This window comes from Xyrauchen texanus, chromosome 6 (assembly GCF_025860055.1).
Source record: "Xyrauchen texanus isolate HMW12.3.18 chromosome 6, RBS_HiC_50CHRs, whole genome shotgun sequence".
Lineage (NCBI taxonomy): Eukaryota > Metazoa > Chordata > Actinopteri > Cypriniformes > Catostomidae > Xyrauchen > Xyrauchen texanus.
Window position 1 is genome coordinate 44,810,749 of NC_068281.1, and position 72,089 is coordinate 44,882,837.

A 72,089-nucleotide genomic window follows, 5' to 3' on the forward strand; every position below is an offset into this window, starting at 1 on the left:
TAACCAGTTTGTCTGCTTCCTGACCTGGGCCCCAGTCAAATACTAACATTATTAAGACCATGAGCCAAATCACTAGAGAGGAGAGCGGCATCTTCCCTGGAGGGATGGAGTCCATCTCTCTTTAGCAGATCAGGTCTACCCCAAAAACTCTTCAGATTGTCTATAAATCCTATTCTATTCTCCAGACACCACTTAGACATCCAGCCATTCAGTGACATTAATCTACTATAAACCTCATCACCATGACGAGCAGGGAGGGGACCAGAGCATATTACAGTGTCTGACATCGTTTTTGCAAATTCACACACCTCTTTAACATTATCTTTAGTGATCTCCGTCTGGCGAAGCCGGACATTATTAGTGCCGACAAGAATAACAATTTTAGAAAATCTACATCAATCAATCAATCAATCAATCAATCAATCAATTTTATTTATATATAGCACACTTAAAACAACCAAAGTTGACCAAGGTGCTTCACAGGTTAAATACAACAACATGACACTACTCACAAAATAAAAGTACAACAATAAAACATTTATAATATACAGTATACGATATATATAGTGTTAAAATTAAAATTACCAGGAAAATAACAGACTTAACTCGAAGGAAATGCCAAAGAAAATAAATGTGTTTTTAACAATGATTTAAAACATTCGAGAGTTGTGCAGGTTCTGATATGGACTGGCAGGTTGTTCCACAGGTTAGGGGCAGCTACACTAAAGGGTCGATCACCTCTGGTTTTTAGTCTGCTTCTAGGTACATCCAGGAGGAGGAGATTGGTGGAACTCAGCGCTCTAGCTGGAGTATGAACATGAGGAAGCTCCGTTAAGTATAGTGGAGCCAATCCATTTAGACATTTAAAATTTTAAAATCAATCCTGTAATGAACAGGGAGCCAGTGGAGGTAGCGCAACACAGGTGTGATGTGGTCCCTCTTCCTCTTTCCTGTCAGGAAGCGGGCAGCAGCATTCTGGACTAACTGCAGACGCTGAATCGATAACTTGTCTAAGCCCACATATAAGGAGTTACAATAGTCAAGGCGGGAAGTTATAAATGCATTTATCACCCTCTCCAAATCTTTAGGAGGGAGATAAGCCTTTACCTTGGCTATAGTTCTCAACTGGAAAAAACACGATCTAACAGTGGCGGATATCTGTTTACATTTAGCATTAGCCAGCACTTGTAAATTTGATTTCATGTCAGATGCTCTGGCACCCAAAATGCAATTAACGGTAGTGGCTGGAGTCTCTATTTCCACATTCCTTACAATAGAATCACCAATAACACAGGCTCTTTCAACATGATTCTCAGTGGGTGCATCACTGAGTGGGGAGAATCGATTGGAAACCCTAACAGGAATGGGAGAGTGGTGTTTAGTTGCTGAGCGAGTATGCCGCTGAGACATCACCCAAATGCCCTGCTGTGGGGGCTCTACAGCCGGAACCAAAGTGTGTGTGTTACTCTCTGTACTACTCACATCCGAAACAGTATCAACCGGCTTCTCTTTCTCACTGACCTCCACTAGTGTTCGGATGCTTGTCTCCAACTCATTAACCTTCACCATCAGCCTGACTAATTCCTTACATTTATCACATGTAAATCCCTCACTGCTGACGGAGGAGGCAATAATGTGAATAATACAAGGGTTCTTATCATCTGATCGCAGCTGCATTTCACTTCTAGTGCTTTTAGATCTTAGTGCTGCATTCGACACAATAGATCACAAAATTTTCTTGAATAGGCTAGAGAATTATGTTGGCATTTGTGGAGTTGCATTAGCATGGTTTAGCTCCTATTTAGCAGACCGCTACCACTTTTTCTATGTAAATGAAGAATTGTCAAACCAAACAAAAGTAAAGTACGTAGTGCCACAGGGATCAGTTATAGGGCCTCAGCTTTTCTCCTTGTATATGCTTCCCCTGGGAGATATTATCAGGAATCGTGGAATAGGTTTCCACTGCTATGCCGACAACACACAACTTTTTATTTCTTCAAAACCTGATGAGATTTCATAATTCTGGATGGCCAGAAATTTGGATGGCCAGTAATTTCCTTCTATTCAATTCTGACAAAACAGAGGTATTAATTATTAAACCAAAAAAACTCTAAAAATAAGCCACTAAAATATAATTTGACTCTCAATTGATGTACTGTTACATCATCTTCAACAGCGAAGAACTTAGGTATTATACAGTATTTGATACCAATCTGTCCTTTGAAAATCAAATTACCAGTGTTTGTAGAACAGCATTCTTCCACCTAAGAAATATTGCTAAATTACTCAATTTAAATTACAGCTGTTGCTGATGCCGAAAAACAAATTAATGCGTTCATGACCTCAAGACTAGATTATTGTAATGCATTACTGGGAGGATGTAACGGTGTTGCTGAAACAGGCAGAGAAGATGATGATGAAGTGAAGATGAACCCAAGTGCAGTTTATTCTTAAAACGTGAAACCAGTATCCCGAACTATCAGTGTGAAAGGAAACAAAACAAGGAACCAAGGACCTAACTAATAATGACAAAACTAGACTAGACACGACATGAAATAACTAAGGCTAAGGCTAAGGCTAGACTGGAACAAAAATACAAGGTACATGTAAACTGACTGGACTAAACTATGGCTTGACAACAAGGTTACATGTACACAGACTAGACTAAACTATGGAAGAACAACAAGGTTACACAAACAAAGGCTAGACTAAACTATGGCAGAACAACAAGGTTACACATACAAAGGCTAGACTAAACTATGGCTGAACAACAAGTGACAAACTAGAACTGAATCAAAGTAATCAAACAATGAAAACCAGATATATAAACATGGAGGGAAAACAGGATATGACAGGACTAGGAAACAGGAACTGAACAGGAATTTCAAAATAAAAGTACACAAACTAAAAGTCAACTGAGAATATCACAGAGGATGTCCAGCAAGATCAATAAATAAACTTCAATTGGTTCAAAATGCAGCAGCCAGAGTGCTAACGACAACCAAGAAATATGATCATATTAGCCCCATTTTATCATCGTTACATTGGCTACTTGTTAAATTTCGTATCATTTTAAAATTATGTTAACTACGCACAAAGCTTTGAATGGTCTAGCTCCGCAGTACTTAAGTGAACTTCTACCATGCTATATTCATCACGTTCATGATGATCACAAAATTTTGGCCTGTTAATAGTTCCTAGAATATCCACAGATGGAGGTAGATCCTTTCATATTTGGCTCCTAAACTATGGAATAGTCTCCCTAACACTGTTTGAGATTTAGACACACTCCCTCAGTTTAAGTCTAGACTAAAGACTCATCTATTTAGCCAGGCATACACCTAATTTATCCTTCAACCCACAATTAGGCTACTTTAGCTTAGTCTGCCGGAACCCTTTAGCTTAGTCTTCCTCGTCTCAACCTCGGGACTCCTATTGTAATTGCAGTCACAACGCTTTCTGTGTCTATAATGTTTATGTCCACTAGATGGCATGTGTGTGCTTAAACACTTGTTTATTTCAGTACATTTTGAATAGTTTAATTTGTTTGTTTTTATATTTTGACTATTTCATAATACTTATTGTGATTTTTACACTCAACTGTCATCTATTTGAGAACAATTTATTCTTTCTAAAAGTTTTTGGTTATATTTTATTTTATTCCCATCATGCATTCTGGACAGTTCACTTCCTGTTTTATCGTTTGCATGAAGAGATGTTATCATCACTAAGAAATAAGGTGTTTTTCTCTACAAGCATAAGCCATACGAATAAGGAACCTCAAGATACAAACCCCTCTCTTAGCTCACAAGCAGGCAAAAGTGGTATTTATTTTCTGTTTATTTCGAGTCTAAAGTCATATGTGTGTTTTTATGTAACTCAATGTGTTACTGATGTTTTCTTTCATATACGTTTTTTATTCAGTTCTAGGGTGTTGATGTGGGTGTTGATGTCAGTGTCTGTATTGATGTCGGTGTCTGTATTGATGTCGGTGTTGGGTTGCACCTCACTGAACTCTGTCTGCATCACCTTGGTCTATTGATGGACTACGCTCTTGAAATGGAATACATAGACTATCAATTGCCAACAAAAGCCTTTATCAGCCAATTAACAAGGACAGTTGCATCTATGTGAACTTCTGCAGTTAATCCAGGATGGACTTTAAAGACAGTGGTCATTAATCTTACAGTTCAAACAAAATCTATGTTTAAACACTGTCCCTTAACACTTACTTAGTTTAATAATTTTAAACCATGACTTTGACTATACATAAGTAATATTTACATTATATTCATGATGTTAGCCAGAGGGGAACTGGTCCCCACAGTGAGTCTGGTTTCTCCCAAGGTTATTTTTCTCCCATTAACCAACATTTTATGGAGTTTTGTGTTCCTTGCCACAGTCGCCTTCAGCTTGCTCACTGGGGTTATTAATACAATTATTATTTAATTACTTATTTTTAAACACGATTAACAATCGTATTTTATGTAATTACACAATGATGATTCATCAACATTATAGACATTACAGTTTTATCTTCTGTTAATGCCTGATCTTCTGTAAAGCTGCTTTGAAACGATGTGTGTTGTGAAAGGCACTATACAAATAATATTGACTTGACTTGACTTAGCAGGGGATCCACTGTCACTAGAGACGTCTCCTAGCAACCCAATTGATAAATAGTGCTGCAATGCTAGCATTTGTGCTACAGGTGTACAATCATCAAATGATGGCTTATTGTACTGTATTTTTTCCCCTGTCTCTGCAAATAAAGCTTTAATATCATGTAATGTAGAAACTTTAACTCATTGATCAATATTATTTAATAAAAGTGAATGTTTATCACTTACTTTGTATATCTTCCTTGGGTGTTTACATGTTTTTGTGATTCATGCACCTCCATCACGGCGAAATTAGTTTGAAAGTTGATAGTTGAAAATTTCCATAATAGTTTCCAAATTAGAATTCCAACTTCAAATGCTGTTTCATTGCACTCTTCTTAGTAGGAAGTTGGAAAATCAGACTTCTGAGTTAATGGAATGCAGCATTTGCCCTTGCTGGCACAAAGAAGCCAGTTCAATCCTTGTGTCCTGCCTTTGTCCCTGTTATTGGAGAGAAGCCAGCTCAGCCCTCGCATCTTGCCCCAGTCCTTGCTGGCTCAGAGAAGCCAGCTAAGCCTTTGCACAATGCCTTAGCCCCTGCTGGCACAGAGAAACCAGCTTAGTCCTGGGCATTGCTTTAGCCCCTGTGGGCACAGAGAAGCCAGTTCAGTCCTTTGACCATGCGTTATGCTGCATTCCATTTGTCATATCGACGTCATATCCGTAAAAAAAAAGAAGACAAGAAATCCGAGTTGGATGCGTTCTATTTACACAAAACAAGACAAGTCGGAAAAAAGATGGACTCCAACTGGAAAGTAATTGTTGCACTAGCTCTTTCGGAATACAGAGAGCTACAAAATAAGTACAGTCAGGTCCATAAATATTGGGACATCGACACAATTCTAATCTTTTTGGCTCTATACACCACCGCAATGGATTTCACATCCAAATCAGTTCACCTGATTTCGATGTAAATACCCTCAAATTAAAGCTGAAAGTCTGCAGTTAAAGCACATCTTGTTCGTTTCATTTCAAATCCATTGTTGTGGTATATAGAGCCAAAAAGATTAGAATTGTGTCGATGTCCCAATATTTATGGACCTGACTGTATGCACTTCACCTAAGAGACCTCGAGGAAGATAACAGAAAGCAGAGAAGGTATGATAATGTTTCCCCATATATGATTGTATCAAAACATTTTAACCACGTTTTAATTGAACTAGCGGTGTAAACAAAGGGCAATACCCTATGCAAGTACAAACGTATATATTTGCAATATAAATCTGCCAAACAGGTTTTATGTGTAAAATACATTTTATTACACGATCACAAAACTTTACTATATTCTGAATTAATGTTCTCTAACCAGAGGGCTTTTCTAGGAAGCAAAGTTATATTAACATTATGAATAACTTGTTAAATCATGATAACAGGTGTAAAGTAGCCATTGACTTCTTAAACCAAAATGCTCAATACAATATTAAATATTTAGATTTCGTAATAAAGCTGTGTAAGCTGGTAACCGCCCTTTGTATAGCCCTTGGATCGACTGAAATTGATAACAAAACAATAGTCTAACAACAAAAACAGTAGTCTACAGTTATGGTAGCTATAACTGGATTATTTACTTTTTGGCTCTTTTTTGCTTTTTAATCAGGGCACGGATCTCAGTTGTGCTGCAAGCCACACAGTGAGGGATCCTTAAGATAGGAACTGAGTGGGAGGTCATGTTGAACATGGATGACCACAATTTTGCCCGTCATTTGAGGATCACTAAACAACAGGATGACTACATTGTGATGAAGTTGCAAGAGAACGGCCTACACAGCGAGCAAATTCAAGGAAAGACACCAGAGCCTGTTACCAACGTGTTAATGTTCTTGTGGTATATGGCAAATCAAAACACCTTCAGAGAGATGTCTGACAAATTCGATGCGTCACAGTCATCAGCGAATCGAATAAATCTTCAAGTGCTGACCATCATGTCGGGCGTGGGGCCAACCTTTATCTCCTGGCAAAATGCGTGTGAAAAAGCTGTCTCTGCTGCTGCCTTCCACTGCCTCTGTGGCCTTGATGGGGTCATTGGGGTGATTGATAGATGCCACATCATGGTCCAGAGGCCACCTATAAGAGGAGGGGATTACATGAACCATAAAACATTATACTCCATCCTCCTTCAGGGATTGTTGTTGAGAGGGGCCGCTTCACTGACATCTTTGCTGGACCACCAGGCAGGGTGCATGATGCCAGAATGCTGAAGGCCTCCACCTTCTACAATGAATGGCAGAAGAAGATGGGGAAGTACTGCCTGCTGGGGGACAGTGACTACATTGGCCATGCCTTCCCAATCATCATGACTCCAAAATGTAATAATGGTGCACTTACAGAGGATGACCATCAGCAGAATGCAAGGATCAGCCGGGGGAGGGTCATTGTAGAGCAGGCCTTCGGACGAATGAAATGCAAATGGAGACATCTATGTGACCTGCAGAACACCCGGATTGACTCTATTGTTGGTTTGGACATGTGTCCAGAACTCCCACATGGCTGCCCGAGGGAGGAAGATGACAATGAGTAGACGATTTTATTTGCCAGCATGCATGCATCCATCCATCCACCCACCCATCCATCCATCCATTTCTCTATCAGATCATACAACATTTACAACTTTGATATGCTGGGCTGAAGTATCCAGTATTTAATGTTTTGTACAATTTAAAACCTAGATGGAATTACAGTTTTGGCGACTGAGATGCTCACATGCCCTCCTAAATAGATCACCATCTGCTTAGGCCTCTTGCTGCATTTAGCTATATTAACTATTATAGTATACAGTGCATTCCATGTTACAGTCTTATTCCAAAATGGATTAAATTAATTATTTTCCTCAAAATTCTACAAACAATACCGCATAATGACAATGTGAAAGAAGTTTGTTTGGAATCTTTGCAAATGTATTAAAAAAAATTACAAAAAAATAAATGACATATACATAAGTATTCAAAGCCTTTGCTCAATACTTTGTTGAAGCACATTTGTCAGCAATTACAGCCTCAAGTCTTTTTGTGTATGATGCTACAAACTTGGCACACATATTTTTGGGCAGTTTCTCCCATTCTTCTTTGCAGGACCTCTCAAGCTCCATCAGGTTGGATTGGGAGTGTCGGTGTATAGCCATTTTCAGATCTCTCCAGAGATGATAAGTCGGGTTCAAGTCTGGGCTCTGGCTGGGCACTCAAGGACATTCACAGAGTTGTCCTGTAGCTACCCCTTTGTTATCTTAGCTGTGTGCTTAGGGTCATTGTCCTGTTGGAAGATTAACCTTTGCCCCATTCTGAGGTCCAGAGTGTGCTGGAGCATGTTTTCATCAAGGATGTCTCTGTATATTGCTGCATTCATCTTTCCCTCGATCCTGACTAGTCTCCCAGTTCCTGCCACTGAAAAACATCCCCACAGCATGAGGCTGCCACCACCATGCTTCACTCTAGGGATGGTATTGGCCAGGTGATGAGTAGTGCCTGGTTTCCTCCAGACATGATGCTTGCCATTCAGGCCAAAGTTATCAATCTTTGTTTCAACAGACCAGAGAATTTTGTTTCTCATGGTCTGAGAGTCCTTCAGGTGCATTATGGCAAGCCCCAGGCAGGCTGTCATGTGCCTTTTACTGAGAAGTGGCTTCCGTCTGGCCACTCTACCATACAGGCCTGATTGGTGGAGTGCTGCAGATGGTTGTTCTTCTGGAAGGTTCTCCTCTCTCCACAGAGAAACGCTGGAGCTCTGTCAGAGTGACCATCGGGTTCTTGGTCACCTCCCTGGCTAAGACCCTTCTCCCCCGATCACTCAGTTTGGCCGGGTCGGCCACCTCTAGGAAGAGTCCTGGTGCTTCCAATTTTCTTCAATTTACAGATGATGGAGGCCACTGTGCTCATTGGGACCTTCAATGCTGCAGAAATGTGTACGTACCCTTCCCCCAGATCTGTGCCTCGACACAATCCTGTCTCTGTGGTCAACAGACAATTCCTTGGACTTCATGAATTGGTTTGTGCTCTGACATGCACTGTTAACTGTGGGACCTTATATAGATAGGTGTGTGCCTTTCCAAATCATGTCCAATCGACTGAATTTACCACAGGTTGACTCCAATCAAGTTGTAGAAACATCTCAAGGATGATCAGTGGAAACAGGATGCACCTGAGCTCAATTTTGAGTGTCATGGCAAAAGCTGTGAATATTTATGTACATGTGACTTTTTTAATTTTAATAAATTTGCAAAGATTTCAAACAAACTTCTTTCACGTTGTCATTATGGGGTATTGTTTGTAGAATTTTGAGGAAAAAAATGAATTTAATCCATTTTGGAATAAGGCTGTAACATAACAAAATGAGGAAAAAGTGAAGCACTGTGAATACATTCCGGGTGCACTGTACAATGCCCTATTTTGCATTGTATTGCATAATTCTGCTCATGTGTAATTTCACACATGGTCACTTAAAACGGTATGTAGAAAATGGATTAAGATTTGATCCAAGACTTATGACATGTATGTCACGCTGTTACATTTTATTGTAATGATTTTATAAATGATTATAGAATATCCTCTTTCATTTAATCTCACTGATATTTCCTAGGTTGGTTTGACTGGATGCCTATTTTATGAATCAATCAATCACATAACTATTGTGAGTTAACTAACACAGTGTTGCTCTCTAGAGAGGGGACCTGATTTTAATATTGATTGGCAGATAAAAACCAAACGATTCACTATTTGATGAAATTACTTTTAAAAGAAACTTACAGCATAATTTGTAACCCAGTGTGGTGTTGAAGGTTTTTGTTAAAAAAATTAAGGCTTAGAAAAATATATATATAAAAAAGAGTGAGATATTTCTTTGTATCCAAAGAATAAACTATTAACAATACTGTATTAAAGTACAAATAACAGTACTTGCAAACAGTAATTATAAAAGTAAAAAATACAAATGGTGCAAAACTAAATACAAAAATGAATATATTGTCCATCCTGCAATTGGGCTCCCAGCTTGTCCAGCAGGCAAGACATCAAAGACTCAAAGCCCTGCTGGGCAGACCTTAGCTGGGCCAGTGTCTCCTCATGCCACCGCTGGCTGGCTGCTTCAGAGTCCCAGAGAAACTGCAAGATGTCACCGTCTCTTGCGTGATCATGGGGTGGCTGAGGGTGGCAGAGGGTGGGGTGTAGGAAAAGGAGGTGTTTCTAGTGGGATGGAGGATGAACAGCTTGAGGTGCGGTCAGCTGTTGGGGTGAAGGATGAGCAGGATGCAGCGCCCGGCAGCAGTGCCGGTCTGCTGCACTGTCTGAGCACTTCCGGCCTGCGCACCTCCAGCCCCTGTGCTGTCCCCACAACTGGAAACACCACATCGTGCTGTGCTCCAAGGATTATATATAAATAAAACTGAAACTGCATGGGTCCCCTCCCTGTGCTGCTGCTGTTGTCCTTCATCTTCTTGTATGCCTCGATTAAGGTGTTCCACTTCCTGGCCACCTTATCTGGGCAGAAGGTTTCCCTGAACTGGCAGACCATATTTGCAGTCACTTTCACCCACAGCTGCTTTTTAATTCTCTTGCCCAACCTCAGCCGTCTCCTTCAGCCTCTAGGTGCTGCCTCATCAAATCAATGAGGAACAAAGTCATGTGCTTTGTAAACCCCTCATTGCTTTGCATTGGCTGGGGTGGAGATGGTGAGTTCACTTTCTGATTGCTGCCTATAAAAAACATAAAAAGCAACATGTCAGCATTGATAACATCATTATCATTCTTACTAGTGTTACTGTTTACATGATTTTTATGTAATTATGATGATTATTATTATCTAACCTATGTCTACAGCTTGAATGAGCCTCACAACCACTGTAAGGCCCTCTTCCCCAGTACACTGAAACACACACATTGTTTACATTATAGCCATGGCCTACGTTAGCTCGGAGATCTCACACAGTTATTTACAGTATGCTATGCATGTTTAAAAAGCATACACAGATAAACTGTACACAAAAACATTTTCCACACCAGAATACATAAGAGTACTGACCACAACTGTGGTTCCCTCACCCGTGAACTGAATACAACCACATTTGCAGGTCCTAACAGCTGTTCTAAACTTTTTAAAAAGTTTTCCGTTACAAATTCCTGCTCACATTTCTGCTCGGTTTGTAACAACATCGTGTTGTTGTAGCAACATCGACCATGTAATTCACACATAACAGAATCGTAGCAACATGCCTATAGGCAATGGTAATACAGTATTGTGTATACGACTTACTAAATTGGACACAAAAGACAAAATTGCTAAAAGAAAATGTTATAATTACAGTTGATGATCTTCGTAGCCATCTTGCTTTCTGAACTCGGGGTTCTCTGAGTTCATTCGAGTTTCCAAGTAGGATTTCTGGCATGGGGGGGGGGGCATTCCATTTGTCAGTTCCGGTCACGGAACTCGGAAAATAACTCTGAGCTCTGACTTCCGATACAAATGGAATGCACGATTAGCCCCTGTTGGAAGAGATGAACAGTTCTTGCATTTTGCCTTTGCCCCTGCTGGCACAGAGATGCCAGCTCAATCTTTGTACCTTGTCTTAGTTCCTGCTGGTACAGAGAAGCCAGCTAGCACAGTCTTTGCACCTTGTATTAGTTTCTACTAGCACAGAGAATCTAGCTCAGCCATTGAGTCCTGCCTTAGCCCCTGCTGGTGGAGAGAAGCCAGCTGAGCCCTTGTCCCCGTCCTTTCTGGTATAGAGAAGCCAGCTCAGCCTTTGTACAATGCCAGGTGGTGCTGTCGTGCACAGGGTTAATGCACACCTTTTTCTGTTTGTTCGGTTCTGGGGGAAGTTTGGGGTTTGATTGTTGCTATTACGTTAAAATTTTATTTTTGTTATACAATCTATTTTTTCTAATATGTAAAAATGTTAATATGAGTGGATTGTGACTCCACATGGAATGTGAATGGGTTGGGGCACCCCATAAAAAGAAGGAAGGTTATTTATTTTCTTAAACGTAAGAAATATGATATAGTGTTTCTTCAAGAAACGCAGCTTTCCTCGCAGGAAGCTGGACATTTTGGGAAGATATGGGGTGGGCATGTTTTCTTTAGTGATGGCTCAAGTAAGACCAGGGGAGTCATTAAACATCTACAATTCAAATGTCTCAAACAGATTAAAGATAAATTAGGAACTGCCTCATCAGCAGTCCTGACCACTCATCCACCCTCAGCTTCCTCCATAGTTCTGGTCACTTTGCCCTTGGCATTATCAGTCCACACAGCCACAGTCCTTACATCTTGTATTAGCCCTTCCTGGCATAGAGCAGCCAGTACAGCCTTCAGTACCTTCACCTTAAGCCCCACCAGAGCCTCCTCTTTCGCCTATGGTACCACTGTATTCATGGCCTCCATCTCATCCCCCACCAGTGGTTCCGACAGAGCCATTGCCTCCTTCTCCACCCTCACCTGAGGTCTCTCCAGTGCTGTGGCTTCCACCTCGTCCCTTGCCTGTGGTACCGCCTCGAACTTCCCCTTCTGTCCCGTGGGAGCCTTGGTCTCTCCCTCTCTCACTTTTTGCCCCAGCCTCCACCCTTTCCTGTGGTCCCACTACAGTCTTGGTCTCTGCCCTCGTCTGTGATCCCTGCCTATGCCCAGTACATCAATGCCATTGACACTCTTGACATCATTGTCGGAGTCTCTGTAATTGTCCTTATGGGGCAGTGAATGCCCCTCCACCTTTGTTTTATTAGAAAAAATTTGCCAATATTGCAAGTTCAGCCTCTCTATGAATGCATGTTGTATGGTGTTTTAATTTACACCCCATTGTTATACTCCTACAATTCAGCATTCCTACACCCTCAAATATTTTACAGTCTTTGCCATCATGTCCTGAGCGTAATTGGGCAGTTTGGAGACAGGGCCACGTGCTGTATTGGTCAAACTTACAAGTTAATTTAAACAACTTCTTATGTATCATTGCTTCCTTGTCCCAAGACTTCAGAAAATGGAGAGAAATTTCAAAATGTTTTTATTTGATTCAAAACCTGCATGAACAACAGCAGTCTCTCTATCAGATTGCCATGTCAAGCTTGTAGCATTGTGGCGCAGTTTTAGGTGAGTTATACTGGACAACGAAAGGGTACTGGCTCAAACCCAGATTTGTGTGACTTGTACTCCTTTGTGGATTTGCAATGTTTTTGTTTTGTTTGTTTTTTAATAGAAAGCACTAAAAAATAAGCATTATACTGTATAGCTCGGTAGATGACAAATCACATGTTCCAATAGCTTTTCTTCATATATATATATATATATATATATATATATATATATATATATATATATAAGAGATGTCATAACTTTACTTAATCTGTTAGTCAAAGTTTTCGACAACATTTTACATCTAGCTGGATAAGGGAAATTGGACGATAACTCTTACACTCACTTGGATCTATGTCCTTTTTAAGATTTAGACTGATTCTGAAGCACAAGATCTAAAACATAACAGCGGCAAAACCACCTGGCCCCGGAGCCTTTCCTGTAGGTAAGGCCTTAATTACCTCGTCAAGCTCATCCAAGATTCTTAGAGTCAAGAATCTTTTTCATGAACAGTGGTTAATGAATGAGTTTTGACAGAGAATGAATGAAAATGCTCTGTAACAGGGAAAATGAATATGTATGAGTAGATATTGAGTCTATAAGACCTTGAACCATCAATACTTAATTTAATATGCCATGATTTACAGAATCAGATTACAGAAATTATTTTTAAGAAACACCAGCACTTTCTGCGAAAGTTTGGAGGTTTGTACATTGTTTGTGTTACATTGTTTGGCGTGTGAAGTTCTTTGAAGTCCTTGCCTTGGTTCAGTTCAAAGAGGCCTTTGTTTGGTTCAATGGTTTTGAAGTTCTGATAAAGTTGGAGGGTCCATTTTCACACTGGTTTGATGATGTAAAGACCAGCGGAGCCTGTTGGCTCCAAAAGAAGATTGCAACTATATTATAGAGACATTGTGGATTTAGAGGAGGACACTGATGTGGGGCCTCATGGTCTCAAGGTAGTTTCCCTTGGAAATTACTGTGATGGTGACATGTGAACTTGTCTTGCTGGAACAGAAGAACCAAATTTAGGCAGGGTGTTTTGTTGAGCTTGGCTGCACCACAAAGGCGATTTGAGAAAATCAGAAGTTTCTTTACGATGTCACATGTCAACTATATTCCTCCTTCTTAAAGGTAATTTACAATTCATTGTGTCAAGGTCTCTTAAAAATCCAGCTCGATAAAGTATGTTTTAATTATGAATTTAATTAGAGAACTATGGCTCCAAATAGCCCACAAATACTGCACACCATCATTCTGGGATTTAACAGACAATGAATTACATACCAAACACTCATCCTTTCCTATTAAATTACAGTTATAATTCAGTTATAATGCATGATAAAGACTCCTAATATATAGTTTGTTAGTTTTAAACATGGATAATATAAGATTAAAAATCATAATCATCAATTTGTTATTTACAAAAGTAATTAGAAGTCATAACACATATGTTAAAGGTCACATCAGTTATAATTATGTGTGTAAGATTAATTTATCAATTTTTGGTATAGAAAAATTGACTTCATTGTGCAGTGTAAAATTATGATAAAATGAGTCTTGCGATTGTGTAAAGGAAGTAAGTCTCATGCTCTCTCAATAGACACATTTTTAAGTGTAACAAATTTGTTATATCGAAGAACAAAGGAAGTAAGTTCTGTGTGGAGGACAATCTTCCCTTGTTTTGTGACAGTTAAAACTAGGCAGATACAGGTCAGCTCAGACTCCTTGGAACCAGTCTGAATTTTCCTGAATATAGCTTTGGGAAGTACCGGTGTTTAGACAGTTGTTCTGCTTACTTTTGTTCAGTTTCTCTGTATAATTCTCTAAATACTTCTGTCAAGCTCATCAGGTCCCACAGTCAAAAGACAAAGTGAGATATGTCTCTCTCATCATAATTCTTTTGTCTGCATGTATGATAATCACAACATTACATCTAACGTTGCAATTTGGTACATTGCTATGGTGCAGATGGTCCAGTCTGGTCACATCTTCACAATGTAACTGTGTAAGCTTGGTTTTAATTAAGATTCAAATTTATTGTCATTGTGCAGGTACAGAGCCAATGAAATGCAGTTGTTTTGCATATCCCAACTAAGCTGGGGAGCAGTCTCAGAGAGCAGGGTCAGCCATGAAACAGCGCCCCTGCAACTGATAGGGTCAAGGGCCTTGCTCAAGGGCCCAACAGTGGTATCTTGGCAGTACTGGGGCTTGAACCCCCAACCTTTCGGTCAGTAAACCAGAGCCTTAACCACTGAGCCACCATCAGCAGGTTCTACTGTTCTCATGATGCCATTCTCAGTTTCGGGGTCTGAAAACGGTTCAAGGAATGAAAACAATATATATACAATTGAAGTCAAAAGTTAACATACAATTTAGCCAAATACACTGAAACTGAGTTTGTCACAATTCCTGACATTTAATCGTAGAAAACAATCCCTGTCTTAGGTCAGGTAGGATCACTCCCTATATGAAATGTCAGAATAATAGTAGATAGAATGATTTATGTCAGCTTTTTTGTTTGAACCAGTCCCTCCTGAAGCAAAGCACCCCCATGCTTTACAGTTGGGATGGTGTTCTTCGGCTTGCAAGACTCACCCCTTTTTCTCAAAGCATAACGATGGTCATTATGGCCAAACAGTTACATTTTTGTTTGACCAGACCAGAGGACTTTTCTCCAAAAAGTAAGATCTTAGTCCTCATGTGCACTCACAAAGTGAGTAGTGGGTTCTTCCTGGCTGAGCAGCCTTTCAGGTTATGTTGATATAGGACTCATTTTACTGTGGATATAGATACTTTTGTACCCGTTTCCTCCAGCATCTTCACAAGGTCCTTTGCTGTTGTTCTGGGATTGATTTGCACTTTTAGCACCAAACAATATTCATCTCTAGGACACAGAATGTGTCACATTCCTGAGTGGTATGATGGCTGTGTGATCCCATGGTGCTTATACTTGTACTTGCTGCTTAAAGGCACAGTTAACTTGGTGTATGTAATCCCCTATGTAATGTAATATATATATATATATTAGAATGTAATGAAGACAAGTCCCTTTTTTAAGTTTTTCAGGATTGAAAATGTTGATTTAAAATGCTTTCATACTGGTTAATAATAGTAAATTTCATTCCAATGTTTTTTCCCCCCCATGAAACCAAGACCAAAGATTTTATCAGTACATTTCCAGATTTACACAACTTCATGTTGCATCCCACGTTTCTTTTCCTAATTGATTGTTGTGGATGTAGCCTTCTGTGATATGCTGAAGACTTATTTAACAACTATATATAATTAATTAATATATGAAACTCCAATCTTGAAAGTGGAAAAGCTGGAGATAATGATCAGCTCATACATAAGGAAGTGGCTTGGTCTTCCTAGGTGCCTCAGCAGCTTAGGGCTCTAAGGCAAAGGAGTCCTTGTGCTACCCATTTCCAGTCTCTCAGAGGAGTACAAATGTGCCAAAGTAAGACTAGATATGATGCTAACAGAGTCGAGTGATCCATTTGTAGCCAAAGCTGCCCCCATGCTGGCTACTGGGAGAAAATGGAAAACATCCCCCAGAAGAAGCATCCGAGCAGGCAAAGGCAGCGCTCAAGTACAGAGACATTGTGGGCCGAGTGCAGCAAGGGAGGAGTGGTCTTTGCCTTGGGACCAGCACACCAACCTGGAACAAGGCAACTTGGTCTCAGAGACACAGGCTTGTGGTGCATGAGATACATCAGCAGGAGGCAGCAAGGTGCGTAAAGGCCATCGCTCAGGCAAGAGGGCAATGGATGAGATGGGAGGAGTGGAGAAGTGAAAGATCTCCTGGAAAGAGCTGTGGGAAATGGAGATATTTAGAATGAGCTTCATCATCAAGGCTGCCTATGATGTCCTGCAATCTCCCAAGAATCTCAGCCAGTGGTACGGAGAAGACTCCACATGCTCCTTCTCTTAGAGTCCAGCAATACTAAAGCACATTGTGGTGGGCTGCAAGACGAGCCTCACTCAAGGCCGATACACCTGGTGGCACAACCAGGTGCTATGATGTTTTGCAGCAGTACTGGACTGTCGGAGGATGAGCTTCAAAACACTTCTTTCCCCTTCATCCCACCAGCGGGCAATAGCATTTGTCCGGGAAGGTGAAGGTCAAGCCAGACCCGCCTCATCAAGACTAGACACCGGGAGGCTAGGCAGGGCATGCAATTGGAAGATGGTGGCAGACATACTGAGATTGTGTCAACCAACTGAGATTGTGTCAACCAACCTCAGACCAGACCTTGTGCTATGGTCGGCCTCACTCCATCTCATGTACATCATCGAGCTTACAGTTCCCTGGGAGAATGCAGTGGACAAAGCCACGAGCGCAAGTAACGAGCTTGCAGCCGATGCGCAACATCGCAGCTGGAAAGTAAAGGTCCGGCCGGTTGAAGAACCTGCAGAGGGTTTGTGGCCACATCAATGTCAAGGCTACTCCGAGAGTTGGGAGTACGAGGGAAGGCCCACCGTCAAAAAGACAAAGAACTCTCCAGAACTGCAGAAAAGGGTAGTCAGTGGCTTTGGATGAAGAGAAAGGACTCCACCTGGGCCCTCAAGTGAGTAGATGGTATCTACTGGAGTACTTTAATTTTGCCTATATCAGCATTTTTTAAAGGTCAGATCACCATTCACTTGGATTATATGGACCTACAGAGCTGAAATATTCTTCTAAAAATCTTTGTTTGTGTACTGCATAAGAAAGTCATACACATCTGGGATGGCATAAGGTTTAGTAAATGATGAGAGAATTTTCATTTTTGGCTGACCTATCTCTTTAAATTGCACTTCACCCAGTCCATTAGCACTTTGCATGCGCAATTCCACCAAACCCACTAGTGCCTTGAAAATACCAAAACTTCATGGCCATACCCAATGACTTTGCACATATGAATTTAAGCATAGCACTATGATTATAATTAGTAACTAGTAGTATAACTAGTTTGCTGGGCAGTTATTCTATCCCATCATAACATTATTGTGCTAAAAAACTCTAGACACGTGTTTCTCAATCCTTTCATGGAATACCACTAACACTTCACATTTTGGAAGTCTCCATTATCTAGCACACCTGATTTTAATGATTAGCAAATTAGTAGAGGGCTCAATAAACTGAAAAAGGTGTGTCAAATAAGGAAGACATCCAAAATGTAGTGTTAGTGGTACACTTCAGGGAAGGACTGAGAAACGCTACTCTAGAATTCTGTAAGAAGCAACTCCTCACATGCTCACAAAATGATGCATCATCACACTCAGAGTACAACATTATGTCAGTGAACCAGAAAATTAGTGCATAGCAAAGAGGGTTGTAAAAATCTGAAATATGCACAGATAGACAGTCGCTAACATTAATAAATTAATAGAATACAACAGGCATATTATTTCACGCACAGACTAAAAGCTGTTTATTTGTTTACAGCAAAGAGTTACATGTTATAAAAAGATGTGGCTTGAACATTTTTTCATGAAACAAACTGAGTATAAAAAACTGGTACAGATGATTCTCCCAATCAAAACAAGGCCAAATACGGTGTGATACGATGCATAGATCCTGAGGTAATCTTCACGGAGCGAGTCTGACATGTGGAGTGGCTGTAGGGAAGTCGGGTGGATGCTATTGGGCCCTAATGCCTGCCGCATACAACAGCATCAGTGCGACTTATACAGGGATGCAGCTAATCAATGTTTTTTTCACTCAACAACACTATTTCGACCAGCTGCAACTTTTTTCAATTCATTGTAATTTTTCTTTTGAGAGGAACTACATATCGTTTTTTCTTAATTTCATACTATTTCCATGGCAAACAAAGACGAACTTTGCTCACTGTGACAACTCAGGACAATAATTTCTTCTGTGGGGCAATAGATTACTTATGTGTCTGAACCTCTTCCCACATGAAGTGCAGTGTCATGGCTTCTCTCTAGTATGCACTCTCTCATGTTTTTTCAGGTTTCCTGACCCAATGAAACCCTTCCCACATAAAGTGCAGTGGTACGGCCTCTCTCCAGTATGCACTCTCTCATGTTTCTTGAGGTTTCCTGAAATAGTGAAACTCTTCCCACATGAAGTACAGGTGTACGGCTTCTCTCCAGTATGCACCCTCTCATGTTTTTTCAGGCTTCCTGAACTAGTGAATCTTTTTTCACAATATGAACATTTGTAAGGTTTTTCTCCAGTGTGGATTCTTTGATGCAGTTCCAAGTCGTAAGGTCTATGAAAGGCCATACCACACTCAGAGCACACATGATTTCTCACACCGGTGTGTTTTCTCTGGTGGTCTTTTAAACTTTGCAGATGTGAAAAACTCTTTCCACAAGGTGAACACAAGTAAAGCTTCTCATTTGGATGACTTTTCCGATGTGTTCTTAAAGCTGATGCTGAAGAAAATGTTTTCCCACACTGATCACAGCTATATGACTTTTCCTCAGAGTGCAAGGACAGGTGATTTTTGAGAATGCATGCCTGTCTGAAACTCTTCCCACATTGATGACATTTAAAAGGCTTCTCTCCAGTGTGAATTCTCATGTGCTTAGTAACACTGTCTTTACGTGTAAAGCTCTTACCACACTGACGGCAAGTGAAAGGCTTTTCTCCAGTGTGACTTCTTATGTGACTCTGGAGGTTACTTTTCTGTGTGAAAGTTCTCTCACACCGATGGCAAGAGAAAGGCTTTTCTCCAGTGTGACTTCTTATGTGACTCTGAAGGTGACTTTTCTGTGTAAAAGTTTTCTCACACTGATGGCAGGTGAAAGGCTTCTCTCCGGTGTGACTTCTTACGTGACTCTGAAAATGACTTTTTTGTGTAAAAGTTTTTTCACACTGATGGCAGGTGAAATAATTTTTGGTTCTTGTTCTTTTAGTTCTCTTTTGTGAGAAATTATTTTCAGTTTGTGAGCCACTAAAAGTGTTTTGTTCAGTTCTGAAAGTATGAAGTGTCTGATACGGATGGCGTTTTTCTTCCACTTCATTTAGTTCTTGACTTTCCTCTTTCACATCCATCAGCTCTAAAATGAAAACACGAAAATGTTCACTATACATTTCCAGGGTTGGGCAGATTACTTTAAAAAAGATATTCTGGGCTGAACACTAAATACTCTAAAATGTATTCAGTAAAGTATTCCAAATACATAACATAAAAAGTGACATATTCAGAATACTTTTAGAATACATATTTATAAAGGCAAGGCACAATTGGAAGATTTATGTGTGATATGTCATTTTTATCTTAACTGCTACACCTCCACTTTTAACTAATCTAAGTGAATATAAATAGCTTGTTTCTTTAAATAAGATGTGGAGTTGGACACTAATATTTTTTTATGTAAGGCAGAAGACAAACAGAAGGCAGATTACAACATTTTAATCTTCTTTTTATCCCATTATTTGATTAGACTGACAAAGAATATATTTTGACACAAAATTAGATAAGAAATGATAACTGGATGCCACATGCAGTAATTAATAAAATAGTGAGGTCATGTAACAAAAATATTTTATATTAATGATTTTAACTAGACATGCTTGCATAATTCCATATTAAGGCCCATTTATTAATGACATTTTCCTTCTCTTTTATTTTTGGGTGCATTTCATTTTTACTCATTCTTGGTTTGTTTTTTATTGTCGTTTTATACATTTTTTGTGAATCACTGTGTATGAGCTGTTTTTGAAAAGTGCGATATAAATATTAATATGCCTTATATCACGCAATATATCACACTTAACAAGCCACCCATACATCTATAAGCCACACATTTTACAGGAGTTCTTTACACAAGGTTTTTCTGTCGTTGTTTGGACTCTAAACTACTTGATGTCCTTTTCCAACTTTCAGTCTTTGCAGTATTTTTTCTTGTATTTACCTATTTATATAATTTATTTAAAAACTACTATTTCTAAACATTCCTTCATTCTGCAATTTTCTGATGTGGACGTGACTCACCAAATGCTTATCGTGAGCCACACATATTTACTTATTTCTTATTACCATTTTTCTGTCTTTAAACAGAAGCTACATCTGCAGCTGAATGTATTTACACTGCAACAATTGCATGAAACAATGTATAATCAAACTAATGTTATCTTTGTGTAAAAATGTGGCTGTGTTGATTCTGGTGCATAGCCCTCAGTGCACTGATTGTTAAGACAAAGGTATACCAATGCAGTTGCCAGATATTCAATCTGGGAATCATTATCCAAGAATAAGACGTAATCTCAACATGCGTTTTTGAACATTTTAAGTTCTTTTTAACTTGCCATGGTGTTTAAAATGTGCCGATCCTGCATGAGCCACTGAAGAAAAAGTGAGATGCGGAGCGAGAAAGTCTAATCAAATAATGGGTTAAAAAGAACAAGTGTTTTCTATGCGAGAGACACATCCCGTCATCAGACGGGCAAGAGAAGTCCAGCATGCGTTTACGTAGGAAAACAATGGGAAAAGAGAACAGACGCATGCAAAAACAAGTTCAGCGTGAACGGCCCCAACTCGTCCGTTTGCGCGTGTCTGTGAATGAGAGCGTGTGTGCGAAACAAGTTTCGTAACAAGGATCAGTGATGATCTGGGGGTGATTCAGCTGCTGGAATTGGCCAGATTTGTCTTTGTGAAGGATGCATCAATCAAGCTATGTACAAGGTTATCCTGGAAGAAAACTTGCTTCCTTCTGTTCTGACAATGTTCCCCAATTATGAGGATTGTTTTTTCCAGCAAGACAATGCTCAATGCCACACAGCCAGGTCAATCAAGGTGTGGATGGAGGACCACCGGATCAAGACCCTGTCATGGCCAGCCCAATCTCCAGACCTGAATAGAGGTCGACCGATTAATCGGTCGGCCGATTAATCAGCCGATTTTTTGCATTTTTTAACATAATCGGCATCGGCCAATATCCAAGTATATCAATGTGGAATAATTAATGCTTCTCAACAAACTTCTCTGGTGATGTAATGTGGAATAATGAAGGCCTCTTTCAAACTTCTTTGTTGGGTAGCTACAGCTGCTCCCTGTTCTGAAGATGTTCTAAGGAATGTGTTTTTTCTCTCTCACGTTTCCCACGTACCTCGAATGTATGTCACCCCCATATAAGGTAAAGAACTATTTCATTGGTGAGGGTCCAGTGGAATGTGGTTTTCTGGACCATATAACAGAAAGCTGAGACAATAAACTTTTGAGGAAAGGATTTGATACCATTGAGTCTGTGTCAGTTCTTTCTTCCCTCGGCTGAGCCGTATCGAGACGGGATTGCAGATCAACAAATAAATTAAATACATTGGATGACAAAATGATCTAACAATCAAGCCGATTATTAGGCAGGCGCATCTGTGGGCAGCCTAGTGTTGTTGTGGAACACGTGTTCGACACACGCTGCCCCTAGAGTCATTTTCCAGCAGAGTGAGCAGACCTCATCCAGTGCCTAAGGAAGGAGCTAAGTTCCTTGGAGAAAACAGTAAGGATTAAATTTGTATAACTTCATTATATTTAATTAAAAACTTTTGATATGTTACTGCCAACTTCAAGAAAAAACACGACAAACGCGATAGTTGACATGACGTTCGGCTACTTTGGATATTGATAGCGTATTTGAAGTTGCATTATCACAGCAGAAGGGTTGCTTTCATGTCACAATAAGGAAGCAAGAATTTTGAAATTACAGACAGTGAATCTGAGACTTGTATTTGTTCTGTTTGTGTGTCTTATATTTGAGAGGGTTGTCACTCAATGGAGATAAATAAGTAATACAAATATACCAACGCACTATAGGCTAGTGAAGGACTGGCTTTGGTAAGCTCGGACGTTATCGGTTCTGCTGTCGGTACTGGAGAAATTAAGAAAATACATTTATTATTGCTATAAAGAGAAAGTTATTTTATCTCGCCAGCCATTTCTATGTATAATAATATGAAACCATTTGTCTGTGATGCAATTTAGCAATTCGCAGTCAGAGAGAGAGAGAGAGAGATCTCGCTCACGCGGTGCCACAGCGAGCACAACACGAGCCCTGCATAATGAGTGACAGAACGAAACATTCAAATGTAGCCTGGTTTAGATCTGTGATATTAGTCTGATTTTATTTTATATTTCGCCTTCCAAAGATTATAAAAAGAATATTTATACATAAGCCGCATTCTGTCTAGCACAACTTCCTTCCCTTCACAGCGGTGCACTGACATTTCTCCCTAAAACTCAAACTTAACGTCAGAATCAGCACGATCTGTGATTGTTGTAAAATGCAGTCTAGCTACTGTTGCTAAATTGCGGGATGCGTTTAATAATAAAAAGAGCGCAAGAGATACCGTTCCCAAGGTGGCTCAGGCTCCAAACAGACCATAACGAGACAAGCAAAGTATAGGCTACTTTGGGTTTCATGTCGCTGCCTAAGCGATCAACTATACACAAAAATATGTCAAAACGACCGGCTTGGAGATTCACTTAAACACAGTTTATGTCTTAAATGGATGTAGTTATGGAAATAGTTGGGAGAAAATATGCTGCATCAGGAGCCTATTAGACTCGGTCTTAATGGGGAAGCTGTCTAATAATAAACATGCAGACGATTGAGCAATTACTGCGAATCAAACAACAAAAGGCGAAGAGAAAATCACTTACAGCTCTTGAATGAATAACTTCTGCATTTATGAGCATTAATCTATGATAAACTATGCAGTGTTATTTTACAATTGATTACTTTATTAGATTTCTTTTTAGAACACACCTGAACAGTAATGTTAGTAGACCTTCCTGAAATTAAATCACTGTGTCTATATAACATTTATCTTTGTGTAATATATATATATATATATATATATATATATATATATATATATATAACAAAAAGAACCGTTAAGAATACAGTTAAAGTACCGGATCGATAAGCAGTATCGGTAATATAGTAATACCATTAAAACCTTAACGATACCCATCCATGCCTGTGCTTCTCTTGGATGCTCTGAATATTGGATTACGTGTCTGGATTGCCCCTAAATTAAAGCTGCATTTGGATCTCAACCTTCGTGTCTCGGAGCAGTTCGTAACACCTGCTTTGTTTATTTAATATATTTGTTATCCATTATTTATACAATATGTTTTTACATTATACATTTTTAATTTAAGTCTACAAGTGCAGATTGGTCAAGTGTTCAATAAATGTTTTTGTTGAGAAATTTTGTCTATCTTAAGTAATTATTTGTGTTACATTTTATCTTTCAAATAAAAGGTTCAAATAAGAGGTTAAAAACAAGCACATATCGGCCAAATATCAGCCAAAATAAATCGGCAGCAATAATCGGCCATCGGCCGACCCGGATTTCAAAAGATCGGCATCGGCCTGAAAAAAAAACAATATCGGTCGACCTCTAGACCTGAACCATATTTAAAACCTCTGTAATGTGATCAAGAGGAAGATGGATGGCCACAAGCCATCAAAAAAAGCAGAGCTGCATGAATTTTTGCACCAAGAGTGGCATAAAGTAACCCAACAGCAGTGTAAAAGACTGGAAGAGAGGATAAGCATGAAAGATGTTCAATATCGTCAACCAACAGATCCTCCTTCAACTCTCACAGCAAGGGGCATCACAGGAAACATGCTCCAGTGGTTTGACTCTTACCTCACAGGTAGGTCCTTTAGGGTGTCTTGGAGGGGAGCTGTATACAAGTCACTCGAACTAGCTCCTGGGATACCTCAGGGTTTAATGCTTGGGCTCTACTCACATGGCATCACTGGGATCTGTCATTAAGGCACATGGTTTTTCCAATCATTGCTATGCTGATGACACACACCTTCACCTCTCATTCCAGTCTGATGATCCTATGGTAGCTGCAGGGATCTCAGCCTGCATGGCAGGCATTTCATGTTGGATGAAAGAACACTACCTCTAACTCATCCCAGCAAAGACAGAGCTTCTAATTTTTCCAGCGAGCCCAGTAGTTCATAATACCTTTTTCATTCAACTATACTTGTTAACAATTACACCATCTAGGACAGCCATAAATTTCAGTGTGTTGTTTGACGATCATTTGAACTTCACAGACCATATTGCCAGAACAGCTCGATCATTCGGATTTGTGCAGTATATTAGGAAGATCAGACCCTTCCTATGGGAGCATGCTATACAACTCCTTGTCCAGACTGTTGTTATATCTAGACTTGACTTCTACAATGCTTTTCTGGAAGGACTTCTTGCATGTACAGTCAAACCTCTGCAATAAATCCAGAATGCAGCAACACAATTGGTCTTCAACGAGCCCAAGAGAGCACACATCACAACTCTCTTCATCTAACTGCACTGCTTGTCAAGGGTTGTTTGCATAAAGTTCAAGTTAATTGATGCTCGCTTACAGAACCACCACTGGCTTCACACACCCCATCTACATTCGTTACTTCAAGCCTATGTGCCCTCTAGGTGTTTACGTTCAGTGAGGTGAGCCTCGTGGTGCCATTTCACAGAGGCACAAAATCATTCTCCCGGACAATCACTTCAACTGCTCTTTGATGATGGAATGACCTGCCAAACCCCACTAAACAACTGATTCTCTAGCCACCTTCAAGAAGCATCTAAAGACATATCTCTATCATGAGCACTTGACTCAATACTACTACTGTCCCTTAACTTTTATGAGTGGACATGACCCCCCTAGCCACCACTCCATTCAACACTGCTTTTCCCTAGCCATTTTTAACCCTGAGTCAGTCCAAAATTAACCCTGAATTAACGGAATTATCTTACTCTATGTTTCACTCTGTTCATACTTTACCCTGGGTTAACATTATTATTTGCATTGCAGTGTCTATATCTGTTCATCCAGGGAACTAATCTGTGAAAATCTTGGCACAAAAACCAAGTGCTTGATTCCCATGCCCCTTTAATGAAGTGCCCCTCCAACAGAGATCTACTGCCTCTTTGGTAAGGTGCAAAAACATTGGTGGCATGCATCGTCGTGCACACACACACACCCAGTCCGAAGGAGAGCATACAATTTTAACATAACTTGTTTTGCATATGTGCTGTCATTCACAGATATGTATGAAAAGACAAGGAGTGTCAGAGTTTAGAACACTGTGAGCAAAAAAAATGGCAAGGGAGAACTTTTAACAATACCAAATAAGGCAGGGAAAGAATCACTGTGGAAATATGCTGATGGTTACAACAATCAAAACCATCTTGTGGTTACAACTGATAAACAGCTTACAGGTTACGTGTAGTCCAGGAATTGACATGCTGTTTTCACTTGAAAATGATAGCAAAACACCAGTACATCTTCTCTCCAATGACACATTGACCGTGGATGCACTTGTTCAGCAGCTGCTGGCCTAGCTTCTTCAAGCCAAAGACAAATATTGGTGTTGGAGTATATATTTGCATATTCTAAATCAGTACGGTCCACGGATAGTTGACATTCAGTTAACTGCTCGACGTGCTACTATTCGAAAACTAAAATCACTATTCAGTTAGGTCTACAACACAAACTCAGTGAGTTCTGACAAACCGTTAGGTTTGAGAATTTTTTTAAAGTATTGGACGAGTTAGGGGCCATCTATACATACTTTTCTGTGCACCTGCACTGTTTTCTATGTACTGTTAAAATGCGCTGGACGGGCGTCTTTTCTTTTTTGTAATTAACAATTTTTTTATTGATCCCATTCTCAAATATAACAAACAACACAAGAATATATGTAATCAGCTTTTATTAACAGAAAAGAATGAATAATTCTGTGGAGGCAAGGCATAGATCTAGTAGAATCTGAGATGAATAATAAAATATAATCTTTGTAAAGCAAAAACGTATGCGCCACACCTCCCTCCACCACCAAATCATCTTCCTTTTTTTTTATCACGGCTGCAAATGGTTCCAGGGCAAGACAGAACCTGCCCTGCCGAGTGCCCCTATCCAGAATAAAATAATCTGAAATTATTCCATTCATTTTCACTGCCGCTACCGGGTGTCTATATGTAACTTTATCCACCCAATAAAAATATTCCTGAACCTAAACATTTCCAAAATCTTAAATTAATCCCATTCTACCATATCAAATGTCTTTTCTGCGTCAAGTGAGATGGCAGCGAATGGAGTCTGATCATTTGCCACTGCCCACATGACATTAATGAAATGCCTAATGTTATCAGAAGAGTTAGAGCCCCAAATAAACCCCACCTGATCTATATGTATAAGAGATGTCATTACTTTACTTATTCAGTGGGCCAAAATCTTTGACAATATTTTAACGTCTAGCTGGATCAGGGAAATTGGATGGTAACTCTTACACTCACTTGGATCTGTGTCCTTTTTAAGAATCAGACTAATCCGGGCTTTGTCATGGTTGGTGGAAGCTTACCATTCTTTAATAATTCCGCATAAATTTCTAACAAAAGTGGAGCCAGTTCTGTAGCATAAGATCTAAAAAATTCAGCGCCAAAGCCATCTGAACCCAGAGCCTTGTCTGTAGGCAAGGCCTTAATTACCTCGCCAAACTCCTCTAAGGTTATCTCAGTTTAGGGAGTTCTAATGGTTCCAGGATGTTTCTAATATGCTTCAGTTGATGAAGACATGGAACAATAGAGATCAAGGTACTTTAGAATAGAATACTTTAAAATAATTATTAATATCAATGGCCGAGATTAATATTTTACCACCAGCAGATTTCACAGAGGGAATGGTAGAAAAAACTCTCTCTGCTTTATATATCTAGCCAAAAGATTCCCTGCTTTGTCCCCCGACTCAAAGTATGACTGTCTTGCCCTGAATAACCAAAACTCCACTTTCCACGACAAAATAGTATTATATCTGTATTTCAATCGGGTCAATTCTCTGAGGCCATCAGATGACATCTGGCACTTCAGCTCTGCCTCTGCACTTTTAATATTCCCTTCCAACTCCACAAATTCTTGTACTTTGGATTTTTTGATGAATGAGGCATACTGTATGATCCTGCCCCTAAGAGCCACCTTTAGTGCCTCCCAAGCCACGCCCACAGAGGATAAACATTGATTTCAGCCTTTAACAATTGTTGAAATTAAGGATTTTGCAAAAGGGATACATTAAAGCCCCAACTATATGATTTATTTTTCTCCGTATGTGGCAACACCTCTAAACTCACCAGGGCATGATCTGAGAATAAGATGTTTTCAATTGAGCAATCAACAACAGATGAAATAAGGGACTCAACGTCGATAAAGCAGATTTAACACATTAATTCAGTGATTCATTTGACTAAAAAAATAACACGTAAAAAAATGTACGCAATTAATCGCAATGATATGGAAATGCGATTAATCGAGATTAATTAATCGGGACACCATGTAATTAATACGATTAAAATTTTTAATCGATTAAAAGCCCTAATATATCTATCTATATCTATCTATCTATCTATCTATCTATCTATCTATCTATATATATATATATATATATATACATAGCGAGTAGGCTACGATGGAAGGGAAAAAAACTGGAAAAAAAATTTTTTGGGCACATTTTTTTTATCACTAAACTACTGTCATAAAAAGTTATAGTTTTGTATATACATAACTCCTGAATAAAAATTAAAATGTGTTTGGACTGATTTAAAAAAAATGTTTTGAACAAATTTGATTGGTTTGTCGATAGTGAGCGCAAATGCAGGTGATAAGCGGTTTCATTAAGCAAGTCATTGAGTCGTTCATTCAAACGATTCGTTCAAACGGCCGATTCATCAAGAATGAGACAGATGTTTGTGAATGGGTCATTGAATCTTTGACTCAACCGATTCGTTCACAACACTGAATCATTCAAAATACGATTGAGTATTGCTGTGAGATGCGCTATGGCTATGCTGTGATCTTTGTTTGGATTCATTGGATCTATTTTTGGCTACTAAAATAGACCAAAACAGTCATTATTTCGTCTAAAATGTAAGTGACTTAATATTATTAACTTGTTTGTTGAACTGTCATATGAAATCAGTGTCACATTTTCAATCGTGAGGGGATGGTAAATTAAGTGATGTCAATTGTCAGCTCTCTTGGTCGTCAGGTCGTGTGATGTATGTTGCTGAACTGTATTCAAATGTTATAAATATAAAAACACCACATTTTGAAATTTAACTGCAGTATGTCAATTTAGTTTATTTGTGTGTGCTGCGCTCATAGACTTTAGAAAACGGCGCTCATTTGTTTGATTTCAACCTGTCTTTGCAAGGCCACGAAACTTATATTTTGCTCCTTGTAGACAAAGTGCACGCCTTCACATAAAAACTAGACCTCTGGCATGGCGGCATCAGTCGAGGGAACTGCGCCATGTTCCCCAGCCTTGCAGACTTTATCACTGATGCAGGCACGTCACACGATTTCTCCTCCCTATTTCAATCAGCGTCTGAGCACCTGTCAGCAATGAGAAAACAATTTGCGACGTACTTTAAAGAGGATTATCGCTCTTTTGCGTGGGTTCGAGATCCGTTTGTGTGCACAGCAAACGAGCTATCAATTGATATGCAGGAACAGCTTATTGAGCTGAAGAGTGACAGTAGACTGAAGGAACTCTTTAGCTCCTGCCCTCTTTCGTCATTCTGGGCAGCATTGATGCAGGAATACCCTGAACTCTGTGACATCGCCTTGAAGATTCTCCTTCCTTTTGCGTCGACATATTTGTGTGAAGCAGGATTCTCAAAAATGACTGCACTCAAAACGAAATACCGCAATCGTGCACAAATCGAGGATGATTTGAGGCTATGTTTATCAAACACTGAGCCAAGAATTGAGGATCTTTGCAAGGCAAAGCAGTCTCAGGTCTCACATTAACATCACCTACCAGCAAGCTTCTGTAAAAAATGCAGATGATGCCTACTATTAGGCCTAGTAATAATAACAATAATAAAGCATAAATTAATATCAGAGGTCTGTTGCCAATTCCCAATTATAGCAATAGCCTAGTAATGATAATAGGCCTACTACTACTCATAATAATAATAATAATGCCTGCAAGCTCACATTAGAAGTCTGGTGCTACTGCCAATTATAATAATAATAATAATAATAATAACAACAACAATAAAGCATGTAACCTCATATAATTATATAGCAATAGCCTAGTAATGATAATAGGCCTACTACTACTCATAATAATAATAATGCCTGCAAGCTCACATTAGAAGTCTGGTGCTACTGCCAATTATAATAATAATAATAATAATAATAATAATAACAACAATAAGGCGCGGGGCGGGGCGGGGGGAACTGGGGCCCCAACTGCAATGAACCAGCTTTGGGGGGGCCCAGCTTGCAAAAGGTTGAGAACCCCTGCAATAGAGCATCTTTGGGATGTGGTGGAACGGGAGCTTCGTGCCCTGGATGTGCATCCAACAAATCTCCATCAACTGCAAGATGCTATCCTATCAATATGGGCCAACATTTCTAAAGAATGCTTTCAGCACCTTGTTGAATCAATGCCACGTAGAATTAAGGCAGTTCTGAAGGCGAAAGGGGGTCAAACACAGTATTAGTACGGTGTTCCTAATAATCCTTTAGGTGAGTGTATATACAGGTGAAACTCGAAAAATTAGAATATCGTGCAAAAGTTCATTAATTTCAGTAATTCAACTTAAAAGGTGAAACTAATATATTATATAGACTCATTACAAGCAAAGTAAGATAATTCAAGCCTTTATTTGATATAATTTTGATGATTATGACTTACAGCTTATGAAAACCCCAAATTCAGAATCTCAGAAAATTAGAATATTACATGAAATCAATAAAAAAAGGATTTTAAATACAGAAATGTCGGCCCTCTGAAAAGTATAATCATGCATATGTACTCAGTACTTGGTTTGGGCCCCTTTTGCATTAATTACTGCCTCAATGCGGCGTGGCATGGATGCTATCAGCCTGTGGCACTGCTGAGGTGTTATGGAAGACCAAGATGCTTCAGTAGCGGCCTTCAGCTCTTCTGCATTGTTTGGTCTCATGTCTCTCATCTTTCTCTTGGCAATGCCCCATAGATTCTCTATGGGGTTCAGCTCAAGCGAGTTTGCTGGCCAATCAAGCACAGTAATACCATGGTCATTGAACCAGGTTTTGGTACTTTTGGCAGTGTGGGCAGGTGCCAAGTCCTGCTGGAAAATGAAGTCAGCATCTCCATAAAGCTTGTCTGCTGAAGGAAGCATGAAGTGCTCTAAAATGTCCCGGTAGACGGCTGCGTTGACTCTGGACTTAATAAAGCACAGTGGACCAACACCAGCCGATGACATGGCTCCCCAAACCAACACAGACTGTGGAAACTTCACACTGGACTTCAAGCATCTTGGATTGTGTGCCTCTCCATTCTTCCTCCAGACTCTGGGACCTTGGTTTCCAAATGAGATGCAAAATTTGCTCTCATCAGAAAAGAGGACTTTGGACCACTGAGCAACAGACCAGTTCTTTTTTCTTTAGCCCAGGTAAGACGTTTGACATTTGAAGCCCATGTCCAGGACCCGTCTGTGTGTGGTGGCTCTTGATGCAGTAACTCCAGCCTCAGTCCACTCCTTGTGAAGCTCCCCACACATTTGAATGGCCTTTTCCTGACAATCCTCTCCAGGCTACGGTCATCCCTGCTGCTTGTGCACCTTTTTCTTCCACACTTTTCCCTTCCACTTAACTTTCTATTAATGTGCTTTGATACAGCACTTTGAGAACATCCAACTTCTTTTGCAATTACCTTTTGAGGCTTTCCCTCCTTGTGGAGGGTGTCAATGATGGTTTTCTGCACAACTGTCAGATCAGCTGTCTTCCCCATGATTGTGAATTCAACTGAACCAGACTGAGAGACCATTTAAAGGCTCAGGAACCCTTTGCAGGTGTTTAGCTGATTAGAGTGTGACACTTTGAGCCTACAATACTGAACCTTTTCACAATATTCTAATTTTCTGAGATTCTGAATTTGGGGGTTTCATAAGCTGTAAGCCATAATCATCAAAATTATATCAAATAAAGGCTTGAAATATCTTACTTTGCTTGAAATGAGTCTATATAATATATTAGTTTCACCTTTTAAGTTGAATTACTGAAATTAATGAACTTTTGCACGATATTCTAATTTTTCGAGTTTCACCTGTATATATATATATATATATATATATATATATATATATATATATATATATATATATATATATATATATATATAAATAAATCTATTCTAGAATAAATCTTATGAACTGATGAAAATATTTATAGTCCCTACCAGATGGGTTCAAAAGTCTCCAAATATCTTTAAGACCAAGATTTTTACACATACTGTGAAGCGTCAGTGTTGCTCTAGGGGGCTTACACACTTTTGCTTCACTATGATCAAGGACTTGAGTCCATCAATAGATTAGTCTCCTCCCAATATTATATCATGAGGGGTGCCAGCGGCTTGCAACAACCCTTCAAGATCTATAAAAAAGCCCTGATCATCAGCATTAGGTGTGTAAATATTAGCCTATGCCTCTGAATTTCTGCTAAAACAATAAAGACTCTTAGTAATTTATCTTGAATCTGAGACATTTTAATTGTAGATGCTTACTTATCAGTGTAATGACTCCCCTGCTCTTACTTGAGCCAGCACAAAAGAAAAAATGTCCACCCCATATCTTCCCAAATTTTTCAGTTTCCTGCAGAGAAAGGTGCGTTTCTTGAAGAAAAAAATACATCATATTTATTACACTTAAGAGAAATAAGCTTCCTTGTTTTTATGGGTTTCCTCAAACCATTCACATTCCACATGGAGAGAGACAATCCACTAAAAAGTATAATCGAGCTTGAAATCATGATCGTACCTAGAGACTGCAATGGCAAGATGTACACTGAAAAAGGAGTTATATTTTGGTCAGTTCTCACCCAAAACCATCTGGATTGCTTCAGAACACATTAATGAAACCACTAGAGTTGAATGGATTACTTTAATGTCGCCTTAATCTGCTTGTTGGTGCTTGAAATTTGTTTGCATTGTATGGACCTACAGAGCTGAGATATATTTCTAAAAGTCTTTGTTTGTGTTCTGCAGAAGACAGAAAGTCATACACATCTGAGATGGCATGAGGGTGAATAAATTATGAGAGAATAAAAATTTTAAAAATTACACTTGACCCAGCCCATTAGCTCTTTGGATGCACAATTTCTTCAAACTTATTTGCGCCTTGACTTGCTACATGCTTGCATGTAAATAAAAAAAAACTTAATGGCTTTGCCCACTGACTTTGCACTTATGATTTAAAGCATAGCACTGCGCTTAGCACTAGCGCTCTTAAAATTGGGCCTGTAATTATGTTTGGCTGTTTTTCTATACATTACATATTTGTGTATATGTATACATTCATATTTTGTGTCAATATATTACATTATTGTGCTAACAAAATCTAGATTGCTGTCAACATGCCCACAAAATGACGTTTCATCAAACTCAAAGTAAAAATTTCAGTCAGTGAACCAGATAATTCGTGCATAGCAAAGAGGGTTGTAAATATCAGAAATATCCACAGATAGACAGTCACTAACATTAATAAATGAATAGAATACAACAGGCATATTATTTCACTCACAGACTAAGAGCTGTTTATTTGTTGACAGCAAAGAGTTACATGTTATAAAGAGATGTGGAAATTTTTTTCATGAAACAAACAGAGTATAAAAAACTTGTACAGATGACAAATTCTCTTCACGGAGCGAGTCTGAAATGTTGAGCGGCTGTAGGGAAGTCGGGTGGATGCTATTGGGCCCTAATGCCTGCTGCATACAACAGCATCAGTGTGACTTATACAGGGATGCAGCTAATCAATGTTAACTACACTATTTCAACCAGCTGCAATTTATTTTCAATTAATTTTATTTGTTTTTTTGAGAGAAATTCCAATCAAATAAAGATTAACTTCGCTCACTGTGACAACTCAGGGACAATCATTTCTTCTGTGGGGCAATAGATTACTTATGTGACTGAACCTCTTCCCACATGAAGTGCAGTGGTATGGCTTCTCTCCAGTATGCACTCGTTCATGTACTTTCAGGTTTCCTGATGTAGTGAAACTCTTCCCACATGAAGTGCAGTGGTATGGCTTCTCTCCAGTATGCACTCTCTCATGTTTTTTTAGGTTTCCTGACCCAGTGAAACTCTTCCCACATGAAGTGCAGTGGTATGGTTTATCTCCAGTATGCACTCTCTCATGTTTCTTCAGGTTTCCTGAAATAGTGAAAGTTTTTCCACATGAGTTGCAGTGGTACGGCTTCTCTCCAGTATGCACCCTCTCATGTTTTTTCAGGTTTCCTGAACTAATGAAACTTTTTTCACAATATGAACACTTGTAAGGTTTTTCTCCAGTGTGAATCCTTTGGTGCTGTTCCAAGTTGTAAGGTCTATGAAAGGCCATACCACACTCAGAGCACACATGAGGTTTCACACCGGTGTGTTTTCTCTGGTGGTCTTTTAAACTTTGCAGATGAGAAAAACTCTTTTCACAAGGTGAACACAAGTAAGGCTTCTCTTTTTGATGAATTTTCCGATGTGTTCTTAAAACTGATGCTGAAGAACATTTTTTCCCACACTGATCACAGCTATATGACTTTTCCTCAGAGTGCAAGGACAGGTGATTTTTGAGAATGCATGCCTGTCTGAAACCCTTCCCACACTGATGGCATTTAAAAGGCTTCTCTCCAGTGTGAATTCTCATGTGCTTAGTAACACTTTCTTTACGTGTAAAAGTATTCCCACACTGATGGCAGGTGAAAGGCTTCTCTCCGGTGTGACTTCTTATGTGACTCTGAAAATGACTTTTCTGTGTGAAAGTTTTCTCACACTGATGGCAGGTGAAATAATTTTTGGTTCTTGTTCTTTTAGTTCTCTTTTGTGAGAAATTCTTTTCAGTTTGTGAGCCACTAAAAGTGTTTTGTTCAGTTCTGAAAGTATGAAGTGTCTGATACGGATGGTGTTTCTCCTCCACTTCATTTAGTTCTTGTCTTTCCAATTTCACGTCCATCTCTAAAATGAAAACATGAAAATGTTCACCATACATTTCCAGGGTTGGGCAGAATACTTTAAGAAAGTATTCTGGGCTGAACACTAAATTCTGTTTCTAAAATGTATTTAAGTATTCCGAATACATCACAAAAAATAACACATTCAGAATACTTTTAGAATAAATATTTATAAAGGCAAGGCACAACTGTAAGAATTATGTGTGATATGTCATTATTATCTTAACCGCTACACCTCCATTATTAACATCCAAGTGAATCTGAAAATATTGTTTCTTTAAATTAAATGTGGAACTTGACAGTGAAAGAGATATTTTTCTTTATGGAAGGCAGAAGGCAAAGAGAAGGCAGTTTGTGATCAACTACAATATTTTAATATTGTAACCACAGTTCCCTAAAATGAGAGAAATACTGCATCATAGCTGACACTATGGGGTTATCCCAGCTGGCGTAGCCAATCTCTGAAATTCTTTAATATCTCAGCGATAGTAATTGGCATATTGCAGCGAAGATTTAGTAGCATGCCCAGCTTACGCAGCATTTCATTCCCTCCTTTCGGGGATCCGTGGTTACAGTCATAAACGTATCATTCACTTTCAAGTCGGTCATTCATTCGGTGTCATAGCTGAAGCTATGGGGAATGTATACCATCACACCATGTTGCTGATCCGCACACGCAATGATACTAGACAAAGGAGTAGTAAAAGACACCAACAGAGACTCCTCTTCATATCACAATAAGAATTAGAACGATGAATGGATAGATACACAAGGCAATGACGCTAACCTGTTCAGGTAGCACAGCATCGCAGGATGATTCAATTCACTAACATGAGTGTATATAAATATTAAGCACTAACCAAATGGGTGGTGAAAATGTTTCATGTTTTACTGAAGCCAAAGTCGAGAAGCAGCGCAGGATTTAATGAGAGTACACGTAAACTCATTATCTTGAATAGCAGGCCCCAGAGTGCTTATAACTCAAGTGCCAAGTCCCAAATCGGCATGTTGGTGGAGCGAGACAGTATAATTTGCCCCACGTAACCCAAGAATTTCACAATCAAAGGATGTCTGCCTATTGATAGACCGCCCAGTCGGCTATGTCCAGTTGCTATGGCAGTGACATACATTTTTGAGCATAGACAGGGTGAGACCCACATCTAAACGTTCTTGTAGAAAGTTAGGTTTAGGCTGTACCTGAATATGCATACCTAAAGCCTAGTATGAGTCAAGGTTGCATACTGTATGTAAGCTTAATATAGGTTGTACATGAGTTGCCTTATTTGAGTTGCATGTCTAAGTTGAGACGTGTGTTTTCCATTATGAGGTGAGGTTATTTGAATGCTATTGTATGCCTAAATACACCCTGCAAATGTATTTTGTTCAGAGAAAGATTGAGAAAGACTAAGAAAGCCCCATCACGATGGAGGGACGATTGGAAAACCATTTAGCACTCTTCGAATTAAAATGGAGCTTTCTCTCCTATGTCTGATAACTGAAAGAATTAATAAATTTGTAATGTCTTGGCAAGTAAATGGTGTTTGGCTCTGTGATTCCACAATGGGGAAAATACATGAATTTAAAGTCTTCAATTTGGCATCACGAACAGGGTCAGCATATTCAGGCATCTGTCTCAGGTAACACTTTTTATTTTTTATTTTAAATAAGTCTGCAAGATAATAGTCAGTGACCACATTTTCTGAGAACTGCTGTAAAGAATGGTGTTGTCAATTAACACCAGTTGGTGATGCCAAGATTTAGTAAATGCCAGATATACAGTTGATGTCTGAAGTTTACATACATTTAGGTTGTAAACTAATTTTTTAACCACTCTACAGATTTAATATTAACAAACTATAGTTTTGGCAAGTCATTTAGGACATCTACTTTATGCATGACATGAGTCATTTTTCCAACAATTGTTTACAGACAGATTGTTTAACTTTTAATTGACTATCACAATTCCAGGGGGTCAGACGTTTACATACAGTGGGTACGGAAATTATTCAGACCCCCTTACATTTTTCACACTTTGTTATATCGCAGCCATTTGCTAAAATCATTTAAGTTCATTTTTTTTCCTCATTATTGTACACACAGCACCCCATATTGACAGAAAAACACAGAATTGTTGACATTTTTGCACATTTATTAAAAAGAAAATCATCACATGGTCCTAAGTATTCAGACCCTTTGCTGTGACACTCATATATTTAACTCAGGTGCTGTCCATTTCTTCTGATCATCCTTGAGATGGTTCTACACCTTCAATTGAGTCCAGCTGTGTTTGATTATACTGACTGGACTTGATTAGGAAAGCCACACACCTGTCTATATAAGACCTTACAGCTCACAGTGCATGTCAGAGCAAATGAGAATCATGAGGTCAAAGGAACTGCCTGAAGAGCTCAGAGACAGAATTGTGGCAAGGCACAGATCTGGCCAAGGTTACAAAAAAATTTCTGCTGCCCTTAATGTTCATAAGAGCACAGTGGCCTCCATAATCCTTAAATGGAAGATGTTTGGGACGACCAGAACCCTTCCTAGAGCTGGCCGTCCGGCCAAACTGAGCTATCGGGGGAGAAGAGCACATGGTGAGAGAGGTAAAGAAGAACCCAAAGATCACTGTGGCTGAGCTCCAGAGATGCAGTCGGGAGATGGGAGAAAGTTGTAGTAAGTCAACCATCACTGCAGCCATCCACCAGTCGGGGCTTTATGGCAGAGTGGCCCGACGGAAGCCTCTCCTCAGTGCAAGACACATGAAAGCCTGCATGGAGTTTGCTAAAAAAACACCTGAAGGACTCCAAGAGTCTGATGAGACCAAGATAGAACTTTTTGGCCTTAATTCTAAGCGGTATGTGTGGAGAAAACCAGGCACTGCTCATCACCTGTCCAATACAGTCTCAACAGTGAAGCATGGTGGTGGCAGCATCATGCTGTGGGGTTGTTTTTCAGCTGCAGGGACAGGATGACTGGTTGCAATCGAGGGAAAGATGAATGCGGCCAAGTACAGGGATATCCTGGACGAAAACCTTCTCCAGAGTGCTCTGGACCTCAGACTGGGCCGAAGGTTCACCTTCCAACAAGACAATGACCCTAAGCACACCGCTAAAATAACGAAGGAATGGCTTCACAACAACTCTGTGACTGTTCTTGAATGGCCCAGCCAGAGCCCTGACTTAAACCCAATTGAGCATCTCTGGAGAGACCTGAAAATGGCTGTCCACCAACGTTTACATCCAACCTGACAGAACTGGAGAGGATCTGCAAGGAGGAATGGCAGAGGATACCCAAATCCAGATGTGAAAAACTTGTTGCATCTTTCCCAAAAAGACTCATGGCTGTATTAGATCAAAAGGGTGCTTCTACTAAATACTGAACAAAGGGTCTGAATACTTAGGACCATGTGATATTTCAGTTTTTCTTTTTTAATAAATGTGCAAAAATGTCAACAATTCTGTGTTTTTCTGTCAATATGGGGTGCTGTGTGTACAATAATGAGGAAAAAAAAATTAACTTAAATGATTTTAGCAAATGGCTGCAATATAACAAAGAGTGAAAAATTTAAGGGGGTCTGAATACTTTCGTACCCACTGTATGCTAAGTTAACTGTGCCTTTATGCAGCTTGGAAAATGCCAGAAAATTATGTAAAGCCTTTAGACAATTAGACTATTAGCTTCTGATAGGAAGTGTACTGAATTGGAGGTGTACCTGGGGATGTATTTTAAAGTCTACCTTCAAAATCAGTGCCTCTTTGCTTGACATCATAGGAAAATAAAAAAAAATTAAAAACAGCCAAGAGAAAATAATTGTGGACAATACTTGGGAGCAATTTCCAAACACCGGGAGGTCCCACGTTCATCTGCACAAACAATAGCATGCAAGTATATACACCATGTGACCAAGCAGCCATAATACCGCTCAGGAAGGAGATGCATTCTGTCTCCTAGAGATGAACGTAGTTTGGTGAGAAAAGTGCAAATCAATCTCAGAATAACAGCAAAGGACCTTGTGAAGATGCAGGAGGAAACAGGTAGACAAGTATCTATATCCACAGTAAAACGAGTCCTATATCAACATCACTTGAAAGGCGGCACAGCAAGGAAGAAGCCACTGCTCCAAAACTGACACAAAAAAAAACAGACTACAGATTGCAAGTGTACTGTACATGGGGACAAAGATCTTTTTGGAGAAATGTCCTATGGTCTAAAGACTATTTGTAACTATTTTCCCATAATGACCATCATTATGTTTGGAGGTGTTGGTCGCTTCGTTTAGGAGCGGGTTTAGTTTTTAGCAATAATTATGTAGGTCCACCTTCGTGCTGCCAAAACAGCGCCAACCGGCATCTCATTCTTCTCACCACAACTGTACAGAACTATTATCTGAGTTATCATAGACTTTGTCAGTTCAAACCAGTCTGGCTATTCGCTGTTGACCTCTCTCAACAAGGTGCTTCCGTCTACAGAACTGCAGCTCAAGGATGTTTTTTTGTTTTTGGCACTATTCGGAGTAAATTCTAGAGGCTGTTGTGTGTTAAAATACCAGGAGACCAGCAGTTACAGAAATACTCAAACCAGCCCATCTGGAACCAACAATCATCCATGTGATTATCTAATCAGACAATCAAGTGGCAGCAGTGCATAACATCACGCAGATACAGGTCAGGAGCTTCAGTTAATGTTCACATCAACCATCAGAACGGGGAAATATTTTCTCTCAGTGATTTGGACCGTGGCATGATTGTTGGTGCTGATCTCCTGTTTCACTACATCATTTAACATGAATTAACAATAAACACCACTTTTACATAATTTATTAATCTTGGTTAAATGTTAATTCCAACATACAGTAGGCTATATTAACACATTTTCATACATTAAAATAAAAAGTTATATATGTTAACATTAGTTCATACACTATGACCAATGAACAATTGTATTTTTTTTTTCGTAACTAACTTTAAGATTGATAAATGTAGTAAAATATTGTTCATTGTTCATGATAGCTAATGCATTATCTAATTTTAATGAACCTTATTGTAAAGTGTTACCAAAAATTCTGTCATCATTACTTGCCTTCATGTTATTCCAAACCTGTCTGACATTCTATCTTCCGTGGAACTCAAAAGGAGATGTTTACTTTTATTTTATAGAAAATATGCAGTGACAGTGACTAACATTCTGCCAAAAATCTACTTTTGTGTTCCTCATAAGAGAAAAATTCATACAAGCTTGAGTGCGAGTAATGATTTACCATCTTTCTCCACTGCGTTTTTAATCCCTATTAAGTGTAAATGATGATGATGATGATGTCTTTCATTTTTTTCTTTCTTACGTCCTTTATTTGTTTTTGTCTCCATACAAATAACTTCTTGTGAATAACCAATTGGACAACCACATGGCAATGCTTAATGTCCAGCCCTGTAATAGGTGTTTTTCCCCAATGACTGCATAATTTCAGCCAGAAAGTTTGGAAGAATAAGTCCAAATGGGCTTGGTTTCTAAGCCAAATTCCACAGTTCCGGTGTGGGAACATTTTAGCTTTAAGCCGAATGAGAGAGGAGAGCCCATTAACGTGAAAAAGCCGGTATGTTGACTTTGTATAAAAACAGTGGCAACGAAAAGTGGCAATACAACTTTTTTTTTCAGAACAAAAACTGCAGTTGGAGATGGAGAAGGGCCTTCTCGATTTAAATAGTTTTTGTTTTTTTGACATTCCATTTCCAATGTCTGAATATTCTTGAGAATTAACAGTGAATTGCTCTTTGAAAGGGTGTACTTGCATTATTATGCTATTATATTATCATTATATCAGTGGCATAAAATGGTCTTAAAATGACAATAATATTGTTTATTGCAATTATTTCTGGGACAATATATCGTCCAAAAAAAATCGTTATTGTGACAGGACCAGCATAATTCACAATGTACTTAATGTTATTTAAAACATTAATTTAAATTAGTGTGTCTATTATATATATTTAAAATAACATGCTACATTAACATGAATGATAAGTAATTTACTAGTAGTTTTTGTATCTTTAAGGAACATTTTCATATGTATTTAAGAGCAGCCTCTCATGCGTTTGTGAAATTTACAGATACATTTTTTTTTCTTTAAACATAAAACTGAAAGCATAACAAAATTATCTACATTAGCATATTGTATTAGTGATTACTATTTCAGAAACAGAAATTCATACACAGTAAAATAAATTTAATTCTGTCAGAGTATATGAAACTTAAATTTTAAATTTACATTATTTTAAATGTTTTATTTTACTCATTACAGCAGTAATTATGATGCATTCCCTATAGTTATGTCATAATACAAATACCATAGTGGAAGAATTATGATAAACAAACATAAGTAGAACATAGAAAAAAGGGCTTTAAAGTCTAGACAAATTATGAACAAATAATTAGGCACATGTATCCTACTTTAATAAAACATATTTTGTAGGCTTGGGAAAGATATCTTTTTCACGTATCGATAATCAGAAGATTCGAAATATCGAACATTTTCCTGATGATAATCGATATCGTGCTTTTTGTCAGATATAAATAGCACAATCGTCTTTGTCTTTTCAAACATATTTTGTACACAACTTTGGTAAAGTGTGAGCAGCAGGGTCCATTAAATCGTCGTGTATCTGACGAATGATATGCCGCGTTCTAAAAAAAATAGAAACAATTATTTTCTATCGAAGTACCCACACCGCCGCTAGGCGTCTCCGGAGACTATTTCGTGTGTCACGTTGCCTACCTCACATTTTTCCTTAAATTCGCCCCAAATCATTATGTTTCATTTTTAAGACATTGTATTTTGCTGTTTTTGTTTGATTAAATTAATAATCTGATAATGAACTACAGCCATCACATTGAACTGCTTGACATTTTATAACTTTAATCTTCATGAACAGACAATAATAAATCTTGAAGAATGGACACAAACCTCTTTGTTCCTCTGTATCTTCATTTTTCATGACATTTGAACTGCATGATTCTGGATAACTCATGTCCTCACTCTCTTCTTTAATAAACATCATTTTACAATGTTTTATCCCGCAGATCTCAGTTGAAACACCTGGAGTTATTCCTGTTCGTGTTGAAACAAGTCTTCGTTTAGGATGATGAGAATATTGGTGACATTTATAAACATGAATCCAAACTTACTGTTTAAACTGTATTTAGTCCGGAATATAATGAGTTTCAATTAAAGTCTGATGTTGGATATTCGTACTTAATATATTCGATCATGCCGCTGTCTTTTGTCCAATGATGCGAAGATGAAAAATAAACAAACATGAAAATTCTAGTATATTTTTCTTCTGCATCATCATCTTCGTCTTCTTTAGTGGCGGCGGACCGCAAACTACAATAGCGCATTACCGCCATCTACTGTTAGATCAATCAGTCCTGAACCTCTTAAAGGTGTATTCAGTAGTTTGAGCCAATGAACAAATGAATGAATTAATTGTGTTTAATTGTGAAGAACGATCAGACTCACACTCGCATGAGATGAAGACTGTTCTCTTCATTCATCTGCGTCTTCATTCGTTTAGTGCAAAGTAGCGTGGCACAGCAATCGTTGTGTATTTTGAGTAAACCATGATGTTGGTTGCTTGGAAATAAAACTAGTTCTTCAAATACAATATTCATCTACATGTCAAATTTGATCATCAAAATCAATTCTAATCTTTCCTTTAACACAATATTCTTAATCACTAGATAATTGAGGTTTATTGTATGCTAAGCAGTTCTCTGATAAAAGTAATGACTGTCTTAAAAAATAGCGTGAACCGTAGACAGTCTCCAAAGATTATTGATAAGAGGGACAATAATAATCTGTCTTTAACAGTAGCATGTTCACTTGATTTCTGACATTTGTTTTTAGGCAAAGCAATTATATCATAGGAGTAATAATAACTTTAGAAATCACCTCAAACTCCGACATTTTCCAGATGCAAATGGGCAGGGCAGCAGAGACGATCATGCTAATATACATTTATGCATTTGGCAGACACTTTTATCTAAAGCAACTTACAGTGCACTTATTACAGGGACAATCCCTGTAATAACACAATGGTGGTGGCTGTGGGGATCGAACCAGCAACCTTCTGATTAACAGATATGTGCTTTAGCCCACTATACAACCACCACCATTCCACTCAATATAGTATAGCGTCTAACACAACTGTCGAGGAAGAAGAGCAATGCTAATGCTAGTTAAAGAACTATTGAATGCCCCTTTAATATATACATATTATACACTTTTAATATTTGCAGTATTTTAAAGTTTGAAGTATTGCAAATGAATTGCAAAATTGGCTGCACTATTTACTATCCACCTTATTCAGCCGACCCCTTTTCAATGCTCCACTCTTCCGAATTTTGTCTATAACTTTCTGTTTTTATTGAAGCTACTGAGAAGTGTTGGTCAAAATGGATTATGTGTGGGAGCACAGAAAGTATTTTTCATCAAGAGTTGATGGTGTGAGTTTGGCATGCTCGACACGGACTAGTTAAGCCGTTGTGCACTCTCTCTGGGATGCAAACGGGGTCCGAGTTGAGGTGGCAAGTGCAGTGGCAAACCTCATTTTTAGGGTGGCAGCCGCCATCCTTCTGGCCCCGCCCAGTAATCAATCAGCTCTTGTTGGCTTTCTATAGTTGTCATAGAAACTAAATGTCCCCTAAAAGAAGTGTAGCACAGTGGCTCGGATGCTAAATCTGATTAATGATATTGATAATGTATTCACCATACTGTCTGTCCTTTTGAACTCTTGTAGAAAATGTGCTAAGGCTGATTGTTCACAAGAACATGAGAAAAATGATTATGTAACATAATGAATGAATGTAACACTTGGCTAAATACTTAGAATAAAGGATGAGATCGGGGATGTTATAAAGCTCCATTATTACCATTAACCCATTAATCACTTAATGCACGATGTACTCATATCAGTTATGCGCACCTAAAATATTTTCAATAATATGAATGAATGAATAACTAGGCTTTGCTTTGCCCCACGAGTGGGTGTGGCTTCCCTGCCGATTGTATCTCTCGACGACTCGACTAATTAAGAAGATATAAGATATTAATATAATATATTAACGTAGGAAGATAGTATATGGTTTTTGAATGGTTTCTGTTCATTAAAATGCATTCAGATCCCATTTACTGTTATCTTTTTTCTACATTTAATTAAATGCTTTATGTCATTTATTGTTGTCTTTCAATTTCTCCGCAATGTTTATGAAAAATAAAGTATATGATAATGAAAAACAACTAAAAATAAAATGTAAAATAAACATTAGGGAGCATGCTGTATAAGGGTAATTCTTAAACCATTATTGCGTGGGACCACAGGTTTTGATCTCTGTGTTTAGGTCCTCGAATCTGCAACACCCCTGACACATTATATTATGAATTAGGGTCTAAATACACAATTTTGCTGCCATTGGCGTTTCTACTGTTAGTACAACATTCTGAGGTCTCTCATCCTCCTCACTAGGCCCTCTGGAAAAGATCTGTTTCTGTGAAAATGTAATCGGTGATCTATTTTTATATGGGAAAATATTCAAACATTGCTATAATTTGACCTTTTCATGAGGGCCCTAGTTGAATGGACGGAGTGCATAACGAAAGCTGTGTTCGAAAGTTTTGATCATTTCGTTTTCTGTTTAATCTAATCTTTGGTGCTTGGAAAATCCACAAAAGATGCATATTAAGAACTAGTCTTTGTTTTAATTGGCAGGTAATGCAGTTTGTTACACGCAGCATTAAAAAGCAACATGTATTGTTTGAATTTCCTTATGGTAAATGGTCTGCACTTATATAGTGCCTTTTTAAGCCTTAACGGTATTCACCCATTCACACACCAATGACAGCAGAGCTGCTATGTAAGGTGCTAGCTTGGGGTTCAGTGTCTTGCCCATGGACACTTCAACATGTGGAGTCGTATGGGCCAGGATTCGAACCACCAACCCTGCGATTAGTGGCCGACCTATGTTATAAAAATGACAATTTGGGAGCTGAGTTTAAAATAGTGTCTCTCCAAAAACAACATCTGACTTAAATGATGGAGCATGTTACATTTGTGGATATGTAGCTGTAACCAGCACTGTCTTGAGCAGATAATAATGACACCAGATGTTGGTATACAAGCTCAGATTTAGCTGTGTGGATATATCAAAGGATATGCTTCAATTAATGGATTGTCCTGTAAATCATAGAAATTCCTGATTCATTCCTGCTCTCAGTCCGCACTGAATTTGAAACTGATAGGAATGATCATGGGTGGATTAACCATATGGGCAATTGGCAGAGTTCCCAGAGACTTCGGGGGGCTCCAACTCAGGGCTGTCTAAAACATAAATACCCATTTGGAAATGTAAGATAAGTTTTGTTTCTAGCACTTAGATGCCAAATAGACGCCTATTAACAGCGATGCAACAAAGAACATGTTAAATTAGTCTGATGACTACTTTTCTATCACGAAATCTCGAGCGCTCAAACTTTAGAGCATAGCTATGGTCTATGTTCTTAGCTCTAGTCTTGTGGTTGTGCTCAAGAGCCATTAAACAATTTTATCCACTGTAAAGACAAGAGCTAAGATTGTTTACTTGTATTCTGAGCTGATTCTGTAAATTATTTATATGAAAATAATAAATATATTGATAAGAAATAAAATAAAAAAAAGACAGACATACTTTGAGTCGGGGAACAAAGCAGGGAAACTCTTGCCAGATACATAAAACAGAGAGTTTTTTCCACCATTCCTTCAGTGAAGTCTTCTGGAGGCCATATATTTACTTCTGCCACAGATATTAATAAAGCCTTTAAAGAATTACATTTCGATCTTTATAGCTCAATGTTTATGTCTACCGGTAAGAATATTAGCAACTTTGTAGAGCCATTAGAACTTCCCAAAATGATGATTGATCAAAAATACTTTCTTTACTTTTGAGATATTATTTTGGAGGAGCTTGTTGAGGTAATTAAAGTTTTGCCAACAGGTAAGGCACCAGGGCCGGATGGGTTTGCCACAGAATTTTTTAGATCTTATGTCACAGAACTGGCTCCACTTATGTTAGAAGTTTACACAGAGATATTAAAGAAAGGTGAACTACCGCCAACCATGACACAAACTCTGATCAGTCTCATTCTAAAAAGATAAAGACCCAAATGAATATTATAATGAAGAGTTATTGTCCAATTTCCCTGATCCATTTAGAACCAAAAAAATATTGTCTAAAATCGATTAAACCTTTTACATCCTTTGGGAAATTTTTACCTTTTTTTTTCTTGATCATTTTGTGTTAATGCCAACGTCACACATCTTGGCAAAGGTGTGTATTTCAAACTCCTATAATCCATATAATCTAACAATACACTGTGCAAACAAAATAGTTACAATCAGGATATTCAGGACAAAAATATCCCCATTGAAACTGCAATATTTCATCCCAGTGCCATTAAAGCATAAAATCAAGACTTCTATGATATTATGCTTTCATTCTAGAGCCTTGGCTTCAAAATCTTAAATTTTTATATTTTCCACCAGATGGTGGCATTTTTCTCATGTTTAGCCTATGGAGCAAATGCATGCTTTTTTTCCTATTTTCTGTTTGTTGTATTATAGAGCACTGCAAGCCAACTAAAATTGTGTGGGTGTGTTAGTATGGATGTCAGAGTGTGTTTTGTATGTGTGTGTGTGTGCGTGTGTAAAAAAAACCCAATGGCATTATGTAAACAAACTGGCATTTAAAGTGTTTAAATCCTGAAAATTAATTAATATTTGGTAGATATGATCAGGACTGATATTGGGTTAAGTCAGTGAAAGTGGAAAATAATATGAATATATAATATTTTTATGGCAGTTTTTTGACTGATATTTTTGTCCTCTTATTGTGAGGTTATTTTTATAAATCTGACACTGCACAAAAAATAATCATGCATCAAAATCAATGTTGTTGCTAATCATTGACATATCCCAGATTGTCAAATAATCATATATATATATATATATATATATATATATATATATATATATATATATATATATATATATAAACCCCTTAGCAATTAGTATATGAAAGATAATTAATTTTTTGTTTTTCATAAAACACAACAGTGGCATTATATAAACCAACTGGTTAAAATCCTGAAAATGAACGAATATTTGGTAAATATGATCAGTACTGATGTTGGTTAAAAAACAAACTAATTGAAAGTGGAAAATAATATTTATAAATAATATTATTATGGAAGTATTTTGACAAGGACATTTTTGTCCTCTAATGATTTCTGAGTAACTTTATTAAATTGATGCAGAAGGGTTAAGAACATGATACTATAATAGATTCATCAAAATAGTAAAGATAGATTTGAACATTATTGATGAGGGAAATCAGGAGACATTATAAAAACACTGAACAGTGCGCTTAATGAAAACAAGACTAATAATATACAGTAAATAAACACAACACTTCATTTAAACAGTATTATTACATATACAATTCACACAAGAGACATAACTTCATAAATTTTATAACAGATTCAGATGATCATTCTTCAATAATCACGTGACATCTAGAATTAAATAAGCACTCCAGCTCTATCAAGCACACATTAATAACATTTATACATAATAATATATAAACAATTAATCAATCATTAATTTTTTATGTACAACTTTATAACAAGCATCCACTAATATATGATTAAAATAGAAATGTCGTTAATTATCTTTAATAATCATCAGATACATACTGAAATACTGTTATTAAACTGTTAATCAGACTCATTTTTTTTCTTTCGTTTCACTTCAGTTTGGTTTTAAAGCGTTGGTTAAATTCATCTTTATTTAATCTAATAAGTTACTTCCTTTAAAATAATTTTTTCACCGTATTATCATAACCACTCTGTTCATACTTCTTCCATTAACATCATTAAAAGCGATGTTAAACGTTCATCAATGACGCAGAGTATATGATTAAATCATTACTCTACATCTGATTCACGCTCAGAAAGAAGTATCACAAGTCTTCATCGTGGTTTGGAAGACAAAACACTTTCGAAACACATTACCAAGTTAAATACTATAGAAATGATCCCTGAAAGTATAGTCTTAACTTCTGAACACAAATCCAGTGCGACTCTATTCTGACACTCTCAGTCTCACAGACGGTGATCGGTTGTTGCTTTCTCTTGATACACACTAAGCAGCGATGAGGAAAACAAACAGAAAACGGTATTTACATAATTTATTAAACTCTAAAGACCTATGACAAATATATATATATATATGTTAATTGCGAAACACAATTTTCAATTTGAAATAAAAGATTAAAAGTCCCGAAAATGTGCGTGCCCTTATTCACCGATGAGAAAAACAACACATCACAATAACCCAACAGTAAACGTTTAAACCTTGTGCTTATTAGTCGGGTTACATATATTACTTATACCGTAAAAGCACAATTAATTCATATTATTTTAAGCATTTACAGTTATCCACAACGCTAATTCCAAATCCATGATCAGTTTGGTGAACAAGCAACCAATCATCAAAGAGATAGCTTACAAGCTCCACAAAAGAAGAAAACACTATTGGATAAAACAAATGTAGACTTCTGAATTTAAATCAGAAATATTCCGATTTTAACCATCTAACGGCATACATTATTTGTATATGAGAATAATTTTATTTTTTAAATTTGTTTTCTGCGCATCGGTGCACCAGTAAAAAGGGTCCGGAGAGAACTCGCTACTCTACATCAAGGTTCCGACCAGCGTGAAAGCCAAAGATTTTCATTCATCCGAGTAATTTATTCGAATATTTATTAGAATACTCGGTTAAAAGGCATTTTAAAAAATCACTCAAACGGCACAACTTCAGTGCATATGGGTTAAAGTAGGTGACAAACATACAAAAAGCTGGGTCCAAACTAGTTTAATGATTGGCAGACAAATAATTATTAGAGAATGGAAGTCAAAAGGCGCTCCCTCATTTCAAGAATGGTTCACTGAATTGGGCAGGTTGGTGGCATTTGAAAAGATGTCATATAAACAGCTTGGCAGACTGGTCATGTATAGTAAGAAATGGGACAACTACTTGGCCTTTCTGGAGGGCTCTCAGTGAGGATCATGTGGAGAGAAACATGATTGTGTTTGAAATTGTGAATTGTATTTCTTTGTGGAATTTTCTTTTGTCCTCTTTATTTTTATAGTTTTATTTTCTGAAATATTTAATTTTTTGTTTGTTTTCTTGTTTATATTTGTTGAGGGACAGGGTGGGGTTGGGATTTAAGAGAGGAAAATTGAAATTATGGGGGATAAAAGTTGATTCTGTAGATATATATTTTGTTAATTCTGTATTATATAAATATAAGGATCAATAAGAAACAAAACAACAAAAAACAACATTTAGAGAGGTGCATTTAGCTCGCTTAACCGTGACTGTTTTTTGTGTTTCAAGCAGACACCAATCAAACTGAGAGAGCGAGAGGAGGCGGGAGAATATTGTTATTCTCTCCACTCTGTCACTTTATTCCTAATCTATAGAACACTGAATTTTTAAAACCTAAATACCAGTTGTTCCTCCTTTTTATTTTATAATCTCAGTTATTCTTCAACAGTGAGAATAGAGATTAATTATAATAATTTGTTATATTTCTAAACTGATTTTTTTCCACAAAGCATTACTAAGAGCTTCCTTCAAACTTTTCCCATCTCAAACCATCTTCAAGAAAACCTATTTCAGAACTTTCAACCCACTCCTATCATCCCCTACTTTGACCATTCAAACAACATACATATACAACTGTAGCACCTTCAAATATTTAATAAAATACAAAATTTCTCAACATTCTCTTTTCATTCAATAACACTTACTTTAGCCTTCTGTTCAAGCAGAACACTAAACTCCTCATTCCTATCTTATAGCCCCTTCCATCTTACTATTAACCTATTACCTATCTTTATTCTTTTTCTTTACTTTAAGAAAAAGAAATCTCACATGAACTACTTTCTCCCTTTCTTGCTCTTTCTCAGAAGAATGAAGTTTTATTTCTTTCAAATAAAATAACATAAATTGCCTCATAAAAATAACAGAAAAGTAAGTGAAAGTTTAGATAGAATAAAGCAGTAGTAAAGAAGCACAATGGAAATGTGGAGAATACTTGAATATAGAACACGGGAACATTGTAACATACTGGTCTCAAATTTCTGAGACTTAAAAGGTGGCCTTACAAAATTGAGAGTTCATGACAAATTTGGCGCAAACTAGCAGAAAATGAGCTTTGCGGCAAATTATCCATTGTTGCCAAATGTTTGCCGGGGGTTCACCACTACCGGTGAAGGGCTGCAAAGTTCTTGTAAACATTTGCGGTGAAAATAACAAGTGGCAAATATGCTGCAAATTTGAGGCAAGTTTTATGTAGCTTATGTAGATTTTTTGTAAGGGTGCCTATTTTAAAATAAAATATACAGCTCAACAAGTTGCTCAACCTCAGCAACACTTGCACATTTCAATATTCTAAACGAAATTTAAGTCAGAGACCTCTGGTTACAGCAAGCGACCACGGATTGGACGTCGGATTTACCGTTACACCTGAGGACTGAGAAGAAGGAGGGTTTTTTCCATCTTGATGGTGATGCTGTTGACTAATCTGAAGTTGTCAAGAATCACACTAGTAAAAATAAAGATCAGGCTTTTCGGCTTTCTTTTCTTGTCTGCTTAAATGTTTTTTGTTTACATGTTGCATAGAGAATTAATTGAAGGAAGCGGGAGAGCCAGCCGACATCCACTCAACTCAAAATTCGCCTTTCACAACACACATAATTTCAAAGCAGCTTTACAGAAGATCAGGCATTAACAGAAGATAAAACTGTAATGTCTATAATGTTGATGAATCATCATTGTGTAATTACATAAAATACGATTGTTAATCGTGTTTAAAAATAAGTAATGAATTAATAATTGTATTAATAACCCCAGTGAGCAAGCTGAAGGCGACTGTGGCAAGGAACACAAAACTCCATAAGATGTGGATTAATGGAGAAAAATAACCTAAACCAGACTCACTGTGGGGGCCAGTTCCCCTCTGGCTAACATCATGAATATAATGTAAATATTACTTATGTATAGTTAAAGTCATGGTTTAAAATTATTAAACTAAGTAAGTGTTAAGGGACAGTGTTAAACATAGATTTAGTTTGAACTGTAAGATTAATGACCAATGACTTTGAAGTCCATCCTGGATTAACTGCAGAAGTTCACATAGATGCAATTGTCGTTGTTAATTGGCTGATGAAGGTTTTTGTTGGCAATTGTGGATTACTCTACCTCTGCACAGACGAGTCTGAAAGAAATTATAATGGTTAGGAATATTAAACCATTATTATTCATGTATAACATACTTTAAGATAGAAAATACTGTATGAGAGCAGCCCTATATTGTGCTTATGAGTTGACATGGAAATGGATGACCATTCTTTAAGCAAGAGATAATATATTTTTGTTATAATCAATAATACTGCTGAAGTCCGATCATATGATAACTGCTTTGCTCAAATATATACAATACATCCCTAACAAACATTTTTCTGAGTTCATATCACATGAGAAATCTGCTAAGGTCTAATCACATGTAACTTGTTAAAGGAATGTGGCAGGACGGAGGACTGCCTCCGATCTGCCAGGGGAGGCGCGTCTGTCATCCACTAGAGGGTGGAGGAGTGGACGAGGACCAAGCTACGACATATCAGAGAACTGGTGAGTAAAGAAAATAAAAAAATCCCACTCTCTCTCCTCTCGCTCTCCCGCTGCCGCCCCGCATTGTCCTTTCCCTCTCTTTTAAAATATTATTTATATTATATTAAGTTGGTATCATCACTGTTACGGTGTGTATGTACCGTGATTTTTTTGTTATTGTTTCCCTCCCCTTGTCCCCTCCCTGATCCAGGTAGATATTGATGACCTGCCGGCAGCCACCCCAGGGAAGGGGAGTGTAGGTCATGCCAGGGGCTTCCAAGCCTGAGACAATGAGGAAAGAATGTGGCAGGGTGGATGGGGCCGGGTCATGATTCCGCACACCGGCCCCATAAGGCTGGTTAAGCCAGAGAGGGATAAGGCCAACCGGAGATGGCAGTGCATCAGAGAGAGAGTTACGGAGAGCTGTCCGACACATGTTTTTAAATTATTACCTTATTAAATTATCATTTATATTATCAAGGCGGTTCTTGCCACCTCCTTTCCCACAATACCTTTACAAGGAACTATACATAAGTATCCTATATAAGCCTGCCATGAGTGTGAGGGGGTTAGAAGACACTGGAGCTTCTCCCCTCAGCCGGATGGTATGAATAAAACTGAGGAAAAGCCTGTGCTGTGTCCTGTGTGTGTGTTTGTAAAATTTGCACTTGACAATTTGGTGACGAGGATGGGATGCTAACTCAGGTTCACCCTGTTCTATAACGACAGGTAAAGCTGTGCAGCCAGGGACTGGATCCCTGAGTCCGAGTCACACCCCAATGTAGTCTAAGGGGTTTGTGGAAATGGATACCTGTCACGTGTGGATTGTGGGGTTCCTGATATGGCATCCAGAGGACAAAATAATTATGACACGAGTGAGGACACAGTCCTGCAATAATAAAACTTGCATTAACTGATGAGCTACCAATGACGGTCCGAGACACATTGGTTGAGTGACTGTCTGGGAAAAACAAGGAAAAAGTTGACTGGCTATTGTGCAGTGTGTGATTGCTCATTGTTTAAATTGAAGCTAGAATACCTGGTAAGGATGGGTAAGTAAAAACAATAATAAAAGTAAAATAAAAAAGTATGGAGGATGTGCTAAAATTATGTGTGATGAGCATGGAGATTGGACATGTGCACAATTACAATTATGGCAAGAAAATGGGTTTCCATTAAATGGTAGTTTTAGCCTGAACCAAATAGAAAAGATTCAGTTTTAAAAGCTTACAATATGTAGATTCTAAAAATGAAAAGAAAAACAAAGAGGCCGGCCAGGGAGATGGGAGCGTTCAAGAAGCGTGTCTCGCACATATTGACCAGGTTCAGCCACAGATGGCACTCCTGGACCAACAGTGTGGACATCGTCAGCCCGTGCCGTAACCTTTGTTGCCTGGAGGGCAAGGTCGGTCGCTGAGCGCAGCCCCTGCATCACTCCCGGGGCAGAACTACCCTAGTGAAGTTCTTTCAGTGCCTTGGCTTGGTGGACTCACAGGAGAGCCATGGCATGCAGGGCAGAGGCGGCTTGTCCGGCGGCGCCATAGTATCTAGCCGTCAGGGAAGTTGTGAACTTACAGGCCTTGGACGGGAGCTTCAGGCGCCCGCGCCAGGAGGTGGCGCTACGCGATTATCGCCGAGTAATCCCTGGCCACTCGAGAGATCGGGGCCGGGCAGAGAAAGGTGCCTCCCACGAAGTCCTCAGCTCCTTGTGTACTTCGGGGAAGAAAGGCACTGTGGCGTGGCGGCGTGTGGCTGTGAGTGGCGCCGCAAGTCCAGATACCAATCGTCCAGCCGCGAGGGTTCAGGGGAGAGCGGAGGTTTACACTCTAGCCTGACGCTCACTGCGGCCCGGGAAAGCATGTCTGTCATTTCGGCGTCCACCTGTGACTGGGCGACCACACCCGAGGGGGGAAGCCCAGCGGAGGTTTCCGTGTCAGACAGGAGCTGCGCTCGAGAGCTCATCGCCTTCACGGGCACCGAATAGGAGGTCAAAATCGCCCTGGGACAAGCCGGCGCACTCATCCGAATGCCTAACTGGAGCAAACGAGCATGCCGGGGAATGGAAAGGTCTGCAGGGATTGAACTGGCAGAGGTGGTCCCCAAATCGCCCCCAGTGCTCGCTGCGCTGGCCTCATACCCGTAGGTAGAAGGACCGAGGGAGGGAGCCACTGGGATGGCTTGCTTTCTTACAAAAGTGAACCGTGACTGCAACGTTGCCATGGTCATTGCCTCGCAATGAGGACATGATGCATCTACGAAAGATATCTTGACATGGGCAGCGCCCAGGCACGAAAGACAGTGATCGTGGCCTTCAGAAGGCGAGAGGTATCGACCGCAACCAGGAATAACACACAATCGGAAAGGCATCTTTAAAAAGACGCTCCGATGTGTGCCGCTGTTTTAGAATTTACTATTTTAAGATCTGCTGAAGCACCCTGGGGCGATATCTGCAGTGCACCCATGCAGAGAGGGGAGAAAGCCTCTGTAATGCAGCATAAGGATCTAGCAGAGGTGAGGGATGGAAATCACTAGACTCAGCTTGAACCATCGACCATTCAGCTCCGATGAGAAAATCTAATGAGCGGTATGCACATCCCCTCCTTTTATACCTGTATGTCCGGGGAGGGGCATGCAAATACCATTAGCCAATTACCATTGGCCTTTTATCAAAGATCAGAGGTGTCTCGGGGTCTCAAGAGTGACCCCTAGTGTCACTACATCGACACAACATCGAGTGAGTGAAAGATAGGGAAAGCTCATTTTTGTGTGTAATATTAGCCAATTAGGTGACATGAAGTGAATCAGTCAGCCAGAGTTTACATACTGCAGTTCTTTGTGATCGCTTAATTGTATTACTACTACACTACTAAAGCTAGGAAATAGCTTTAAACGGCTTTAAGTGAACAACTTAAACATTACAGCTCATCACAGCTGAGAGAAACAGCTTAATGTGAATAATTACACAATGCGTGCTGTTTAAAATGGCGGAGGACATTGCGGTTTCTATAGTGAATCTATATAGATTTATTCCGCAAAATATGGAGAAATACCCCCGCTTGGATGCTATTTTTCCACTGTGAAAGCTGATTTTCAGAAAGCTGACAGCATCTCTGCTTGGGAGTAAGGATGAAATGGTTAACGGTATCACGGTAAACCACAATAAAATTCCCAGACGGTACGTATTACCATGTCACATTTAATTATCATTAAAACCATGCGCGATTATCGTGATTATCTTATGTCACAGAACTGGCTCCATTTATGTTAGAAGTTTACACAGAGTCATAAAATAAAGGTGACCTACTGCCAACCATTATGCAAGCCCTGATCAGTCTCATTCCTAAAAAAGATAAAGACCCAAATGAATGTAAAAATTATCATCCAATTTCCCTGATCCAGTTAGATGTAAATATATTGTCTAAAATTCTGGCTAATTGATTAAGTGGAGTAATTACATCTCTTATACATATAAACAGGATCGGGGAGTAAAGGAATACACGTAAAGGGATTACGTATTTAAAATACAAAATATAAGTAACTGTATTAGTTACAATTTAAATAATTGGTAATTAGAATAGTTACATTCAAAAAGTATTTTGATTTCTGAAGAGATTACTTTGTCTTTTATTGTCATTCGTTTAATGTAATATATAGTCCTTTCAGATGGAAAACATTTATACATAAATAATGCGATCCAAAGTGCTTTTGAACAGCGGTGAAACACTTTCTTATGATGTGCTACATTCATATGAGCAGACAGAGAAGTACGTTTGAAGTAAGTTTGGAGCAGAAGGAATAGAAATAAACCTCGTGTAAATTGTCAGCGTCACAACAAGCTAAAATGCTATTTCTAGCCATGTTACCAGGCACAATCATATTTTTTTATCAAGAAAATTAACCTTGGACCATAATTTATTTTTTCTAGTAAGACTTTTGATATTAGGGCAAAAATAAATTTTTATTGTCAAAACAATTGAAAAAAATCTACCAGTGCTGAAGAAGTAATCCAAAGTATACTGACCTTGAGTAATCTAACAGAATACGTAGTGGAATACATTTCAAAAGTAACCCTCCCAACCCTGCATATAAATCAAGTGATGTTTATTAGTGATCATAATTCTTCTGATAATATTAGACATTTCATAAATATTATGCGGTCAGTGGCGAATGATCAGACCCAGATTGATGACTTCTCACTTGACACCGAAAAGGTGTTTGATATGGTAGAATGGTATGATCTTTTTAAGATTTTGGAAATTCACAGGTTTGGGAACACTTATTTGGTGGATTAAGTTACTCTGTAAACATTTGTCAGTGGCAGTGCAAACTAATGGATTATTTTAGTCTTGGTAGGGGAGCAAGGCTGTCCTCTCTCCACTTTGCTGTTCTGTCTTGCCCTGGAACCAATAGTAGCCGCAATAAGAAAAAAGTATGATTTTCCTGGTATTGTAGTAGGAGGTGTGGTCCATAAGCTTTTACGCTACTCAGATGACATATTATTATTTGTCTCCGACCCTAGAAGATCTATGCCTAGCATCCACAGAGTTATTAATTCTTTCTCCAAATTTTCAGGATATAGGGTGAACTGGTCTAAATCGGAAGCTCTTGCTCTGACAGCATGTTGCCCTACCACAGCTTTCCAACATGGTGCCTTTCAATGGCCCAAGCAAGTCATAAGGTATTTAGGCATTTTATTTCAGGCAAATTTGAGAGATTTATTTAGTTCACTACATTTGTCTATAACTGGAAGGTTAGTGTTATAAAAATGAATTGTATACCCAAGTTCAACTATTTACTGCAGTCACTCCTTCCAGAAGTTTCTCTTTCTTATTTCAAGTTTTTATTTGAAATGGTAAATTACCTCAGTTAGATTTCAGTAATTTATCTAGACCAATTGAGAGAGGAGGTTTAGAAAAATTATTACTATGCTTTAAATCTTAGACACTTGGAAGAGAGGGATGGAGACATAGCCCATAGTCGGTGGTTCTATGCCAAGATTCAAGAATTCTGGTTAAGAGTCCAGAATTTTATCAGTTTTAGATACTCAAATTTAATTCTGCCCTAGGCTATGTATATTGGTGATGAGCGGTTATTAAAGTAGGTGACAAAAATACAAAATGCTGGGTCCAAACTAGTGTAATGATTGGCAGATAGATAATTCTTAGAGGATGGAGGTCATTTGGTGCTCCCTCATTTCAAGAATGGTTCACCGAACTGGGCAGGGTGGTAGCATTCAAAAAGATGTCATATAAACAGCTTGGCAGATTAGACACATATGGTAAGAAATGGGACAAATACATGACTTTTCTGGAACACTGTGGAGAGAAAGCTTTAAAAAAAATTATCTTTGCGTTTATACATGTATGCTCAGGCTTGGACCACGGGAATGTTTTTTGGGGTTGGGGTGGGTTTGGGAACTGTGAGGGGTATAAGGAATTAACGGGGATAATGGTTGACTCTGTGCATGTATATTTTGCTTCGTTCTGTGTTATATTTCAGAATAAACCAACATTTTTATATAAAATTAACCAGAATAAATGCACATGACTAAAAACACTTTGCTTACACTTTGAATACAACAATTGCTAGTAAATGTTAGTAAATCAGCTCATCAATAGGCTGAAGAGACAGTGGTAAATCTGCTTTGGTGTGTCTACATCGTTCTGCGTAAACACAGCAAAAGTACTAGTGTATTGAGACACAATGCCTTCATGACTGAAAAAATTATACATTTCAGAACAAGAGTGCAATTCCAATTTATTTATAAAATTTTTGTAGCATTAATAACGAGTTCATCAAAATACGGTAACATGTTGGTACATGTTATGGATTACACGTTTTCTGCCATTCAGAAAGAAAACAAATCAGGAATTTACTGTAGGCTTGGCCTTGAGTTGCTTTAATCATAATACATATTTTTGCATACATTTGACAGTCAGTACTGAAAAAAAAAAACACAAAATAAATTAAGAACTACTCGCTTGATCAAAACAAAAACATTTTTAATGCTTAGAAGCGGCACTTTGCACATAGGCAAATTAGAAGTGTTCTGTTTTCATAAATTATTATTTACTTTACACAACTGTCAAACATACAGTCAAAAAATCATACAGATTGGAAAGTTCTTGAGTAGAATACAACAAATACTGTGTCACCCATATTTGGTTTTACAAGTTGTCTTTTTGTTGCGTTTTTGCTTGTAACTTCATTAAACTTAACCAGCTTATGCTGTCTTTTTTTGTCATGCTGGGGGACTGTCTCTGGTAATAAAGTGGGCCTATCATATTTGTTGTGTTCTGCGTTTATGTGAATTGTAGTCAAATATTTGAAGGGGTGCATATCAGGCTAAGCCGTAGGTTTGACGCAGAAGTATAAATCTGCCTTCAGAACGACAATCAGCATAATGCAACAGCAATTCACCCACTTAACTGTAGTTATTACTTTTAGAGAAATTGAACTTGTTTTTTATTTAATCCCATTTACATAGCAAACAGAGGTGAACTTTGTTCACTGTGACATTCCTGGACAATTCTTTTTTCTATGAGTCTGTAGAGAGCCTGATTGGGTGAAACTCTTCCCACATGAAGTGCAGTGGAACGGCTTCTCTCCAGTATGAACTCGTTTATGTGTATTCAGGTCTCCTGAATTAGCGAAACCCTTTCCACAATGTGAGCACTTGTAAGATTTTTCTCCAGTGTGAATTCTTTTGTGACGTTTCAAGTCATAAACTCTGTAAAAAGCTTTCCCACACTCAGAGCACACATGATCTCTTACACCGGTGTGCTTTTTCTGGTGCTGTTTTAAATTGTGCAGCTGTGTAAAATGATTTCCACAAAGTGAACACATGAACGGCTTCTCAATTGGATGAATTTTCCGGTGTTTTCTTAAAACTGATGCTGAAGAAAAGTTTTCGCCGCACTGATCACAGCTATATGACTTTTCTTCAGAGTGAAAGGACAGATGAGTTTTGAAACTATGTGCATGTCTGAAACTCTTCCCACATTGATGCTTTTTTCTATGAGTCTGTAGAGAGCATGATTGGCTGAAACTCTTCCCACATGAAGTGCAGTGGTACGGCTTCTCTCCAGTATGCACTCTTTCATGTGTTTTCAGGTCTCCTGAATTAGTGAAACCCTTTCCACAATGTAAACACTTGTAAGGTTTTTCTCCAGTGTGAATTCTTTCATGACGCTCCAGGTTATAAACACTGTAAAAAGCTTTCCCACACTCAGAGCACACATGATCTCTCACACCGGTGTGTTTTCTCTGGTGCTCTTTTATATTGTGCAGCAGTGAAAAACTCTTTTCACAAAGTGAACACACGTAAAGCTTCTCAATTGGATGAATTTTCTGGTTTGTTCTTAAGAGTGACGCTGAAGAAAACGTTTCATCGCACTGATCACAGCTATATGACTTTTCTTCAGAGTGCAAGGACAGATGATTTTTGAGACTACATGCCTCTATGAAACTCTTCCCACATTGATGACATGTGTAAGGCTTTTCTCCAGTGTGAATTCTTATGTGACGCTTAAGATCTACTTTGAGCGCAACACTGTTTCCACACTGAGGGCATGTGTAAGATTTTTTGCCTTTTCTTTTTTTAGTTCTTATTTGTGAGCGTTTCTTTTCAGTCTTGGGGCTACTAAAATATTTTTCTCCAGTTATGAAATCATCAGGTTTCTGAGACTGATGTTTCTCCTCTTCATTCAGTTCCTCACTTTCCTTTTTCACTTTCATCAGCTCTAAAATGAACAAACAGTCATGAGTTAATACAAGAGGAATAACTGTGGAAAAAAGTAAATAAATGTGAACTACAAACAAATAGCACAAACAGAAATCAAAGATTAATTCAAAGATTAAAGATTAAAGATCATTAATAATGATCTTTGACCCCATTTACACCTAGCTTTAAGATGCATTTATGGTGATACAATAACATGTGGTCAGTGCTAATTACAGGTTTAAACGGGGTCTAAAACTTTTGTGGTCGGATCACAAAACCACATACGAATGTCATCAAAAACGCAGTCGGCCTTTATCCCTCTCGGAGGCTTAATTAGCCTGATAAGGCACTGGGTGTGTATAATCACGACCCGGCCCTGCCCTCCGCCCGGTCACAACCACGTTTACAAACACTTAATATAACAGCTTATTCCAGGGTTTGAGCAGAAAGTGGCTTTCTGAAACATTGTAAACAAGAACATTGACTTCCTTACGCTTGTTTAAGAAAGCGTTTTAACACACCCATGTTTCTTGGAGAACAACGTTTATTGTGGTCATGTAAATGCATACGCGCCGCCGCTTCTAACTGGTTTTTGAGGACTTTGGGACCAAGCATGTACGTAAACAGACCGGATAACAAACACCATAAGATGGCCTAACAACATGTCAACAAAGCAAAATGAATTCAACACTTCTGGGAGTAGAGTGGAAAAATCACATATACTATAAACTATACCCATTTATACACAAAAATTTTAAATATTGATTGTCCCTCATGTTCAGGTGCATGTGCTAGTAAAATGGGGGAATCCTGGAGTTTTACATAAGAGGGAAACACCACTATTGCAGCACAAATCAGATAAAGGTTGCAATAGAAAATGAAGAAAACAAACATAGCAACAACTCTGGAGTATCTGTAAATAAAGCGAAGCAATGGAGAATAAAATAGCCTCAAAGTCTTCCTCAGTTCCCATGTTTGTTATTTACACAAAGTTGTGGGACAATTGGGTTACTGAGAAGAAAGCTGCTTACTGAACGAGCAACATGTATGCAGGAGTAAAGAGAAAGCTGCGAACACAACTACATTTACATTTATTCATTTGGCAGACGCTTTTATCCAAAGCGACTTACAAAAGAGGAAAACATATGCGAAACGTCTTAAGGAGGCATTTGTATGAAAAGTGCCATACTGCAAAGTTTCACTAGCATCAGAATAGCATTCAAAACAGATTTAAGTGCCACAAGAATTGTAAATTTATTTTAGTGACTGGTTAAGGGCTCTTGGAAAAGATGTGTTTTTAGCCGTTTTTTGAAGACAGAGAGTGAGTCAGCTTCATAGATGGAGTTGGGAAGGGCATTCCACAAACGTGGTAATGGCGGGAGTGTAGATCTACATAAATTATTTTAGGTATGCTGGAGCAGACCCAGTGACTGTTCTGTATGCTAGCATCAGAGCCTTGATTTAATACGTGCAACTAAATCTATACACCGATTTCGAGCCTTAAGCAGCTTTCCATGTCCATATAAACATAGTCAATGAGTTTAACTTAGTTGTAACTTTGAATCATCTATTAATCATTGGCTGATGCTTGGAAAGGTCAGCAGTAACAGAGTCAATGTTGAAATTGTTTGAACTTTTAGAATATCATTAAAATGCTTAAATGCTAAAGATAGCGCGTCACTCCATTGATCTCAATGTCTTCAAGATAACGCTGATTCCACAGTCATGTGGAAATCTCTTAGTGATTCACACCAGATATCCCAAGAATATACTGAACTAAAACTGCTTTGTAAAGAGGAATGGTACAAAATCCCCAAAAGTCCACATACTTTTTTCAGCCTGCACAATGTAAATTTACACAGCGAGTTCAATAAAGATATGAAAACATAACATTGTTTATGTTTTTAAATACAACGTTCATTGTTGTGACTTGATTGAAGATCAAATCAAATTTCATTTTCCAGAAATCCAAGGGTTCGCATATTTTTTCCTGCAATTGTATGTAGGGCCGCAACAACGAATCAATAAAATCGATATTTATCGATAATGGAAATCATAAACAACGAATTTAATTACTGATTAGTTGCATATGTGCGGTGTTAGTGATGTCACATAACAGCTCAGTGAAAAATGTGTTGCATGAGAACTTATTTGAAAAAGAACAAACAAGTTAAAGCCGAAAAAACATGACCCAAGTTGCCCAGCACATGAGAGCACTTTATAAACACCTCAAAGAAGATCATAATAACCACACAGTTTAATGTGGAGCTGATGCTGCATCAGGTACATTGACAAAGTGCTTGTGCTGTTTGATGCACTTAAAGATTTGTTTCTCTCCAGCGCATCACTTACATCTTACTGTAAGTTTCTATGTTTTATAATGTATGCATGTCACGAATTAAAAATCTGGTGCGTATTACTGGCACGAGTCTCTGTTGAACTTCACGGAGCACGTGAGTGCACACATTCATGACAATCATACCGATCGCAATGGAGAAAGGGAGCGCAATCACTTTGATTAAACTTGTGCAACATCATGCCTCGATTTCAGTTTCAATGTAATCAATCGTGCAGCTTACATGGATGTTACACTGATGTCTCGAAGGTCCAACTGCGTCGGTTTTCAAAGGGTTTCAGACATAACATTTTGTTTTTAACAGATTAATATATCTATTATTTCAATCGGGTTAATTCTGAGGCCATCAGACGATAATCGGCGCTTCAGCTCTGCTTTGGCACTTTTAATATTCCATTCCAACTCCACAAGTTCTTGGGCTTTGGATTTTTGGATGAATTAGGCATACTGTATGATCTGACCCCTAAGAACCAACTCAAGTGCCTCCCAAGCCATGCTTGTCCAGGAGGACAAGTTGGTCTCAATTTAAACATTCATTTCAGCCTTTAACATCAGGAAATCAGGATTTTGCAAAAGGGATACATTAACCTGAGCCCAAAATTCAAAAAATTCGACTCTGTGCCAGAATATGATATTCAAATCTAAATTCATATTATATTCATATAACACACACCTGAACTGTATATACCATATTGAAGGGAATAAAATAATGATTATTTAAGGCTAATCATCCTTTATCAATAGGATTTCACACAGCAATTTTTTATAAAAGCCACCATACTTAATCAGACAACTGCAATTTCAAACATTTTAATTACAAGCTAGAGGGAAACTTAGAGTGTATGAAATATACATAAATTTGTGGGCATAGTAGAATAGCAGACAGATTAGAAATATAATCTATTGTTTACATTTTACATAACCACTCCTCAAATACTCCTTTTGAGCACCTGTAATAATAAATTGAGATTGCATCTGAAATTGAAGGACACAAACACTAAAATATACATTTTATGTGTTCAATAAAACACACACTTTATTTAATTTTAACATTAGAATTACACACGAATTACACAGCAAACATACAAAATCAAACTTTCAAACTTTCCACAGTAAATATATCTTTAATAAAGAGTGCAGGAACAGAATATATATAAATTCATAAATACTCAACAACTGCAATACATGTGGAGAGAAGAGAGGGAGAAAAGAGTGGAGGATGCCAGTAAACATAGCCCAACCTAGGCCTCATCATGAAACTGGTCACACTCATCTGAGTGTCAAGACTGAAAACAGTTCCTATCGTGAACCAATCAAAGTCTTTTGCCATTACATTCTGGCGTGTAACAAGCTACTTTAGTTTTATTTTCAGTCCTTCTTTTCCAAAAGCATAGCCAACATCTCTTAGAGGACTCTTCAAATTTAGGGACATGGGCTGCATGGAGTGATGCAAAGGAGGGACTACAGGCTTTAGTGTATGCAAAAGGAAACTTGTGTAAATATTGATACCTCCCAGCTGACGAGACAGATTTTCTCTGAAATCTTTCTGGGTTAAGTTCACTGGTCTACGCTCATACCCTGGAGCCACATGAATGTGTTGCCATTCCTTATATAAAACTATTGACAACGGCAATGTCTATGAAGGCAATGTCTATAAAGTGAAAAAAAAAAGCCAACGGGTTTTTTGTAGGATGTCATAAGATTTTATAATTTGGTCTAACCTATCAACACCACTCATGTTTTTGTTATAATTGCTGATGACAATGGGCTGGAGGGGTACTTCGTTTGTCCAGTCGGCATCATTTTTTACAAACCTAGTCATTTTGGTTGCACCATTCGCATAGTGGAAATTGGAGAGGCATGTCACTGCATGCTTGTCCTTCCACTAAATTACAAGTATACTCAATCCTACACCACCTCATATCCCAATGAGCTGTCTAGCGTTCCCATCTTTTGATGTCTATAAATTCTGCAGGAAACGGTTTACAATAAACCCTGCATGTCCCACTGGCATTAGTTCCCAATTCTAACAACTTAACCATAAGAGCTGGGGATGTGGAAAAGTTGTAAAACCAAAAATTGTGGCTCTAGTTTTGAATGGCTGCAGTAACGATTCTTTGAAACTACTTTTGTGGCCAAGTCAGTGACACACCAATCATGACTACGTGTGTAAACATTAAAGTCGAGAGTATACCCAGAGTCTGATGTTGCAATTACCCATCATTTAAAACCCCACCGAGTAGGCTTGCCCATCCTGACTGAGCTTTAGACTTGACCATACATTCATCTATTGTGAGATTTTGGTTAGGCTGAAAGAGCTGCATTTTTTTTGAGGTGGTCCATAAGATAACGCATCTTCCAAAGGCAATCCTGATTATCATCTGTGGTAGGTTCTACAACATGTAGAGCTGCTAAAAGAACCTTGAAGAGGTCATGCGACATAAATCCCCTCGCCCACGAGCCCTGAAGTGACTTGGTTCCCCAATGACAATGGGAATCAGGGAGAATTGAAAACTGGGGGGTCACATCCATCCAAGCTCCTTGGTAGCCGGAATATGACGGACAGTTTAAGATGAGCTCCCACCCCTAATGGTTTGCAAAGCTGCATATCTCAGCAACTACCGCCTGAGTTAAAAACAGCATGAAAAAGTCAATTTCTCGCAATATCATATTGGAGGTTGACCACACAGCCTGGCGCATGCTACCTAAGTCAATATCGAATAGATGCTAGGCTTAAATGGGAGAGGTTTTGGTGCCTCTGAATCGATGTCAGAGTACGAGGGATAAGAAACAGAGTCAGGGAACCATTTATGCTTTTTAGCTGACTTGGGACCTGTGTGAGAATGGGTAGCCATTCCCCAAATAATAAGAGTAACAGTGTTGTGTTACTGTGAGTATCAGTCATATGAGAAATAGAAACAAATAATACATACATATTCTTATATACCCAGTTGATATGGTCTTGGATGGGGGTTAGGTTCCATCTCATCCTCCATCACCTCGTGGTCTGGATCTTCCTGCAGTAGTTCCTGGTCCAGCAGATCTTCCTCCTGTGTGCTCATACCCTCATGCCACATCCTTATCTGCTATGATCCTAAGCTCATTTGCAGCCTCCTCTTGAGGGTGCTGAGCAGGGAGCCATAGTCTCTATCCATCTCTACAACAGAAAAAAGTACACAATTGGTAGCAAGCATTGTGTTCTTCAAAAATCTGTACACTGAATAGTCTAACCAGAATGTCCAACTGCAGACAGCCCTCTCACACTTTCCTTGTGAACAAGAAGCAAAACAAAATCTAAAATCATGTATATGTGATGGATGGGTAAGTCTATCTGCTAAATTATAGAAAGATATCAACCATTATTTTTTTACATGGGAAAATCAACAAGCTAGATAACTTATCTAACTAGCAAGCCAGTTTCCAAGCAGGTCTGAACGGCATTAAAAAAGTAAAAAAATAAATCTGCCTCACATTACTTTAGGCAGATTTTTCACAAGTGACAAAATTGGCAAAAAAGTTATTGATATTTAGTTAAAAATGTATATAGTATTGCTAGCTAATGTTTATTTAGCATAGAGGCTAGTTGCCTGTCCGATGAACATAGAGAACACCGGCGGTCATGTAATTTTTTCCAGAAATAACTAGTGTTACTCCTACAATTAAATGCTTCATAACTAAAACGTTTTGACTTTCAATAGACAATATTGACAACACATGTTAAATAACTTGTCTTACCTCGAAAGATCGCCTCAGTTTTCAATTTGAAGCAGTAAGTCCAACGCTGGAGGTAATCACATGGGGTATCCTCTCTGGCTCCGCCAAGGCAAATGGAGGATGACGATACATTTATTATTCACGCTCATTAACCCTTTAACCAATCATATGTGCTTTTAGCTTATATTGTCATGAGTATCTGGCAGTTTTAAGAAATAATATCGGTGATTGGACGGCAAAAATATTGAGACAGGAACCATGGGAATAATTGGTCCCAAATTTGAACGCTCCGGCTGGTAAGGGTCAAAGCACCAACTATATAATTTCCTTTTTTCCATATGTGGTGACACATCTAAACTCACCACAAGTTTATATGCAAATTTTGTGAGACAGAATTACAAAACAGAATAAACACAAATAACGTGTAGATTCATTCACAAAACTGTTACAAAGGTGTGTTCCTCCACAAAACAAACTCCAGCTGCTAGTGGAACCAGTGCAAAAAATTTATAAAATTACATAAAAAAAAAAACTTTTCCTCAGGCAGTCAAACGAACGTTCAGTGAGCCAGCTATTCATGAGTGCAACAGATGATCTAATCCTTCCAATGTCCTGCAAAAAATACTCCACAAAACAAACTCCAGCCAATAGGAGGCATAATCACAAAGAATGAGCAAATTCATCCACAACTGTCCAGAAGGAACTTCAGCCACTAGGCGGAACAAGCACGAAAAGAAACAAGAAAGGTACCCAGCTTCCTTGGATGGTCTAAGCTCACTTGGGGGCCACATGAGAAACAGCAAACTACATACTCACCCCATTGTCTCTATGAAAGACTTGTTGTGGACATGTAAATATTTTGCAGCCATCCTTAGTATCTATTCGCAATTTTGCCGGAAACATCAGTGCAAAAGCGATCTTCTGTTGATTACATTCCTTGAATCAATAATTTTTCTCTCTTGTCGAATTCGCAAAGTCTGGGAACCAGAAAATGCTGTGATTCTTCCAAGAAAGCTTTCCTTTACACATCGCCTTGTGTAACACGAGATCTTTATCGGATGATCTCAGAAATTGGGCCATAATTGATCAGGGCCTGTATCCCTCTGCGGATCTGTGAGCCGGGACCCTGTGAGCTCGCTCGATTTCCAGCTTATGGCCTATTATGTCGAGCAGACTCGGGAAGAGCTTGTCTAGGAATTTCACCATATCTCTGTCTTCCTCATGCTCAGGAATTCCAACAATCTGGATGCTGTTTTGTCCTCCAAATCCTCCAGTTTTTCCCCAAACGTGTTCCAAATCTACTTTGGTCGCTAGCGGGATAGCAGCCAATTCCCTCTACAGTGACTTCAGATAATCGATCCGTTTCTCAACATCCGACATTCTCATAAACCCACTCAGAGAATTTTGCCTCCATGGAAGTAATCGATCAACGTATTACCGCAAGATCCTCCAAGTCCACCACAACTTTCGCCAGTATTACAGACATGCTCAACAGTTGCCGATTAATTTCACCCACCGCACCATCCAAACCGAGTCCCTGGTCTGCAGGCCTATCTGGGGTATCAGCTTGAGCACGAAAGTGTCTTTTAATATCACCAGTGCCCGGTTGCATAAAGCACCTTAAGTGTAATTTGCCCTTAAGTTCGCCCTTATGTTTCCCTTAAACCTAAGGGTGTTGCAGAAAAAAACCCTTAAGTGTTACTTAAGTTTTTTTTTACTGAAACATCATACACCCTTAGAATTACCCTTAGGTGTCTATCTTTTACTTAAGTAATCCCTTAAAAACCGTTAAGTGTTGCATAAAGCCCCTTAACTGTCATTTTCCTAAGTACAGTTTAAGGTTAGGAAAACTTTACCTTAAGAGTAACGCAGACAAAAATAAGACGACATGGCTGAATTTATGGAACCAGCTGAAGATCATTATGTGCCAAGAAGAATTTTTAGGGATAGGGAGAACCCTTTGGACCATCTTAGCGATGAAAAACTGCTTCGAGAATATCTATTTGATCGCCGCGGAATTTATGAAATTGCTGACAAACTGGAAGGCGACCTTGACCATGACCCACTCACTACCCTCTGTGCTTCAGTTTCTTATAGTACTTCGGTTCTTTGCAACTGGGAGTTTCCAGTCTGTAGTGGGAAATGTTTTCCACGTTCATAAGTCGTCCATCAGTAGAGTTATTCAGGGGCCCTTTGCCGTCATTTAAGCCAAACTGTGACATTTCCATCTCGTGTTGAACTGGATGTCATTCAAACCTCTTTTTTTCGGAAAGCGGGGTTTCCTCGAATAAGTGTTGTAATTGACGGCACACGTCACAATTCAGGCGCCCCGCACGCACGAAGATCAGTATGTGAACAGAAAAAATTACCATTCTGTTAATGTGCAGTTAGTGTGTGACCATCTGTGCAGAATAAGAAATGTTGTTGCATCGTGGCCAGGGAGTACACATGACTCTAGGATTTTGGCAGAGAGCAAGATCGGGAGAGATTTTGAAGCTGGAATGAATGCGGTGGTCTTCTGCTAGGGAACAGTGGTTACCCCTGCCGACCATGGCTCATGACGCCCTTCATGAATTGCCTTAACACTACACAGGCATGTATTTAATAATGTTACAGACAACTTAGATGTACAAATCATTTCAACTTGATATTAAACTGACTTGAAAAAAAAAGTAATCTTTACTAACTTTAAAAAAGTTGAAGTTGAAAAATATTTTAACGTAAAAACATATATGTTGTCTAACTTATTGATCTTTTTTGTGTATTAAAATGTATAAAAATGTATTGTGACTTGTTGATAATTATGGTTATTCTTTGCTCCAGTAGGAAAGATACAACAATGCGTTGACACACACAAGGTCTATAGTTGAGAGGACGATCGGACAGCTTAAACGGAAATTTCACTGTCTCCACAGCGAACTGCGTGTTAAGCCTCCAAGGGCTTGCAAAATTATTGTCGCCTGCGTTGTTCTTTTTAACATGTCCAAAATGTATTCTGCCTTCGAAGAGGAAGATGACCTCGAAGAAGAGGGTCATGAAGCAGAAGAGGCTCATGAAGCAAATCTTCTGCAACAAGATTTCCAACAGGCTGGATTTGTTGTCAGAGATGCCATCGTAAATGCATTCTTTAATTAGTAGGCCTAGTATGACCAATAGTTGTAGTAGAAGGCTAATATTTAAAAAAAAAAAAATTATTAGCAGCAGTAATAATATTAATATTAAAATGTATTATTAGCCTATTACAATAATTATTATTAATGTAAATGATACAGTATGTATAGTAGGCAAGCAGTTGCAATTTAAAGTAATGTAATTTATAGGCTAGTGCTATTTAGTATTAATATTATATATGAATGTATTAGCTATATTGTATTTTGCTATTACCCCAAGGATTTTGAATTCTTTGACATGTTGACTTCTTAAAACAGTTATGTAGCAGGGCATATCGAATCTCACCGGTTTCTGCTAAACAAATAATTAAAAGCTAGCAAAGTGCGCAGAGCTTGTCGTTCACACGTCCGACCAACGTCCGAATAATTTTTTATAAAACTATTTTGGAGCCACGGGACTCCAAAATAATTAAAGATAAATTGATTATCAAAATAATTGTTAGTTGTAGCCCTAATTATATGCTCATGTCATCTTTAATGTCATCTCTCTCTTTTTTTTTTTTTACATTCATTCATTCATTCTTAAACACTGGCCCTGCTTCATTAAATCGGTAATTTAAATATAGGAGAACCCTAATGAAATATTTGGTTACACAGCCTCTGTGGATAACATTTGTAATGTATTGTATTTGCAGAAGAAAAAGTTTGGATCAGCAGGTCAATGGCATTTCAGTTTTTCATTGTGAGAAGCTCATCGTTCACTGCAAACGTCATTAGAGTTGTTATTTTTTCTAAATGTATATAGTTTAATGTTTTACAGCTCCAATCATTTTATAACAACCACCATATCTGGTGAACTACCTGAAAGTTTGTTACCTTAATGTTCCTCAGTAGTCATTAAAGAAAAGTCAAGAATGGACACCAACCTCTTTGTTCCTCAGTATCTTCATTCTTCAGTCTGAATGGTTCTGAAATACTGATGTCTTCTCTCTCCTCTTTCAACTCCTCTTTAATAAACTCCATCTGATCTGGAGCACTTAAGCAGGTTCCAGAAGGTATTTGGTGTTGGTTTTGCTTTGTTAAACCTGTAAAACAGAATTTACAACTTAATTAAAACAGTTAATCATGATTAGTCTCAGGATTTTTCAAGGTAATGCATTCTGATTCTCTTTAATATAAAGAGGCCAGTCAGATGTCAGTCGCAGAAGTGCAAATTTTGGGATATTGCAAAAAATACCTGGAATGGTATCGGCTCCGATGAGCCCGATCCAAATCCAATACTGTGTTAGTCATGTTCGTTACTGTCAAGCTCTAAAACTTACATAAAAGAACAATAAAAACACCATTAAAGCAGTTCATATGACTCGCACACTTTATTCAAAGCCACTTGAAGACGTGCGACAGCTCTGTGAATCACAAAAGGCTGTGTTTAATAAGTAAATATTTAGTACGCACAGCACCGGCGTGGTGAATGGTGCTGCTCTGCTGACAAAGTCACGCACAGGGGAGGCAAAAATAAAACACTAGTTTCTTTTCTACTGAAGACTTGAAGACTGGAGTTACTGTTAATTTTGCTGGTAAATTATCCAGTATAGCAGTTAATAATAAAGTGTTCCTCAATAAGCTATACATTTATATTGAAATAATGTGTAGTTAGATGTTTGTGTTTCTTTACATATTAAAGAGTACTCCCAATTAGTTCCACACAATAATGTAAAGATATTCTAAAATGATTATGCAAAAAAACAACACTTGTTCGGCTTGTGATTTCCCATATCGGAATTGGATCGGAAGAGAAAGTGGTATCCCTACTATGAAAACACGAAGATGCAAATAAAATCTCCAAAATGTGCATTAAACAAAGTTCTTTACGAGGTTTTAGCTTCTTTAGCTTGGCTTTGTTTTACACATCCTCCGTATGCTGCAATATGCTGGTCCCCATAGTTACAACATTTAATGGGGACATCTTTGCCACACTGACTATATCCATGGCAGCCTCCAAATCTTGCACACCTTTCTTTTCCTTTGCATTGATTAGCACTGTGCCCTTGGTGTTAGCACTTAAAGCACATCAAATCTGGTGGAATGTATTCCCTAGCCTGGTAGCAAAAGAAGCCAAACATGATTCTGCTTGGTATATCATCTTCAAATTCAATCATTACAGATAACGTCTCTAATCTTTCAATATTTATTTATTTATTTTCTACATAGCATTTTGGCATCAACAACCTTTCAGAATATTCCGGGTTCAATACAAGCTAAGCTCAGTCCACAGCAATTGTGGCAAAATGTTGATTAACACAAAAAATAATTTAGACTTGTTCCTCCTTTTCTTTAAAATAAATAAATAAATCTTGGTTCCAGTGAGGCACTACAATGGAAGTGAATGGGAGCCCATTTTTGAACGTTAATATACTTGCTGTTTCAAAAGTTCTCACAAATTAAAAATAATATGTGCATTAACATTTTAGTATGATAAAATCGATTTAGAGACTTGTATGTGTAAAGTTATAACCAATTTTACAAATGTGTTGCCATGACGACATAACACTATAACCCCTTTAACTTTCTTTTGATTTAGAGTTTGAAGCTTGTTGAGCTTTGTTTACAGCATGTATCAGTATTCGTTTATTGGTCAAATATTTAGCAAATTGAACCTCCATTACCTCTTACTCCATTGTCTTTCCTACTGTAATGAGATTAAAGTGCTCCTCAAATGTAATAATGACTCTGAATTCAGTTGTTATTCCTTTAACTCTTTTAGTAGCGTCATCAGACCCTTCTCCTGAACTATCGCGGTCATCCATTCTTCCCTGCTCCCACTTTTCGTCATCAAATACAATACCTGAAGACATGACATGTACATTCGCGATTTAGTTGTTGCAACTCACCGACGGAAATCTTTACTTTGATTTGATGTATTTCTCCGTTCCTTCTTTTCCTACAAATCTCTAGCGCCGCCGTGTTTCCGTGACGTCATAAAACGTCGTGGAAAACGCTTAAAGGTATAGTTCACCCCAAAATAGAAATATTCTCTCATCATTAACCGTCACTCATGCCATCCCAGATGTGTATGACTTTTTTATTATGCTGAACACAAATGACGATTTTTATAGACGATATTAGACTATTTTTTTAGAAGAGTATCTCAGATCTGTATGTCCATACAATGCAAGTGGATGGTGATCAGAACTCAGAAGGTCCAAAAATCATGTAAAGGTATCATAAAGTAATCCACACGACTCCAGTGGTAAAATCCATGTCTTCAGAAGCAGAGAAAGAGGTACATTTTTTAACCACCATGTTTTTTAAGGGCCATTCACCACCAGTGCACTGTTAAATGGTTGTTGGAGGGGACGGGGATGGGGACGGGTGCACGCTAATTATGTTTAAATTACACATTTATTAGGTATCAAACTTTAAAAAGTGTGTCACTGAACACAAAATAAAAAGTAAACCCTTTATAAATATCACAAAATACCCCAAATAACATATAAATACCAAATATTTTGCATGCATGGGTTTAGAGTTTCTGTCTGTTATTGCACTTCACAGCCAATATAGCCGTGAGTAACATGTACACATCAATGGCTAAACATATTTCAGATTCTGTTAATATTGCTAATCTCCAATATTCAATATGACTAAATATCACTAATCAGCTGGACAATATATAGTTCAGTCCAACCTTTTCTGAATGCTTTTCAACTGTCATATGCTTGTCATGTCTAATTCTCAAGTTC

The 72,089-nt window shown here is 38.3% G+C and overlaps 2 protein-coding genes and 1 non-coding gene across 5 annotated transcripts in view; all 3 read right to left on the reverse strand.

Annotated features, from left to right (window-relative positions):
- Nucleotides 1-18,163: 18,163 nt before the first annotated feature.
- On the reverse strand, nucleotides 18,164-42,025 carry LOC127644933 (zinc finger protein 883-like). Its single transcript, XM_052128388.1, has 3 exons — nucleotides 41,639-42,025; nucleotides 33,652-34,684; nucleotides 18,164-19,282 (listed from the first exon to the last, which is right to left on the reverse strand). The coding sequence occupies exons 1-3, from the start codon at nucleotides 41,730-41,732 to the stop codon at nucleotides 18,634-18,636; spliced, it is 1,776 nt and encodes a 591-aa protein (XP_051984348.1). The 5' UTR covers nucleotides 41,733-42,025; the 3' UTR covers nucleotides 18,164-18,633.
- A 5,579-nt stretch (nucleotides 42,026-47,604) lies between these two features.
- Nucleotides 47,605-47,818, reverse strand: LOC127645897 (small nucleolar RNA U3). The gene has a single exon (XR_007970864.1). It is a non-coding gene; the product is annotated as a small nucleolar RNA U3 (small nucleolar RNA).
- A 9,385-nt stretch (nucleotides 47,819-57,203) lies between these two features.
- The window catches only part of LOC127644884 (zinc finger protein 883-like), a 155,902-nt gene continuing 141,016 nt past the window's right edge, over nucleotides 57,204-72,089 (reverse strand). For 2 of the 3 annotated variants that reach the window (XM_052128310.1, XM_052128309.1), the window contains 2 exons: nucleotides 69,273-69,431; nucleotides 57,204-59,185 (listed from right to left, as the gene is read on the reverse strand). In XM_052128310.1, the coding sequence (XP_051984270.1) occupies nucleotides 57,951-59,185; nucleotides 69,273-69,431 (1,394 nt within the window). In that variant the 3' untranslated portion in view covers nucleotides 57,204-57,950. The remainder of the gene's footprint in view (nucleotides 59,186-69,272; nucleotides 69,432-72,089) is intronic. The other variant, XM_052128307.1, reaches the window with a different exon arrangement.

Excerpts from the sequence above, each read along its gene's own strand:
- LOC127644933 (XM_052128388.1), bottom strand. The coding sequence starts at position 41,732 with ATGATGTTTATTAAAGAAGAGAGTGAGGACATGAGTTATCCAGAATCA. Across the intron at positions 34,685-41,638 it reads AGATACAGAGGAACAAAGAG|AGATGGACGTGAAATTGGAA; the intron begins GTTTGTGTCCAT and ends TTTTCATTTTAG. Across the intron at positions 19,283-33,651 it reads TGCACTTCATGTGGGAAGAG|CTTTACACGTAAAGACAGTG; the intron begins GTTCAGTCACAT and ends GTGTGGTAAGAG.